The sequence below is a fragment of the Bubalus kerabau genome, chromosome 22, assembly GCF_029407905.1.
Source record: "Bubalus kerabau isolate K-KA32 ecotype Philippines breed swamp buffalo chromosome 22, PCC_UOA_SB_1v2, whole genome shotgun sequence".
Taxonomy (NCBI): domain Eukaryota; kingdom Metazoa; phylum Chordata; class Mammalia; order Artiodactyla; family Bovidae; genus Bubalus; species Bubalus kerabau.
This window is the reverse complement of record NC_073645.1, coordinates 4,800,433-4,872,521: the sequence shown is the minus strand read 5'-3', so window position 1 is coordinate 4,872,521 and position 72,089 is coordinate 4,800,433. Positions and strand designations below refer to the sequence as shown.

Here is a 72,089-nt window from a genome sequence, read left to right as displayed (position 1 = left end):
GACAAGGCTGTGGTCCATCTGATTAGATTGGTTATTTTTATGTGATTGTAGTTTTCAGACTGTTTGCCCTCTGATGGAGAAGGATAAGAGGCTTATGGAAGCTTCCTGATTGGATAGACTGACTGAGGTGGAAACTGGGTGTTGTTCTGATGGGCAGGGACATGCTCAGTAAATCTTTAATACAATTTTCTGTTGATGGGTGGAGCTGTGTTCCCTCCCTGCTATTTGAAAGTGAAGTCGCTCAGTCCAACTCTTTGGAATCCCGTGGGCTGTAGCCCATCAGGCTCCTCTGTCCAGGGGATTCTCCAGGCAAGAGTACTGGAGTGGGTTGCCATTTCCTCCTCCAGGGGATCTTCCCAACCCAGGGATCGAACTTGTGTCTCCCGCATTGCAGGCAGTCAAACTATGGTGGAGTTAATGAAGATAATGGTGACCTCCCTCAAAAAATCCCATGCATGTACTGCTACACTCAGTGCCTCCAACCCTGCAGCAGACCACCACCAACCCGTGCCTCCACCAGAGACTCCCAGACACACACAGGCATGTCTGGGACAGTCTCTTTTGTGGTCACTGCTCCTTTCTCCTGGGTCCTCGTGTGCACAAGGTTCTGTTGTGCCCTCCAAGAGTCTATTTCCCAGTTCAGTATAAGTTCTGGCAGCTCTATGGTGGGTTAATGGCGACCTCCTCCAAGAGTGCTTATGCCATACCCAAGTCTGTTGCACCCAGAGCCCCTGTCCCTGTGGCAGACCACTGCCAACCTGTATCTCCACAGGGGACACTCAAACACAGTTCTGTCTCAGTCTCTGTGGGGTCCCTGGGTCCTGGTATACACAAGGTTTGTTTGAGCCCTCTGCACATCTCTGGCCGGAACACAAATTCGCCCTTCTTACCATTTTGCTGGAACTTCTCCTTTGCCCTTGGATGTGGGATATCTCCTCCCAGCCATTCCTGCGCCTACCGTCTTACTGGGGTTTCTCTGACCTTGGACGTGGGGTATCTCCACATGGCCGGTCCAGCAAAGCACAGCTGCCATTCCTGATCTTGGACGTGGGATATCTCTTCACAGCTGCTCCAGCAAAGTGTAGCCGCTACTCCTGAGTCAGAGCTATGAGCTCAACTAATTGGGCTGAAGCAGCTGGTGGCAAAGGTTTAGCCTCTATGGTCTCAAAATTGGAGACTACCACACATCCAGTTCTTTTTTCATCCAAGACAAAGCTGCTTCCATCAGTATACCAGATTTCCTCAGGATTGGTCAGAGGATCTTCTGACAAGCCCTCTCGTGGTTTTGTCCAGTGGTCCAAGGTTTCTGCCACATCCAGTTGCACCCTTGGCTCCAGCCCCATGATGGTTATCTGTGACAGGCAGGCTGGCTGGAACGGGCTGCTTTAGTCCTGTTGAACCATCTTGAGGGAAGGCTTGGCACTTGACCTTGAGGCTCTAGGGTCCCAAGAGCAGAGTGCCACCCAATATCCCAAATGATGGTATTTGTAGCAAGCCATTTTAGGAGACTTGTCATGGTTTGGACACTCTTTGGCCTAAAGCCTGCCTGTCTACAGATTAGGCATTTGCCTGGTGCCTTGTCCTTCAAGGACTCAGGATTTGCCATAGAGCTTCCCTGGAAGGTGGCCAGCATCTGGGCATGCCTTGTGTCTTTCCTTTTCTCCCTTTCCTGGGCCTTGGCCTCCCTGTCCTGTTCTCTGTTATAAAAGGTATTAGTGGCTTTCTGGACCATCTCATCTAAAGAGGCAGCAGGGTCCTGCTACTGAAGCTGTTATAAATTTATCCTGATGTGTGATGCACATTGGGACAGGAATTTGTCCTTTAATATCACCTGTCCCTTGTAAGAAGGAAATGGCAACCCACTCCAGTATTCATGCCTGGAAAATCCCATGGACTGAGGAGCCTAGTAGGCTAAAATCCATGGGGTTGCAAAGAGTCTGACATGACTGAGCAACTTCTGTGTGTCTGTGTGTGTCCCTTGTAAGAGTCTAAGTCCAGATTGTTAAACTTTTGGAGGGCCTCTTTTAGCCTTTCCAGAAAGGCAATGAGGTTCTCATTGGGCTCCTGAGTTTTTGCTGAGACTGGGCACCGTCCCACAAATAATAGGCTTCCTTCTATTTCTATGGGTGGACTTCTTTAGGGATGATTCTTTTTGAAACTTATCCTTCTCAGTACTGTTGCAATCTGAAAGCTAGGTGACCCCAGGTTTGGGTGCAGATCCCCAGGCAAGCCGAGGTGTGACAGCCTCCTGGAGATCGAATCCCTGGGCAGGTTGAGGCATGTCGACCTCCTGGGACACCCGGACTGGAGTTGGGCATCCCCAAGGTCTCCAGTGTGACCAGTGCTGGGTAGGATTAAGGGGTTGTAATCTTAACTCATTGCCAGTTTGTTCACTGCAGATGGGAGTAGATATCATGACATAAAGCAATCCAAGCCTGTGCCCTGAAACTGGGAACCTGGTGAAACAGTCATAAACCTTATCCTCTTACTGCCCTAAGGGATTATAAATCACTGATTTCCTCCCCTAGTCCTCCATAAAAGCAGCTTAAGGTGTTCCCAATGGTAAACATTTCATTTTCATAGACCTATTTTAGGCAGTAACAGAAGTAATGACAAAGGAGTGGGTTATCTGGCCCTGTTAGGGGCTTTAAGAGTATTTTAATAATAAGCGGGGTGAAGCAATGTTGCCTACAAGGGGGCAGGGTCCTGGTTGTAGGAGTTACTAATTGACTTAAGAACAAATTGACAAGCAGAGCAAATGTTCCATAAAACTGGAGTGGAGATTTGACCCAGGGGTATGTTTGTAACTTTAGGAGAAGGGCAGTAAGGCTTTGGGCCCAAATGGCCTGCAGGGCTAACTCCCAAAGTGGCAAATGTGTCCCCTGGAAGCCCAATTGCCTTTGAAGAGATGCCGATAGATGGACTTCTAGCAGACATTGTGTGCCTGTCTCCCACCTTAGAGGGTTCATTGAGAGATGCTGACGTTGCACATGTTGTAGGAAACATGGAAGGTGAAAACCTGAATATCTAGAAGGATTGGATATTATACAGCATTTCCCTCCCAATGGCCAGCTATTTTCTGGTTGTCTCTCCAGAAGAATGTAGAGGCAACATTGTAGGCCAGACGGGGCTCAGGAAAAGAGCATGAAACAGGAGGGAAGGGGTCAGGGCACAACTTTTGAAAGAATGACATAGCCCAAGGGCATAACATAAATAAATTAAAATCAAAAAGGTCCAAGATGACAAACCAAATTCAACTAAACCTTAATCCCAAATCTGCAAACTAAATTACACACCCAGATGGCAGGACAGTTCCAAGGCACTGTCAAGAGATGGAGGAGTGGGTGGTTCCCCAATGGTTGAGATGATCATCCCACTCATTAGCATATGAATTCACCCAGCTCACAAAACATAGTCACACTACATTCCATGGCCACACCACTTGCCCTCTGCAATGGCTCACACCCTGTGGAGCGTGCTTCTCTCTTAATCGTAACAAACCCACCTCTTAAGCTGTGTCTCTAACTGAATTTTTGCAATGAGACATCAGAGCCTGAGGTTCATTAGGTCCTGAAGCCAGGCATCATGTGTTTTGGCCATGCTCAAATCCCAGGAGAGAGTTGCTGGAGGACAGGAGGAAAAAGCAATGGAAGTTGGAAGGTGGGAAGGGGGTTCAGGATGGGGAACACATGTACACCCATGGTGGATTCATGTCAATGTATGGCAAAACCAATACAATATTGTAACGTAAAAAAAAAGAAAAAAGCAATGGGAAAAGCGTGCCAAGGAATCTCCTTCATAAGCTGCTGGAAAATCTGCTAAATACCTGACCTGTGCTCAGTTTTCATTGACCTGATCCTTGGCACAAAGAAGTTTAAGCACAGAAGAATCCCCACTGGCTCGGGTAACAGCTACTGGGGCCCAGCAGATAGTAGAGCCTTTGGGACACACTGAGGAGCAGGCCCTGCCAGAGTCCCTCATTTGCACCCATTGCCACTCACCTGTTCTTGGAGGGTTCAAGGAAACAAGAGACAAGAGATTGTAATAGAATTAAGATTTTGTTAGGCATATGCCCATCCAGCCATAAGAGTGAGGACATCCTACCTTAACTGGAGGTCTTCTGGAATCTGAGACTGAGCTGCATGATCTTTCTGCTGAGTTTGTGTTTTGCTGTCCCAGTTTCCAGCATACTGGGCTTCTTGTCACTTCCCCTGTGCTGGGTTTTCTTCCTGTTCAACTCCCACCACAGGAGCTTTTGCCAAATTTGGCTCCTCCTGTCCTTGGACTCCTCCTTGAGGGGGCCACCCCCAGGTTATTTCAGCCAGGTTAAATTGGAGACGTGGCCCCATTGATGTCAGAGAAGTGTGTCATTTTCTCGGTTCTGTCTCATCACAACAAAAATTTGAAGTGACGGACATTAAAGCCCTCGGCGCGTCACAGCTCTCAGACAGTGTTACAGCTCTGTGTTCCAGCTCAGTTTATTTAGAAAATAATGGAAAATACATCCTCAAGGCGTGAGAGAATGCTGACCCTAAAGAAGAGGGGAGAGGGGAGTAGGGAGAGACAGAGAGCGAGAGTGACCGTGGATGAAAGACAAAGAGAGCGAGCAGAAAGCGAGACTCCCAGTCCTTTGGCTCCTCTTTTTATATGTTTTTTTTCTCCTTCCCCTGGGCCTTCCCTATGTAAATTGGGCTAGCCAGGAGGGCTGTTTGTTCTACCTGAAGTCCTCACCCCAGTCCTCAGACCTTCCTTTGTTCTATTTTCACGGGCTTTCCCCTTCCTTCTCTTTTAGCCACTGCCATTCTGGATTCCTTTTTCCTATTCTAACTACCTAACACTTTGAAACCTGAAGTCTCAATGTTCTCCCTCTGGTTTAGAGTTTGAAAGCTCAGGTTCATATTCACATGTGTTATGTGGGATTTCTGACCCTTAAACCATTAACCACCTAGTCATCCATAGCTTCTGTGATGGCATGTACAAGCATGGTAGTTTCCCCCCATATTATGCAAAATCCCAGAGATCTTTAGTGAATGATTCAGAGGTCATGCAGGGAAGCCAGGGGAAGTAGGAACAACTACTTTTATGTGTTGCCTTCAGTATAAGACTTTCTACTTTGAAAGAATTTTAAAAGCCACTGATGTAGACAACATAAAAAACTATGTAGAAACACACATCATGTTAAAAAGTTACTATTTTCAAAAGCAGATTCTGGCACTGTCCTCTGAATCAAACTGAACCTGAGGCATCCTAAACAAAGATATATTGAGGGGTAACTGATTTTTTACTAGGTTGTAAGCTTCTTAGGTTGGATGTGTTTCTGCTCCTATATTCTGACATTTATTAGATTGAATTCGTCCCTTTCATAGCCCCTTTCTGTTACCCATAATGGGTTCTAAAGAAGTCATTTTGGTGTAGTTATATATCTGACTCTCCTTCAGAACTATTCCAGGTAGCAATCAACTGTAGGGTTGAAAAGAGAAAGAAAGACGGTACAAATTTACCATCTTTTTATAATTTCATTGAAATTTGAGAAATGATTCAGAAGTATTAAGAATTTGCTTCTATGCAAAACAAAGAACTGAAGGGATTATCTAGCCAAAACAACCTGATCACAAATGAGACTTTTTCTAACTTCCCCTACCCCTATTTTTTTGTATGTTACTTGGTAGTAAATTCCTACTTTTTTTCTCTCCTTCTTTCTTATATTCTTTGATGTTCTTTGTCTTTCTTCTCCAATTACCTTTTGGTCTACATTTCTCCTCAATAATTAGGTGTATATATATATGGAAAAATCATTGGCACTGAACTCAGCAAAACATGGACTCAAACTGTGTCTCATCATTTGACAGCTGTGTGAACATGAAGAGCTTGCTTAACCTCTCTAATTTTTAGTCTCTGCCTTTGAAAATGAAGATAACAATACTTATATAATGGGTTTTTTTTGTGGGAGTTAAATGGTGATGATTCTCTTTATTTACCTCACTATTACTTGGGTTATCAGTTTAGTTCAGTTCGGTCACTCAGTCGTGTCTGACTCTTTGAGGCCCCATTGACCACAGCACGCCAGCCCTCCCTGTCCATCACCAACTCCCGAAGTCTACACAAACTCATGTCCATTGAGTCCATGATGCCATGCAACCATCTCATCCTTGTTGTCCCCTTCTCCTCCTGCCCTCAATCTTTCCCAGCATCAGGGTCTTTTCAAAAGAGTCAGCTCTTTGCATCAGGTGGCCAAAGTATTGAGTTTCAGCTTCAACATCAGTCCTTCCAATGAACACCCAGGACTGATCTCCTTTAGGATGGACTGATTGGATCTCCCTGCCATCCAAGGGACTCTAAAGAGTCTTTTCCAACACCACAGTTCAAAAACATCAATTCTTCAGTGCTCAGGTTTCTTTATAGTCCAACTCTCGCATCCATACATGACCACTGGAAAAACCATAGCCTTGACTAGACAGACCTTTGTTGGCAAAGTGATGTCCCTGCTTTCTAATATTCTGTCTAGGTTGGTCATAACTTTCCTTCCAAGGCCTAAGCGTCTTTTAACTTCACCATCTGCAGTGATTTTGGAGTCCAAAAAAATAAAGTCAGCCACTGTTTCCCCATCTATTTCCCATGAAGTGATGGGACCAGATGCCATGATCTTAGTTTTCTGAATGTTGAGCTTTAAGCCAACTTTTTTATTCTCCTCCTTCACTTTCATCAACAGGCTCTTTAGTTCCTCTTCACTTTCTGCCATAAGGGTGATATCATCTGCATATCTCAGGTTATTGATATTTCTCCCAGCAGTTTTGATTCCAGCTTGTGCTTCCTCCAGCACAGTGTTTCTCATGATGTACACTGCATATAAGTTAAATAAGCAGGGTGACGATATACAGCCTTGATGTACTCCTTTTACTATTTGGAACCAGCCTGTTGTTCCATGTCCCAGTTCTAACAGTTGCTTCCTTAACTGCATTTCTGATGAGACAGGTCAGGTGGTCTGGTATTCCTATCTCTTTCAGAATTTTCCATAGTTTATTGTGATCCACACAGTAGCAAATATTTAATAAGTGGTTTTAATTATTATTTGTTATTTTTTAATATTAAGTGCAAGCTAATGCTTTTCTTTCCAAGAAAAAGAAAAAGAATAAAGAGGAAGAAAAATAGGAGAAGGAGATAAAAGAAGAGAAGGGGGAGGTAAAGGAGGAAGAAGAGAAGAGGGTAATGAGGGCCATAACAGAATTAACAAAATGAGAGGATATTATTTACATTATGAATTTAACTTCTGTGAAGAAATAGGTGTTGCCTTAATAAAGGGATTCATACTGTACCAAATTTATGTTGCATTATATCATATACTAAATCATATATCATAAAATGATTATTGATCATATAATACATGATATGAAATGGTTAAGAATGTGGGCTCCAAAAAAAAACCAGATCCAGGTTGAAGTCATAGATTCAACATTTTTATATCAGTCTTCCAAATTGACAACAAACTTTCTAAGCCTTAATTTACCTACTTTAATACTGAAATAATGTAACCACATATTTCATAGTATGTAATGATCAGCTATATGTGTAAACTTGGCTAGGGTATAGTATCTAGATATTTGATATAACATTATTTTAGATTTTACTGTGACAGTATATTTCAGGTGAAATTAACATTTAAGTCAGTGAACTTTGTACAAAGCAAATTTCACTCCATAATTTAGATGCACCTTGGTGAATCAGTTGACTTCACATTCCAGGATGTCTGGCTCTAGGTCAGTGATCACACCATCGTGATTATCTGGGTCATGAAGATCTTTTTTGTACAGTTCTTCTGTGTGTGCTTGCATCTTTTCTTAATATCTTCTGCTTCTGTTAGGTCCATACTGTTCCTGTCCTTTATCGAGCCCATCTTTGCATGAAATGTTCCCTTGGTATCTCAAATTTTCTTGAAGAGATCTCTAGTCTTTCCCATTCTGTTGTTTTCCTCTATTTCTTTGCACTGATTGCTGAAGAAGGCTTTCTTATCTCTTCTTGCTATTATTTGGAACTCTGCATTCAGATGCTTATATCTTTCCTTTTCTCCTTTGCTTTTTGTTTCTCTTCTTTTTACAGCTATTTGTAAGACCTCCCCAGACAGCCATTTTGCTTTTTTGCATTTCTTTTCCATGGGGATGGTCTTGATCCCTATCTCCTGTACAATGTCACGAACCTCATTCCATAGTTCATCAGGCACTCTATCTATCAGATCTAAGCCCTTGAATCTATTTCTCACTTCCACTGTATATGAACAAAGCTAGTGGAAGTGATGGAATTCCAGTTGAGCTATTTCAAATCCTGAAAGATGATGCTGTGAAAGTGCTGCACTCAATATGCCAGTAAATTTGGAAAACTCAGCAGTGGCCACAGGACTGGAAAAGCTCAGTTTTCATCCCAATCCTAAAGAAAGACAATGCCAAAGAATGCCCAAACTACCACACAATTACACTCATCTCACATGCTAGCAAAATAATGCTCAAATTTCTCCAAGCCAGGCTTCAACAATACATGAACCATGAACTTCCAGATGTTAAAGCTGGTTTTAGAAAAGGCAGAGGAACCAGACATAAAATTGCCAACATCTGCTGAACCATTGAAAAAGCAAGAGAGTTCCAGAAAAACATCTATTTCTTCCTTATTGACTATGCCAAAGCCTTTGTGTGAATCACAATAAACTGCAAAATTCTGAAAGAGATGGGAATACCAGACCACCTGACCTGCCTCTTGAGAAACCTGTATGCAGGTCAGGAAGCAACGGTTAGAAATAGACATGGAACAATGGACTGGTTCCAAATAGTACGTCAAGGCTGTATATTGTCACCCTGCTTATTTAGCTTATACACAGAGTACATCATGAGAAACTCTGGACTGGAAGAAGCACAAGCTGGAATCAAGATTGCAGGGAGAAATATCAATAACCTCAGATATGCAGATGACACCACCCTTATGGCAGAAAGTGAAGAGGAACTCAAAAACCTCTTGATGAAAGTGAAAGTGGAGAGTGAAAAAGTTGGCTTAAAGCTCAACATTCAGAAAACGAAGATCATGGCATCCAGTCTCATCACTTCATGGGAAATACATGGGGAAACTGTGGAAACAGTGTCAGACTTTATTTTTTGGGGCTCCAAAATCACTGCAGATGGTGACTGCAGCCATGAAATTAAAAGACGCTTACGCCTTGAAAGGAAAGTTATGACCAACCTGGATAGCATATTCAAAAGCAGAGACATTACTTTGCCAACAAAGGTTCGTCTAGTCAAGGCTATGGTTTTTCCAGTGGTCATGTATGGATGTGAGAGTTGGACTGTGAAGAAGGCTGAGTGCCGAAGAATTGATGCTTTTGAACTGTGGTGTTGGAGAAGACACTTGAGAGTCCCTTGGACTGCAAGGAGATCCAACCAGTCCATTCTGAAGGAGATCAGCCCTGGGATTTCTTTGGAAGGAATGATGCTAAAGCTGAAATTCCAGTACTTTGGCCACCTCATGCGAAGAGTTGACTCATTGGAAAATACTTTGATGCTGGGAGGGATTGGGGGCAGGAGCAGAAGGGAACGGCAGAGGATGAGATGGCTGGATGGCATCACTAACTTGATGGATGTGAGTCTCGGTGAACTCCGGGAGTTGGTGTTGGACAGGGAGCCCTGGTGTGCTGCGATTCATGGGGTCACAAAGAATTGGACATGACTGAGCGACTGAACTGAACTGAACTTGTGAATCAGTTGAAAAATTTAATAGAGAAAGACTGACCTTCCAGGAAGAAGAGGGAATTTTTTTTTTTCTGTAAGACTGTCTTTGGACCCAGCTGTAACTTTTTCCTGTGTCTCAAGCCTACCAGTTTACTGTGCAGATTTGGGACTTGCCTAGCCTCTATAATCTTGTAAGCCAATTCTTTCATGTAAATATTTCTGTTTGTTTCAATCTCTTTCATTTTCTCTATTTATAGATCCCATTTGTTCTGTTTCTTTGAAGAACCTTGACTAATGCATAGTGTTACTGTGAGGATTTAATAAAATAATGCACAAAATGTTGCTAGCATATAGTAAGTGATCAGTAAATAGACCAATATCTACCATTTTAGTTGTAATTAATATTAAAGCTTTACTATTTTCTAGTTAATATAACATCATATAATTTGGAAAATTGATTTGGTGCTGTGATTTGGAGAGGGAAGAACATTTAGATTTGACTGAAATCTTACTCTGTGGCACATTATGTACTGTGTGTGTTGTATTTCTCATCTAGTTTATGTGTCGTATTCCTCACTATAACCCTTTTTGCGGACAGTGTTATTTTATAAAGAAGGAAGCTAAGATCCAGAAAGATTAAGCACTATTTTCAGTGTCAACTGAACTAACTACTCACAAATCTAGCCTACTAGACCTAGTCAATTTGATCCCAAGACCTATACTCTTAAATTGTACCCTAAATTTTTTCAAAATAAAAAGTTGAACAAAATTCCAGCCAAAAATAAACAATGGATTCACTTTTGCTTTAATTGTAATGAGGCTGTGAGTTTAGCCTCAAAAAACCTCCAGAGACAACATCAGAGGCATTCACAAAAGCCATGAGTGACCTAACTGGCTCAAAAGCAAAACAGATATTTAGCCATTCACCCTGAAGGTGGGGTAAGGACTTGTCTGATGCTCTCCTGACCTCATTCTCTCCGCCCACCCTCAGGAAAGAAGACTTCACTATGAACTGGACTATTGTCCTTGGATTTACATTTGTTCAAATGAGTTAAATATCACATCCACAAATAGGTTTTTGTTGTTGTTGTTTATTTGCTTATTTGTTTCTCTTTGGCTGCAGAAAAAAAAAAAAAAAAGGAAATCTCTTACTCTCAGTTCAAGGGGCAGAGGAAAGGGAAACAAAAGAGATTATTGAACACTTCGGTTTCCCAGGTGGCTCAAGGATAAAGAACCTGTTTGCCATTGCAGGAGATGCAGGTTTGATCCCTGGGTTGGGAAGATCTCCTGGAGTAGGAAATGGAAACCCACTCCAGTGTTCTTGCCTGGAAAATTCTGTGGAAAGAGGAGTCTGGTTGGCTACAGTCTATAAGGTCACAAAGAGCTGAACATGACTGAGTACACACACACATACACACGCATACATTGAAAACTTAAAGATTGAAATCATTCCACGTCTAAATATGGCAGCTGCTACTCAGCTTCAATCATTTTAACACAAACAGGGCTAATTTATCCCAAATTTATCCCTTATTTATCCCAAATATTCAAAAAAAATCAAGAGAAACCTGAAATATGAAAATTTATAAGAAATATCTGAACTTTTTAAGTATTGGGACATTGACGTTGAAGTCGCTCAGTCGTGTCTGACTCTTTGGGACCCCATGGACTGTAGCCCACCAGGCTCCTGCGTCCATGGAATTTTCCAGGCAAGAGTACTGGAGTGGGTTGCCATTTCCTTCTCCAGGAGATCTTCCTGACCCAGGGATCGAACCTGGGTCTCCTGCATTGTAGACAGATGCTTTACCATCTGAGCTACCAGAAAAGTCCCAAGTATTGGTAATGAGTAGTAACTTAAAAATATGTTGAGAGGACTATCAATTTTGAACAAATTGCATCTATAGAATTTTGACACATAGAACCTCAATTTACAAACAATGTAATTAACAATAGTATGAGAAAAAAGCACCCTATTTCACTTAAAAAATGAACCACAAGTTAATTCTCAGAATATATTTGTTATGATTTAATGGAGACTAAACAGAAAAAAATATATTCAGTATTTATCATCAACTTTTTCTAGTTCCCAGTCAAAAGTTAGTAATTTTCTCTTTTCCAAATTGCCTGTTGGCCTGATTACTACAGCTCAAAAAAGATAAACAATTGATTCAATTACCTGGATAAGTCATGATAAGCAAAGCATTTATATGGTATCCAGGGCACTCCAATGGCATTTTTATTTCAAAATAGGTAAATGAATGTGTTGGTAAAGCAGATAAAGACTATTCACATTTATCAGGCAAAACCATAGAGGCGGTATTCAAATACTAACATTAAAAAAAAAAAAATCAAATGTAGCATTTCAGTTAGCTCATCTATGAGCACTTTTGATTAGCAGAGGAGTCTGACTGTGAAGGTTTAAAGCAAAGCAAAACTCATCCAATCGTTATGATGTAACCCCACATTATCTTATTTAATTACAACCAAAGTCACTGAAAACTAGGAGAAATCTGTTCTTTTTTTCCTTGAATCATGTAAAAGTTTGATTTTAAATTAAAATACAAGTATATATAATATATATAATCCTATGCATACTACATCATTACTCAGACTGCTAACCCTGTGATAATTTTAGGCATTTATTTATTATGTTCTACTGACAAACACAGAGCTGAGACTGATTAAATTTAAAAAGCCAGTCATTTTTTTAAACAAATATTTTATTTTAATGAAGTTGATACAGACAATGTCCATTTAAAACCCATATCCCAGGCCAAAAAGTACAAATAAAGTAAAAAAGAACACTGTTCTGCTGTATACATTTCTGTATAAATAACTTTAACTGCTAATAAAAACTATATCTTTTTGGGGATCTTCTGCAAGATTTTTTTCTTTTATCTTAAAATGCTTTCTCTTCAGTGAAGCCATCTCTGGTGTTAGTCATTATTCTCAATACCTCTGTCACTTTGCCTCCAACTTGAAATTCCTCTTCTTGTGGTCCAGACCCTCAGATTTGAAAAGTTAAGGAAAGGTCATTTTCCATAGTTCCGTTTTCTGAAAAACTCCCATCTCCCACTGAAAGTTATAGCTCAGGAGTGAAGCAATCACATACTGTAACCTCAGGGCCAACTGGAGAGTCATTAGGAACACTCATATTACTCAACCTTATTTATCACAAGCGTGCAAATGCATAGTCCTGGAAAAAGTGGCCTCTCTATGCACACATGTAATTTGTTAAAAGGACAGAGTGATATGAAGGGGGCTGAGATGTGATCACCAAAAATCAGCACAATGAAAACAAACAATGATGGATAATGGGCTCTAGAATTCAAGTTCCCAGATATTTTTAAAGAGTTGGGGTGCCAGTTTTCAATTCGGTTTTGAATACCACATTACAAAAAAAGCTATTTTAAAAAATAAAAGAGGATTAAGAGAAAAGAAAAAATAAAAGAATACCTAAACCATTGAATGATCCCCTGTTTGTTTCTGATAAATTTTGATCATATCTTTTTCTTCCATTCACAGTTCTTTGGGAGTGTGATTATCAACAATTTTCTGAACTTCAAGGAGAAACCTGAGTGAATTCATGGGAACTTCCTGTTTTTGACAGTCTGATTCTTTGAGTTTCTTGAAATGTATCATCATTTTCACTTTGAAGTGACTCTCACTGCTATCCTGTCTGATGACTTTGAGTTTACTATATTCTCCTTCTTTCTTATCCCCCAAGTCCTCAGTTGAACGTTTTGCTTCCTGGTCAGACATGGTGACAGTGACTTCCCCTGGGGTCTCCACACAGCAGCAGCGTCAAGTAGGCAGAAACTCACTCCAGAGTTTATAAATCTCTTTTCCCCATAGCACAACACCAAGGCTGGAAGGACTTCCTGTATGCCTTGAAGCCAGTTTCTTGAATCAGCACTTTGTTATTCCTGTGTCAGTCAGTGAGCATGTGAATGATATTCTTTTTCCAATGCAAACAGCAGAAATCTTGAATCTTGTTCTTTTTGAGTATAAGAAATAAGACAATTCAATGTGATTTAAAAAAAAAAAAAAATACATGTTGCCAAAACTCTATCCCTGAGCTAATCTTCAAGAGGATATTTTGCTCCACTGCAATATTTATGACATTTGCCTTGAGAAATAATTGCACTCTCCATAGAGGCCTGTATTGAAAAATTTTTTATTTGGGAAATGTAAGTTGGTTTACCAGCTTATTTTAGATAACTTGTGAATGCTAGTTTTAGTGCAAGTTTGTGTGTCTGACACACAGGCCAAACAAACCAAAATGTCAGAGTTTGGAGCAGAGAAATATTTATTGTAGGGCCATGCAAGGAGATAATGGCTCCTGCCCCTCCCCTCCCCCCAAAAAATGTTTTTTATGGGATCACTTGCTGCACAATTCTCTGATTGGTTGATGATGAGGTAACAGAGTGATGTTACAGGGGTTAACTTTATCAATCCTTGACTTGCTGTGTAGGTCTGGGGGCTGTTTGTTCATGATCATCAAGTAGTTAATTTCTCCCACTTGGTGGTGGTTTTCACCTCTGCAGAACAACTCGGGAATGTGCATTAGATTACTGTTACCTAAGTACTTCAGAGAGGAGTTAAGCAGAGGATAGGGGGGGAAAAGACCTCCCCAACCCTGAAGGCCCCATGGGGTCCTGCGTGGTTACAATAGAATATCAATCAGAGATGAAATAGCCCTAAGAATTTTCTCTCTCCAGTTATGTACCCTACAGAAGTGTGTTATACAAAACTTGGATTCCCTAAACATACACTGATCTGCCTTGGATGAAGACCTTGTCCATTCATGTTGTTTTAATTTTTACTGTGCTGAAATGTATTAATAATAATTCATGAGGAACTAGATGATCATGGTAAAAACTGGGTAATCACACAAGGCTGTTTTAAAAATGATGTGTTTTGAAGATTGATTAACCAGATGGACAACCAAAGGAATACCAAATGTCATGAGCAAGAAATGATTTTGGTCAGCGCTTTCCTGGGGTGTAATAAAAATGCATTACTAGATAGCTTTACAGAAAAAGATTTTGGTGAAATTTAATGAAAAAACAGGCGATAGGTAACTAATTCAGAGCTAACAGGAAAGAGGTTTTCCCCAAAATGGAAAAATTTGCTCCATCTGGGTATTTTTCGGTAATTGAGGCCCACAAGCTTTGGCTAGCTATGAAACGACAACATACAATCTTAAAGTTGCATTAGTTAGAGAGCTTTTGTACTCCTCATCACCTAATGAAAGTTCAATTGATTTTTTTTTTCATTGAAATGACTAGTTATTGGATACAACTGTCTTAAATTGACTGGTAATTCAACCTATGCCTATATAACACTAAAATAACAGATCAAACCAGTAGAAAAAATAACAGTCAAGCAGAGCAGTTTCACACAAATTAGCTAAATTAGCTAAATTGATAGAACTTTGCACCTTTTAACCCATCATTTCTGTTGTAGAGATAAGCAGGCTCAGCTCAGCATCAACTCTGTCAAACCCCAAAACCCACACACAGAGAACACCTGACCTGAGAACACCTCGTCGAATTTCAGCTTCTCTATTTTTGCCTTTGGAGAATAAAATAGCATTACATTTGCCTCCTTCATACTAAGCAATGAGCCTGGCCAGCCCAAGGAAAAATAATGGAATAAAGTCTGCTTTGGGAATTATGTCAAATTGCCTAATCAGAGATTTTTTGCTTTTTGATAAAATTTCTACCTTTCTACTGTCTCTAAACATTATTTGGATAACCTGTGCATTTCTGTGCCCACAATTCTCAAATTTGTCTCTCTCAAAAGCACTTAACTTCCCAAATTCTCCTCCATGTGTCAAACTTGGTGCTTTACTGATTGCTTTTGATAATGTAAGAAACTACTTGATTAAGAAGCTAAGGGCTGTTAATGGGTTACATCCCCTGTAACTGTTGCAAACCTTAGGATTCTGTCTCACAAAATAGTGACCAGTGAGGAGACTCTCAAAATTCCCTTTAAGGTGAAGGAGATAAAGGATTTGGAAAACCTTGGATTCTTTCAGTGCTTCTGAAATGGAAGGGCGTAGGGTATTAACACATGTGAGGCTGATTCTGAAAGCTTTTCTTCCTTTAGGCTTAAGAAATTACAAATGTCACTCCAAGAATAGATTTCTTCAGTTTTTCAAAACTAACAGGCCCATGCCCATTACCCACCTGCAGGGATTTTAACTCTCTGTATTTAGGTTAGACCCAGGTACCATTATTTCTTGAAAGCCACATAGGTAAGTTTGAGATACAACCAAACTTGAGTGCTAAGTGACTACATAATAGTTGTTAGATGATTACCCAGAAACCTCAGAAAGATTATGCTAAATGAAAGAAGCCTCTCACAAAAGATGGCATATTATACGATTACATTTATATGAAACATCTAGAATGGGCAAATCTATAGAGACAGACAATAGTGTTTCCAGGGCTAGAAAGGAGTAGAGAATGAGGAATAGGGTGATGATACCAGGGAAGCCCTAGCTAAATGGTACAGGGTTTCTTTTTAGGGTGATTAAGGTTAACTGTGGTAATGTTCACCCATATCTGTGAATATACTAAAAACCATTAACTGGGACACATTAAATCAGTGAATTTTTAAGGTATGTCAATTATATTTCAATAAAATTGTTATAAAAATTTACATGATATGTACTGAAACCTATATCTCTCCACAATTGCGAGAAAAAAAAATATATCTTTCTGTGTCAATTTTTTGGGGGCCTGGAAACTTAGAGAGTTTCAGCACCAAAATGCTGTCAGGTTTTTAAATCTGGATTTTATTTTTATTATAACACCATTGATGAATTAGTGATTGAAACCCTATGGAGGCTCTACTCCATTACTGAAATGAAGTGACAGTGTTTAAAAAAGCATCAGTGCCAAGCCATCTATGATGTAAAAGGAAGTTCCCTATAGATGTCAGAGTCAGTCAATATTTTTTTTGATGATAATATACTGTTCGATTTTTTTTGTGTATGGATGATTATTTAATTAAGACAGCACATTATTTCTGTCAGGGAAAAATTGCTTTCCTGGCCACCCACAAAATGTTAACAAGAGCACTCTGTCATCCACTGATCAAAACCAACACAAAAATCTGTCAGCCTCGAGAGAGAAAAGTTGCTATTCTCACTCAGGCAGAATTCAATTTTTATTCTCTGTAGCCATCGTCCATTCAACAGTGCTTGAAGCAACGAAGAGACCAATGAGAAATGTGTTAGCCTCTAAATATGGTTTAAACAAAAGTTTTAGTACCAATTTTTACATGTATAAATAAGATAAATAAGTAAGGGAATATGGGCTTCCCACGTGGTGCTAGTGATAAAAACCTCCTTGCCAACGCAGCAGACATAAGAGATGCTGATTCAATCCCTGGGTCAGGAGGATCCCCTGGAAGAAGGCAGGACAATCCACTCCAGTATTCTTGCCTGGAGAAACTAATGGCAGAGGAGCCTGGTAGGCTACAGTCCATAGGGTTGCAAAGAGTTGGACATGACTGAAGTGACTTAACACACACACAAGTAAGGGAACATATAAAATTTATTTTGAATACTATTATTCATTAAAATTATGTGAGGCAGCATTAAGATCATGTTTTGAGATGCTCCTAATGAGTTCTGATTTAAATAATTTTGAAATGGGTGGAATAAACTAATAGCTGTTAAATACATAAATGCTAATTACTTTTTATGTTCATTTATCAAGATATAAATATTTATTAAGATCTAAGTTTATATCAATACACAGTAAATCTTTAGACATCAAATTAGAAAATGTTTTAATCATTTTGTCAACCCTTGGTAAAAGGGTAAGCTTCCCTTTACCAAGATGACATACACTTATTTTTCTTAGAAGAAAACTTAATCAGACTCTCATTTTCAAATAGGAAAATAAAGGCTAGAGACATGAAGTTACTTGCTCAATGTCACAAACCCAGGTAATGTCAACGCTGGGGTCAGACCCATAATTCTAGAAATCTCACCTCAAGAGAGAGAGATCTGATTCAGACCCTAAAGCAACACTCACAGCCTGATCTGGCTTACAAATATATTGTATTAATACTAGTCAACTTGTGCTGATGTAACAAAACACCTTAGGCTGAGTGGCTTAAACAATAGAAATTTATTTCTCACAGTTCTGGAGAAAGGAAAGTCCAAGATTAAAGTGTCGGTTAATTGGTTACTGGTGGAGCTGTGAAAAGAAGAGAAGCCAAAAGCAAAGGAGAAAAGGAAAGATATAAACATCTGAATACAGAGTTCAAAGAATAGCAAGAACAGATAAGAAAGCCTTCTTCAGCGATCAATGCAAAGAAATAGAGGAAAACAACAGAATGGGAAAGACTAAGGATCTCTTCAAGAAAATCAGAGATACCAAAGGAACATTTCATGCAAAGATGAGCTCGATAAAGGACAGAAATGGTATGGACCTAACAGAAGCAGAAGATATTAAGAAGAGATGGCAAGAATACACAGAAGAACCGTACAAAAAAGATCTTCACAACCAAGATAATCACGATGCTGTGATCACTGACCTAGAGCCAGACATGCTGGAATGTGAAGTCAAGTGGGCCTTAGAAAGCATCACATGTATACCTGTGGCGGATTCATTTTGATATTTGGCAAATCTAATACAGTTATGTAAAGTTTAAAAATAAAATAAAATTAAAAAAAAAAAAAAAAAAAAAAAGAAAGCATCACTACGAACAAAACTAGTGGAGGTGATGGAATTCCAGTTGAGCTATACCAAATCCTGAAAGATGATGCGTGAAAGTGCTGCACTCAATATGCCAGCACATTTGGAAAACTCAGCAGTGGCCACAGGACTGGAAAAGGTCAGTTTTCATTCCAATCCCAAAGACAGGCAATGCCAAAGAATGCTCAAACTACCACACAATTGCACTCATCTCACACGCTAGTAAAGTAATGCTCAAAATTCTCCAAGCCAGGCTTCAGCAATATGTGAACCATGAACTTCCTGATGTTCAAGCTGGTTTTAGAAAAGGCAGAGGAACCAGAGATCAAATAGCCAACATCTGCTGGATCATGGAAAAAGCAAAAGAGTTCCAGAAATTCATCTATTTCTGCTTTATTGACTATGCCAAAGCCTTTGACTGTGTGGATCATGATAAACTGTGGAAAATTCTGAAGGAGATGGGAATACCAGACCACCTGATCTGCCTCTTTAGAAATTTGTATGCAGGTCAGGAAGCAACAGTTAGAACTGGACATGGAACAACAGACTGGTTCCAAATAGGAAAAGGAGTATGTCAAGGCTGTATATTGTCACCCTGTTTATTTAACTTATATGCAGAGTACATCATGAGAAACCCTGGACTGGAAGAAACACAAGCTGGAATCAAGATTGCCGGGAGAAATATCAATAACCTCAGATATGCAGATGACACCACCCTTATGGCAGAAAGTGAAGAGGAACTCAAAAGCCTCTTGATGAAAGTGAAAGTGGAGAGTGAAAAAGTTGGCTTAAAGCTCAACATTCAGAAAACGAAGATCATGGCATCCAGTCCCACCACTTCATGGGAAATAGATGGGAAAACAGTGGAAACAATGTCAGACTTTATTTTTCAGGGCTCCAAAATCACTACAGATGGTTACTGCAGCCATGAAATTAAAAGACGCTTACTCCTTGAAAGGAAAGTTATGACCAACCTGGATAGCATATTCAAAAGCAGAGACATTACCTTGCCAACAAAGGTTTGTCTAGTCAAGGCTGTGGTTTTTCATGTGGTCATGTATGGATGTGAGAGTTGGACTGTGAAGAAGGCTGAGCGCCGAAGAATTGATGCTTTTGAACTGTGGTGTTGGAGAAGACTCTTGAGAGTTCCTTGGACTGCAAGGAGATCCAACCAGTCCATTCTGAAGGAGATCAGCCCTGGGATTTCTTTGGAAGGAATGATGCTAAAGCTGAAACTCCAGTACTTTGGCCACCTCATGTGATGAGTTGACTCATTGGAAAAGACTCTGATGCTGGGAGGGATTGGGGGCAAGAGGAGAAGGGGAAGACAGAGGACGAGATGGCTGAATGGCATCACTGACACGATGGACGTGAGTCTGAGTGAACTCCAGGAGTTGGTGATGGACAGGGAGGCCTGGCATGCTGCGATTCATGGGGTCCCAAAGAGTCGGACATGACTGAGTGACTGATCTGATCTGATCTGATCTGAGGAACCTTTCTTCCTGGCTTGTTCAACCCAGTGCAACAACAACAAAATTCTTAAACTCATAATGTTTGTTTATAACAAAAACGAACAATTTCTTCTGTATCAGAAAATGAGCAGCCTGTGATCCTCCAATTGGGTGGGTGGGGAAGCATATGCTCTATAGATCTAACTGCACAGCCCAGTCTGGCTTTATTTGCAACAAAGTGAATTCTGTGTTTTAATCTCTACCTGACTGCAAGGCCCTTGGGACTAGGTCTCCTAACTCATACACTTTGCCTTCTTTCTCCACCCTTCCTACTGACTTCTCTTTAAAACACACACACACACACATGCCCACGCACACACACGCATGCATATGCACTCACTCAAAGCATGCTCTATCCTATATCCCAATTAAAAAAAAAAATACTTTTGAGACTACTTAAATTAACCTTGAAGAGACATATACTCTACAGATGCTGTTTTTCCGAATACACTTTATGTGGATTTTCTGTAAGAACACTGTACCAAAAAAAAAAAAAAAAAAAAAAAATCAATGCCAGCTATTCCAAAATGATTGTTAAAGAACATTTAAACTTCACTTTCATACCAGTCTCCTTTATGGAAACTCCATTTACATTGCAGATAGAAAAGGAAAGATAGTTCTGTTGTTACTTTTAAAAACTTCTCAGGTCTTTTGTTGTTCTTGGTTAAACGGAATAAATTGTTTAATAGAACAATGTAAAGTAGTTAATGGAGAAGTAAGGACAATTGCACTTATTTCACATGTTAGCAAGGTAATGTTCAAAATCCTTCAAGCTAGGCTTCAACAGCATGTGAACCAAGAACTTCCAAATGTACAAGCTGAATTTAGAAAAGACAGAGGAACCAGAGATCAAATTGCCAAAATCCACTGGATCATGGAAAAAGCAAGAGAATTTCAGAAAACCATCCACTTCTGTTTCATTGGCTACATTAAGCTTTTTGACTGTGTGGATCATAACAAACTAGAAAATTCTTAGAAATGGTAATACCAGACTACCTTCCTGCCTCTTGAGAAACCTGTATGCAGAACATGGAACAACAGACTGGTACAAAATTGGGAAAGGAAGATGGCAAGGGTGTATATTGTCACCCTGCTTATTCAACATTTATGTAGAGTACATCATGTGACATGCCAGGCTAGATGAAGCTCAATCTGGAATCAAGATTGCTGAGGGAAATATCATGGTATGGAGATGACACTACTTTAATGATAGAAAGTGAAAAGGGACTAAAGAGCCTCTCGATGAAGGTGAAACAGAAGAGTGAGAAAGCTGGCTTAAAACTCAACATTCTAAAATCTAAGATCATGGCATCTGGTACCATCACTTCATGGCAAATAGATGGGGAAACAATGGAAACAGTGACAGACATTATTTTCTTGTGCTCCAAAATGACTGTGAAGGGTGACTACAGCCATGAAATTAAAAGATGCTTGATCCTTGGAAGAAAAGCTAGGACAAACCTAGACAGCATGTTTAAAAGCAGAGACATCACTTTGCTGACAAAGGTTGTATAGTTAAAGCTATTTTTTTTTTCCAGTAGTCATTTACAAATGTCAGAGTTGGACACTAAAGAAGGCTGAACACCGAAGAATTGATGCTTTTGAACTGTGGTGCTGGAAAAGATTCTCGCGAGTCCCTTGGGCAGCAAGGAGTTCAAACCAGTCAATCCTAAAGGAAATCAACCCTGAATATTTATTGGAAGGACTGATGCTGAAGCTGAAGCTCCAATACTTCAGCCACCTGATGTGAAGACTGACTCATTGGAAAAGACCCTGATGCTGGGAAATATTGAGGGCAGGAGAAAAAGAGGGTAACAGAGGATAAGGTGGTTGGATGGCTCTGCTAATTTCAATGGACATGAGTTTGAGCAAACTCTGGGAGATACTGAAAGACAGAAAAGCCTGGCATGCTGCAATCAATGCCACGAAGAGTCACACACAACTGAGTGACTGAACAATAAAAACACAAGCACAACTTCCCAAACTGATCAGTCCAAGTCTTTCAATATTCCCCTCCACATGGAGAATTTCAGAGTATATTCCTGTGGCAACAATGACAGAGAAAGGAAAGGATTTTCACACAGAGAAACCAAAATATGTTAAAGCATATAACTAATAAGAATCTTCCTCTGTTTAAAGATGCTATCTTTTACTTGCAATTAGCTACATGAAGTCAAATGTCATCAGTTTGATTTTGCCAGAATGGAACTGATGATATTGTATATAGTAGGTGGTTTATTTTTTTTCTTGGCAATGGAAAACAAAAAATTATTGAGAAAAGAGTATTATCAAGCATATTCAGGGCAAGGTTGTTGGTTTTTTTTTTTTTAGGACAAATAATGTTCAAGCATTTAAAAAAATCTTTGGAAAAAATTAAGAAGCAAACATTACTGTCTCATTACATATTCTATTCTCTTTAGCAAATAAAAACAATACAGACACATACTCAAAGCTGTTTCAGCAGCCCTGTTGACTGTTCACTTCAACAAATGTTGAATGTTCACTTCTCACCAAAAGACAAAGCTGATCTAAAATGATATATGACCTGACACACAGTCAAATAACTGGCATTCACAGACATAATATGGGACTGGTAAATATTAGCAGAGTTCAATAGATGTGAAAAGAAGAGAAGTGAAAAGCAAAGGAGAAAAGGAAAGATATAAGCATCTGAAATGCAAAGTTCCAAAGAATAACAAAGAGAGACGAGAAAGCCTCCCTCAGCAATTAATGCAAAGAAATAGAGGAAAACAATAGAATGGGAAAGAGTAGAGATCTCTTCAAGAAAATTAGAGATACCAAGGGAATATTTCATGCAGAGATGGAATCGATAAAGGACAGAAATGGTATGGACCTAACAGAAGCAGAAGATATTAAGAAGAGTTGGCAAGAATATACAGAAGAACTAAAGAACTATACAAAAAACAGCTTCACAACCCAGATATTCACGATGGTGTGATCACTTTCCTAGAGCCAGAAATCCTGGAATGTGAAGTCAAGTGGGCCTTAGAAAGTATCACTAAGAACAAAGCTAGTGGAGGTGATGGAATTCCAGTTGAGTTATTTGAAATCCTGGAAGATGATGCTGTGAAAGTGCTGCTCTCAATATGCCAGCACATTTGGAAAACTCAGCAGTGGCCACAGGACTGGAAAAGGTCAGTTTTCATTCCAGTCCCAAAGAAAGGCAATGCCAAAGAATGCTCAAAGTACTGCACAATTGCACTCATCTCACACGCTAGTTAAGTAATGCTCAAAATTCTCCAAGCCAGGCTTCAGCAGTACATGTACCGTGAACTTCCAGATGTTCAAGCTGGTTTTAGAAAAGTCAGAGGAACCAGAGGTCACATTGCCAACATTCGCTGGATCATTGAAAAAGCAAGAGAGTTCCAGAAAAATATCTTTTTCTTCTTTATTGACTATGCCAAAGCCTTTGACTGTGTGGATCACAATAAACTGTGGAAAATTCTGAAAGAGATGTGAATACCAGACCATATGACCTGACTCTTGGGAAATCTGTATGCAGATCAGGAGGCAATAGTTAGAACTGAACATGGAACAACAGACTGGCACCAAATAGGAAAAGGAGTATGTCAAGGCTGTATATTGTCACCCTGCTTATTTAACTTCTATGCATAGTACATCATGAGAAACGCTGGGCTGGAAAAAGCACAAGCTGGAATCAAGATTGCCGGGAGAAATATCAATAACCTCAGATATGCAGATGACACCACCCTTATGGCAGAAAGTGAAGAGAAATTAAAAAGCCTCTTGATGAAAGTGAAAGAGGAGAGTGAAAAAGTTGGCTTAAAGCTCAACAGTCAGAAAACTAAGATCATGGCATCTGGTCCCATCACCTCATGCCAAATAGATGGGGAAACAGTGGAAACAGTGTCAGACTTTATTTTTTGGGGCTCCCAAATCACTACAGATGGTGATTGCAGCCATAGAATTAAAAGACACTTACTCCTTGGAAGGAAAGTTATGACCAACCTAGATAGCATATTGCAAAGCAGAGATACTACTTTGCCAACAAAGGTCCGTCTAGTCAAGGCTATGGTTTTTCCAGTGGCCATGTATGTATGTGAGAGTTGGACTGTGAAGAAAGCTGAGTGCCGAAGAATTAATACTTTTGAACTGTGGTGTTGGGGAAGACTCTTGCAAGTCCCTTGGACTGCAAGGAGATCCAATCAGTCCATCCTAAAGGAGATCAGTCCTGGGTGTTCATTGTAAAGACTGATCCTGAAGCTGAAATTCCAAAACTTTGGCCACCTGATCTGAAGAGCTGACTCATTGGAAAAGACTCTGATGCTGGGAGGGATTGGGTTCAGGAGGAGAAGGGGACGACAGAGGATGAAATGGCTGGATGTCATCACCAACTCAATGGACATGAGTTTGAGTGAACTCTGGGAGCTGGTGATGGACAGGGAGGCCTGGCGTGCTGTGATTCATGGGGTTGCAAAGTGTCTGACATGACTGAGCAACTGAACTGAACTGACACTTCTAAAATCTGTCTATTTTCATTTCTTAAAATGTACAGTATACTGGAAATGTGACAGCAATATTCTTAGACTTGTGTTTTCATGTACAGATTATCAACCATTCCTAACATTTTTTTTATTAAAATAGGCCTAAATAGGAAGCTTTGAATATAAGTAGAGATATGAAAGAAATTTATAGAACTCAATTTTTTTCCATATATTCCTTTACTAATAATGTCCTTTTAATTTGCAACAGTTCAGCTACTCTTAATTAGTGACATGGGACAATGGCTTTGAATTTTGTATCATATATGACCCTCTATAAAATGCTTTACATTAATGAGATACAAAAATCACTGCAGATGATGACTGCAGCCATGAAATTAAAAGATGCTTGCTCTTTGGAAGAAAGACTATGACAAACATAAACAGCATATTAAAAAGCAGTGACATTACTTTGCTGACAAAGCCCATCTATTCAAAGCTATGGTTTTTCCAGTAGTCATGAATGGATGTGAAAGTTGGACCATAAAGAAGACTGAGCGCTGAAGAACTGATGCTTTTGAACTGTGGTGATGAAGAAGACTCTTGAGAGTCTCTTGGACTGCAAGGAGATGCAACAAGTCAATCCTAAAGGAAGTCAACCTTGAATATTCATTGGAAGCACTGACGCTAAAGTTGAAGCTCCAATACTTTGGTCACCTGATGTGAAGAGCCAACTGATTGGAAACTGGGAAACTCACCCTGATACTGGAAAAGATTGAGGGTAGGAAGAGAAGGGGGCAACGGAGGATGAAATGGTTGGATGGCATCATTGACTCAATGGACATGTGTTTGAGCAAACTCCAGGAGATAGTTAAGGACAGGAAGCCTGGAATGATGCAGTCCATGGGGTCTCAAAGAGATGGAGATGACTGAGCAACTGAACAACAACAAATTGATCTTACTGATTCTGTTTCTTTGGAGAATGCATATACACTCTTAAATCTCATATTTAGATTTCTTGTGAGGATTACATAGAAAGCAGATAGCACAGTGCTTTATACATAGTATTAATATACAAAGAAACACTCAGAATCTGGAGGCTATTATTACTTAAGTGCCAGGCTACAAAGGCCATACTCACTTTCTTGAAAATTATTAACCAGTCCATGGAATTTCTGGACTACATGTCCCAGAATCCCAAAGTAGTACTAGGGCTGTAGCTTACCTGCCTGGAGCAGAAATTCTTCCAACTAAAAAGTTCACTTGAAGGGGTTTTTATTTAGCCTCCTTACCTAAATCTTAATATGGAATTTTCATCTTTAAAAATAATTTTTATAAGAAACAGTAATGTCATTACTGTACCTAAGATTCATGTACAGCAAAATGGTATGTGGAGAGTGCTCAGTAAAGACTATGAACTGTGTTTTTCTTTTTCTTACCAAGGAACAAAAGCTGATAGATCATTTTACAGATAAAGTTTTCCTGCAATATATTGGATTGACAAGTGTTAAAACTCAGCTTTTTTTCTTCCTTGATGTAGTTTAAAAGAATTTGTTAGAGTCACCTGAAGAATCTGAATCTTCAAATTTACACACAAAAAAGATATGCTTCAACTGCTTCAGTATCATTAAGATTCCACTCATGGGGAAACAGAGCTCAAAGATGGAGAGAAAACATTCATGTGCTTCAGCAAAGGTGATGCTTCCTAGAGAGGTGAGACTTATTTGCTGATTTGATGAGTCAGATAAAATTTATCAGCCTGATGGAGATGAACAGGCTTTCCAAAATAATTGCTTAAATAAACTGTGTCTCTTGCATGGCTCCTAGTGGCTTTCTCTTTAGATGATACACTTAGGGGCAAAGTTCAGCATCCACATTCAGTCTAATTGTCAGACCTTGGTAGAGAGGTTATATAATTGTCCTTTGTGTGTGAGAAAATTTGGTTTACTCCACACTGGCCTGCCAGTCCTTCAAGAGCTAAGTCTATACAGAAAATGGGAAATATCATGTGATACTTCTTCTATGTGGAATCTAAAAAGAAACGATACAAATGAACTTATTTATAAAAGAGACTCACACAGAAATGAACTTAGGTTTACCAGCTGGGAAGGGATAGTTAGGGAGTTTGGGATAGATATGTGTACACTATTATATTTTAAATGGATAACTAACAAGGACCAACTGTATAACACATGGAACTCTGCTCAATGTTAGGTGGTAGCCTGGATGGGGGAAAGTTTGGAGAATGGGTGTGTGTGTATGTGTGTTTGTGTGTCTGAGTTGCTCTGCTGTGCACCTGAAACTATCACAACTTTGTTGGTTGACTATACTACAATATAACATTTTTAAAAGTTAAAAAAAGAGTTAAGTCAATATGAATTTATAGAATACGGAATTTGTGCCTTAAACAGATGATATATGTTGGAAACTGAATTTAATTATAGCATATTAATTGAAAAGATTTTCATAAATATGTAGCAACTAAGAAGTATGGCAGAGAGTGGGCATTGCTATCCTAATCTGCACACAGTGGCTTTGAGCACAAGGATTCAACATTGCCCAAGGTTGAATAAGTTAAGAGAATGTATGGAAAAAAATGTTGTTCTATTAATCAATATTCTTCTAATATTCACTCTGTAGCATATAACCTGAAAGGGTCAAAATCTCATTTCCAGGCACAACCTACATTCTAACAGAAAGCAAATTAGAAATCGATCAATTTAACCAGTTTATTTTTTCTGATGTATCAAACACTACTGATACATATTACAAAGATTAGGTCATAATTATTTTTTACAACCACAATTTTGCAATATGCATGGGGATTTCAGTTTATTTATAACATCTGTGTGTGTGCATGCTTTGTCATGTCTGACTCTTTGCAACCCCATGGCTATAGTCCATCAGGCTCCTATATCCATGGAATTTTCCAGGCAAAAATACTGGAGTGGGTGGCTATTTCTTCCTCTAGGGGATCTTCCTGAACCAGTGATGGAACTTGTATCTCTGGGATCTCATGCATTGAAGGCAGATTCTTTGCCACTAGCGCCACCTTGGAAGCCCTATAATGTCTGTTTTTTCCCAAAGAAATTCCAAAAATGCTAAGGATAGAATATGGAAATTAATTTGTACTCAAGTACTTGATCAGATGGTTTTAACTCAGGACATGTGTCATAACTTCCTTTATGTTACACATGAGCATAGGCAAACATTTTGTAGCACAAACACTCAATTGCTCTTCCAGTTAGTCTTGAACCTAGTCCTGACATATAGCCCTGTGTTTCTCATTCAAAATCTGCCACTCTAGACATACCAAAAAAAAAAAAAAAAAAGGAAAACAACCAATACAAAGCCCAATATTAAAGTTAATTTTTATTCCCTTTAACTTGTGTATTATTACTAACTTCTCAATCACTTGCAAGAATTAAATGCCTTCAAATTGCCCTTTGGGTATCAAAACTGTGCTCAGTGCAAGTGCCTTGGGCTTCCCTAACTTCTAATGTCATGCTGATATCTAGCAGGACCCTGTGGGGCTCCTGGGCACAAAGGCTTCATTCAGTCTCCATTATCTTTCCTGATTTCCTATGATCAGATTCAAATAGCTGCTAATTAGGGAAGGGAGGGGGTGTGGAGACAAGGGAGGAACAGTCAAAATAAACAATAGTGCAGCCTTGGGATAAGGTACTGGTTCCTCCTCAAGGGATATATATATATATATATAAAGGGATATATATATATATATATATGTATATATATAATATTTTTTAGCCATTTTGCAGATATTCAAATCCCCAATAGGTGGGAGAAAGTAACAGCAGGCTGCACACAGACATGCCCTCAGAAGGTTGATGATGCTGACTCCTACTTACCTCACTACCAATCTATCAGAAGAATGTCCACAAGCTAATTATGCCCTCTGTGAAGCACTGCTGTAAAACTTCTCACTAAGCACTCCAAATTGGGACACACAGTATAAAGGCATTAACCTGCTGTGGCTCCCTTTGCCTGGCAAAGCAATAAAGCTATTCTTTTCTACTTCCCCTGAAACTATGTTTCTGAAGATTAATTTAGTGTCAAGGTATAGAGGCCAGATTCAGCTCCAATGCACTCCACAGTGATAGGGATCTCTTTTCTCCAAAAAGCTCGCCCCCACTCATGCGGACCTAAAATTGATATTAGAAAAGCAATCTGATTGAACTAAAGCATCCGAGAAGAGAATTTCTGCTCTATACCCTCCTCACCCAATCCTCATATCTTCCCAAACAAATGTATGTTGTTTTAATTCTAGCAATTTTAAAATTATAGAAGTCAAGTCAAAAGAAATTTAGGAAGAAATTTCTTTGAAAAGAAGTCTAGGCTTAATGATTTCAAACATATCTTTAGCTCAAGAATATTTTCTTCAAGAAAACATGTAAAGAATCCAATGTATAAAACATTAAAAAAACAAAACAAAACAAAAATTCTTGTTGAAGTAATGGCAAGGAGGACATAAAGGCCAGCCCTATTATTTACTCTCTCATGCAAAATCACCCTGGATATGCATCCTCAGAATTTTTAAAGCTTGCTTTCAGAGTCAACTTTGAAAATGACTGAAGGTTCATCCTAATGTATCTCAGCTTTCTCTGAGCCTTAGTTAGTAAGGAGAAAGATTGGTAGACTTTTAGCTACTTGCTTCCATCATATGAGACAAACTTAGGACTCCAAATACAGTTATGTCATTTTCACCAATGTCAATGTCCTGTCTCTGGTCTAGTCCTTCTCTTAGGAGAAGGAATCACATAAAACCCACTACTAACACCCTTTCCCTTCCACTAAAAGACCTTTTTTCTAAACTCTGATGCCTCAAGGACCCCAATTTAATCACTGATCTACTACATTAAAAAAGGACAAACATCAACAAGAGTTGAGGAACACCATACTCTTTTAAATGAGTAAACCTATGCCTATGTTGAGCAAATCTAGCCATGACATTTTTTCAACAGCATTTGTTCTGGCTTCTTTCAGAATCTTTTCTTTATCTTTGATTTTTGTAGTTTGAAAATGATACAGCAAAGTGTAGCTTTTTTTGGTGGTGGCGGGGGGGTGGGGGGCGGGATTCCTCCTACTTGATGTTCTCTGAGGCTCCTGGATCTGTATACTGGTCTAGTTCAGTTCAGTCTCTAAGTTGTGTCCGACTCTTTGTGACCCCACGAATCACAGCACCCCAGGCCTCCCTGTCCATCACCAACTCCTGGAGTTCACTCAGACTCACATCCATCGAGTCAGTGATGCCATCCAGCCATCTCATCCTCTGTCATCCCCTTCTCCTCCTGCCCCCAATCCCTCCCAGCCTCAGGGTCTTTTCCAGTGAGTCAACTCTTCGCATCAGGTGGCCAAACTATTGGAGTTTCAGCCACAGCATCAGTCCTTCCAATGAACACCCAGGACTGGTCTCATTTAGGATGGACCGGTTGGATCTCCTTGCAGTCCAAGGGACTTGCAAGAGTCTTTTCAAGCACCACAGTTCAAAAGCATCAATTCTTCAGCACTCAACTTTCTTCACACTCCAACTCTCACATACATACATGACCACTGGAAAAACCATAGCCTTGACTAGATGGACCTTTGTTGGCAAAGTAATATCTCTGCTTTTTAATATGCTATCTAGGTTGTTATTCTAAATTCCTAGTCTGATAATTCCAGTATTTCTGCCACATCTAAGTCTGGTTCTAATGCTTTCTCTGTCTCTTCAAACTGCATTTTTGGCATTTTAGTATATCTTATTTTTTTCTTATTAATAGCAAGACTTGATGTACTAGGTAAAAGGAAGTGCTATAAATAAGCCTGTAGTTTTGCAGTGTTGAGGTGTGTGGGAAGTTGACTATTCTATAGTCCTGTGATTAGGACTCGGTTTTTCATAAAGCCTGTCTTTGGACTATGAACTTCAAATACGCTTCTCAGCCTACCTCCACCACCCTTAAGTGAGACAGAATAGCGAGAGCTAGAGTTAGGTATTTCTGTTCCCCCAGGGGCCGCACTGATAAAGAATCCACCTGCCAATACAGGAGACCTGGGTTCGATTCCTGGATCAGGAGGATCCCCTGGAGTAGGAAATGGCAACCTACTCCAGTATTCTTGCCTGGAAAACTCCACGGGCAGAGGAGCCTAGTGGGTTACAGTCCATGGGGTCGCAGAGAGTCAGACATGACTGAATGCACACCATGCACACAGCTTATTTACACTCTGATTAAACCCCAGCAAGTTAGGCTTTGGTTTAATAGTTTTTCTGAAGGGCAGACCTTGTTTCAAGTTATTTCTTATTGAGAGTTATGAAGGTGTTCTTTGCATTGAGACTGTGAGGGTCTCTGCTGTATGCTTGGAGTCACAATCCAGAGATGTTCTGGATTGTTTCAAAACAATTCTTTTTACCCTCCCCCTGCTGTAAGTATAAGGGGAGAGTTCTCTGATACTCACCATCATCAGAGCCTAGTAGAGTTTTAATAAATAAAACACTTAAAAATTGAGATTCTCCCACAACTGGGTTCTCCTGGAGATTTTATTTCAGACTTTCCCTCACTGAGCTTCAAGCAATTTGTTAATTACCAGTCAGGTTTTACTATCCTGGCACTGATTCCTGTAGAGCTTCCTGCTCTGGTGGGTTGTGATTTACCTGTCAGTCTCCCAAATTTGGGGGTCACTGGCTTGCTTTGGGACTTCACTTTTTTTCAGGATCTAGGCAGACTTTCTGACTTTTCAATTTGTTCAGCTTTTTACCTGTTAGGACAGAATAGTGACTTTAAGTTTGTTCAGCTTTTTACTTGTTTGAACAGAGTAGTGACTTTCAAGCTCCTCACATGCAGAACCAGAGACCTGAAAGCTACTCCTTCCATCTTCGCTGAACCTTGAAAAACAGGCCTTCACTAACCACACAATGTCTAGTCCTAACACTACTCTTGTTAGGACAGAGTAGTGACTTTCAGTTGTTTCAGCTTTTTACTTGTTGGGACAGAATAGTGACTTTGAAGCTCCCCATATGCAGAACCAGTGACCTGAAAGGTCCTCCTTCTATCTTTGCTGAACCTTGAAAACCAGGCCTTCACTAACCACACAAGGTCCAGTCCTTGCTCAGGCTGCCCGTATCCCACTTTGAAAGGGATTCTCTAGCTACAGCCTTCTCTGATGACCCAATCAGACTCACTTGGAGTAGGCTAATCTCTCTCTTTTCTGTCCATAGATAATTATTTGCCACGTGACCAAAAAATGATTGTCTATACAGTGACTTAGCCATGAGTCATCACCACTCTCCCTTATTTCTATCAATTGGAAGCTTTGACTCAAAAGAACATAATGTAATAGCACCTTTAGATTCCAGTAAAAGTGGACATTAATGACTAATATACCCCTTTTATGATTCACTGTGGCCTTGAAAACAGACTAAAGAAACCAGAGCCCCTCAGATCAACAGTGGGAATCCAATGACTCCAAGCATACAGTAAGAGACCCTCACAGTCTCAATGCAAAGAACACCAGGCTCCCCCATTCCTGGGATTCTCCAGGCAAGAACACTGGAGTGGGTTGCCATTTCCTTCTTCTCAATATGAAATAACTTGAAAAAATAATGTTTATCCTTGGAAGAGATGGTTACAGGAACCCACCGTTCTCACCTCACCTCACCTTCACTTTCTTCTAACCCCCAGTGCCAGTAAAATATGTGGCCAGACAGCATGAATGCTGAAAATATTTTAAGTCTGTGTAGCCCAGAATTGTAGAATTGTCAGGGAAAGGATGGAAGTTTCCTTCCAGAGCAGGTTTCTCACTGTGGAGAGGGACTGGAGTTACATGTTTAGCAGAGTGGAGTTACATGTTGAGGCCTACTCAGGAGACCTGTGTAACCTGGGGGCAACAGAGCTGGGTCAGGAGGGAGGGCAGTGCCCTAGAGACTGTGTTTCCAGCTCCAAAGGAAAGACCCAGTTTTCTGGGACTTTTACTAGAAATTCTTATAAAGTAATGCCTGTCTGGGATTGCCTTAATCTTCATTTTTTTAAAAAAAGTATACAAGTACAACAAAAGTACATTTTAGTCAAATACTGAGTGATAGAGTATTTAATCAAACTTCAATCAAGCAAAGACTGAAGCTGAATATCTTTACCACAAAATAACTTCTGATATAAGAGTACAGTTGACTCTTGAACACTATGGAGATTAGGGATGCTGACTCTCTGTGCTGTAAAAATTCTGCATATGACTTCCCCCAAATTTAACTACAAATAACCTACTGTTGACTGAAAGTCTCACTGATAACATAAATAGCTGATTAATACATGTTCCATATGTTACAAATACTGTACATTGGATTCTTACAAGATAAACTAGAAAAAAAAATGTTTTTAAGAAAATCATAAGGAAGAGAAAATACATTTATAATACTGTACTATATTTATCTAACTATTGCTGCTGCTGCTGCTAAGTCATTTCAATTGTGTCCGACTCTGTGCGACCCCATAGACGGCAGCCCACCAGGCTCCCCCATCCCTGGGATTCTCCAGGCAAGAACACTGGAGTGGGTTGCCATTTCCTTCTCCAATGTGTGAAAGTGAAAAGTGAAAGTGAAGTCGCTGAGTATTTTCTCAGTTCTGTCTCATCACAACAAAATTTTGAAGCGATGGATGTTAAAGCCCTCGGTGTGTCACAGCTCTCAGTGTTACAGGTCTGTGTTACAGTTCAGTTTATTTAGAAAATAAAGGAAAATACATCTTCGACGTGTGAGGGCATGCTGACCCAAAAGACTCGAAGAAAAGAGAACGAGCGAGCGAGAGCGAGCCTGCACACAGGAGAGAGACCCCCAGCCCTTTGGCTCCTCTTTTTATATGTTCTTTCCTCACCCTGGGCCTGCCCTATGTAAATTGGGCTAGCCAGGAGAGCTGTTTGCTCTACCCGAGGTCCTCACTCCGGTCCTCGGACTTTCCTTTGTTCTATTTTTGCAGGCTTTTCCTTTCTGACTCTGTGCAACCCCATAGACTGCAGCCCACCAGGCTCCCCCATTCCTGGGATTCTCCAGGAAAGAACACTGGAGTGGGTTGCCATTTCCATCTCCGATGCATGAAAGTGAAAAGTGAAAGTGAAGTCCCTCAGTCGTGTCCAACTCTTCTCCACCCCGTGGACTGCAGCCCACCAGACTCCTCCGTCCATGGGGTTTTCCAGGCAAGAGTACTGGAGTGGGGTGCCATTGCCTTCTCCATCCTTGTCTTTTAGCCACCACCATTCTGGACTCCTTTTTCCTATTCTAACTATCTAATACAACTATAAGTTTACATCATCTGTTTACAAGAGGAATCATCTGTCAGTACATACATCAATATTGTCATATGATACAAAACAATGTAGATATTATACACATTGCTAACACTGGACATCAGAAATAAAAAGATATATATGGATTTCTTTCTCACATTACTTACAGGCATAACAATTCATGCAGTGATAACAAAAAAGCAGCAATATGACTGCTTTATGGTAGCCTACTGTAACCAGTATGATTGGCTCATGGCAGTCTAGCCTACACACTAATTAATGAATCATAAAATTCAATGGCATTTAGTATAATACAGCATTTAAAACATAATTCTCCAGGCAAGAATACTGGAGTGGGTACCCATTACCTTCTCCAGGGGATCTTCCTGACCCAGGGGTCAAAACCCAGTCTCCTGCATTGCGGGCAGATTCTTTACCATTTGAGTCCTCAGGGAAGCCCTTAAAAAAAAGATAATATATCGGTAATGATAGGCTGATATACAGCTCTCCAATTGCAAGAGAGAGGGGCAGAGAGAAGTGGGCATACTATACAGTAATGTAACTCTTTGAAAGCAAAGTAGTGAAACGGTAAAGAAAACACACCATTGATTTTATATTAAATATCACTCACCTTATGTGTAAGTAAGGCATAGACTATCGACAACAATACAAGTCTTGCACATCATGTTGTACATAATGTATTTAGGTGATAATGATAACAAGACACAAAACATCTTACACAATTCTCACCATACAGTTATTGGCTTTTCATATGAAGACAAGCTTATTAACTGTATGCATTATAATTATTTATGATTCATTAAGTGGAAGCATATAGCCTTGAAAGGTTTTATCCCCATCATCTTCATTTTGAATAGTCTGAGGAGGAGGTAGAAAAGGGGTGGTCAAGGCAGAAGAGATGAAGAAGGCAGAAAGAGAGCTAGAAGAGGCCAGCATACTCAATATCATTTTAAAGAAACACATCCATACTGTATTTTTTTTTAATTTTTAAATTTTATTTTATTTTTAAACTTTACATAATTGTATTAGTTTTGCCAAATATAAAAATGAATCCGCCACAGGTATACATGTGTTCCCCATCCTGAACCCTCCTCCCTCCTCCCTCCCCATTCCATCCCTCTGGGTCGTCCCAGTGCACCAGCCCCAAGCAACCAGTATCGTGCATCGAACCTGGACTGGCAACTCGTTTCATACATGATATTTTACATGTTTCAATGCCATTCTCCCAAATCTTCCCATACTGTATTTTACTGATTTTGCTGTTTTTTATTTCTCTGAAAATGTCTCCACATGGTACTTACCAATCCTTATTCCACCATTTCCTTCAGTTTCATAGTTGAGTCCATGTCATTAAAGAAGTCAAAGCATTCTTGAATAATCAGAACACTTCTGCCAGATTCTCTAATGTCAATTTGTTTTCTGGAACTTTTTTTTGTCTACATCTTCCTCATCATCTGCTTCTGGTTTGGAAGCTCTCATCTCCACCAAGTGCTGCTGTTAATTCCTCTGGTATAGTGCCTATTACTTCTTGAATTTATCCAAGATGCATATCTTGAAAACTTTCACACACAGGCTCCCCTTTTTTGCCAGAGCAACAAACTCTTTCATGATTTCCTTGATTGACTCTGTTGTAAATGCTGTGAAGTCATGCACAACTTCTGGACAGTTTTTTTCCAACAGGCTTGAAAACTTGTCTGGGGTTCCATGACTTTTACAGTTTTTTCTGTAACAACAAGGGCATCTTCAGTGAGGAAGTAATCCCTCCAGACTTTCAAGATGTCCTCCCTATCAAGGTGTTCATCCATAACACTGGCGATCCTTTCCAAACAGTACTGTGTGTGGTAAACCCTAAAGATGCTTAGGCTAGAATTAGATACATCGTGTTTGGGGGCTTGCAGATCACTTCAGTATTTTCAGTGTTGAACTCTTGGGGTTCTAGGTGGTCTAATATATGAAAAAAAATCTTAAAAGGCAGTCCTTTATAGATATGGTACTTCCTGACTTCAGGAACAAAGCAGGAACCAATTCAGAAGAAAAATAACAATAATAAAATAAAAGTTCTTATTATCCAGGCTTTCTTGAACAATCAAAAGACCAGCAGCTGATGTTTCTTTTCCCCTCAAGCCTCAGGAGTTAGCAGCTTTACATATAAGGGCAGTCCGGACCATAAATCTAACAGAATTAGCATGAAATAGCTGCAGTCCAAGGGGTCACTAAGAGTCGGACATGACTGAGCGACTTCACTTTCACTTTTCACTTTCACACATTGGAGAAGGAAATGGCAACCCACTCCAGTGTTCTTGCCTGGTGGGCTGCCGTCTATGGGGTAACATAGAGTCGGACACGACTGAATGACTTAGCAGCAGCAGCAGTACAGTTAGCCTATTCCTTCCTGCCTTAAATTGTGGTGCTCACTTCTCTTCCTTACTAATATATGCCCTTTGTCTCATTTTTTTTTCCCCAGTCCAGAATGGGTTACTTTTGTTGCATTAAAAACCTGTTCAGGCAGATATTCTTTCTCAACGATTTTATTAATGGCATCTGGGAACTCATCTGCTGCCTCAGTCAGCAGAAGCTGCTTCTCCTACTACTCTGACATTTAAGCCAAACCGCTTTGTAAAATTAGCAAACCACCCTTTGCTTGCATTAGGTTTCCCAGCTTTAGACCCTTCACCTTTTGCTTTAAGTTGCTATATAATGACTCCACTTTTTCGTGAATCATTTTAGAGTCTACAGGTATTCTTTTATTACAGCATTCCTATACCACCCACATAAAAGCTAAGCTGCAGTTTCAATACAAGAGAAAATAATGTTTTGCAACAAGTGTAAAATTTTTGCACCTGCTGGCAAAGCTGCAGCAACAGCTTCATGAATTTATTTATTTATTTATTTACAGTGATCATTTCTCTGGATTCATTTATCTTGAAATAGTAGGCAACTTCAGGCACACATCTCAGTCTGTGCTACATATCAAGCAGTTCAACTTCTTGTAATGTCATGACTTTTCTCTGCTTCTTGGGAGCACTTCTAGCATCACTAGTGGCACTTTACATGGGCCCCAAGATATTATTCAAGGTTTACGCTATTGCACTAAACATGATGAAAGGTACAAGAGATCTTCAAGAGATCACTTTTTACAGTAATACACAATTTACTCAAGAGACATAAGAGGAACTGTTCATGGAGTGATTATCAGCATCAAGTGAATACTAGCAACACCACAGTAGTTCACCACAGTAGTAAGAGAAGGTGGCTGCAAAATTACAGTAGTACAGTGTATACCACAGAACATTTTATGCAGTTAAATTTAATACTTCATTTTAACATTTATTTATGCTTCTCAACTGCAAATGACACCATGTATGGTCTGTAAGTGTATGTAAAAATTTTAACTTTCTATTATAAATTTATGTGTATTTAATGGCAGTAAATAAAAGACTAGTGTCTACATGTATTTTATGTACTTATAACTTTTTCGTGACTTATTTTGATATTTCTAGGCTACATAGTTTATCAGTGAGTTTTTTAAATTGTGAAAAATTCCAAAGTATTTTCTAATAAATTTGTTTTAAGAAATCAGCATATAAGTGGACCCACACAACAAAACCCCTGTTGTTCAAGTATCAACTGTAAATCTTAATTTATATCCCCAAACTGTGAAATGATATGCCTATTTGCTATTCTATACTATTACCATTAAAACACAATTGATTGTTTTAAAATATAACACTTAGATTTTAAAAGTTTAGCGCTAAAGAGAAATGAGAAAAAGCTTCAGTACAACCACCAGCTAATTGCTTCTGCAGCCCCTGAACAACACTAAGTCAATGAGTACTTCCAACCAGTTGGTAGAAAAAGAAAGATACATCAGTTCTTCCTCTGTTGTTTCCTGTTGCTGCTGCTGCTGTTAGCACTAAGTGCTTAAATTCCTTTCCTCTAATATCTCCTCTTCACATCCTGAACTAAATGCTGATGCTGATCATGCTGATTAATTTTATGCATCAACTTGACTGAGGCATGGGGTTCTCAGATGTTTGGCAAAGATTATTCTGGATGTTTCTGTGAGGGTGTTTTTGGATAAGGTTAATATTTCAATTGGAAGTTTAGGTAATGCAGATTGCCCTCCCTAATGTGGGTGGGCCTCAATCAGTTGAAGGCCTGAATAGAATAAAAAGGCTGAACCTCCCCAAGTAACACTGAATTCCTTTTACCTGACTGCCTGCAAACTGGGATGTCAACTTTTTTCCTGCCCATGGATTTGAACAGTTGGCAGTTCCTGGATCTTAAGCCTGCCAGTCTCTGAGCAGAAATACCACCACTGTCTCTCCTGGTTCTTTGGTCTTCAGGCTTGGACTGGAACCGACCCATCAGCTTTACTGGGTCTCCAAATTGTTTTTTCACACTGCAGCCCTTGGAATTTGCCCTACTCTATTTTCATAAGTCAATTCTTTACAATAAATCCACATATAGATATTTACAGAGAGGGAATATAGACATAAATAGACACACAGATACATACAGAGTTATATACAGATCTATTGGTTCTGTTTCTGGAGAACCCTAATACAGGGATGTTGAAGTTTTATTGATGCAGTTCCCAGAGTTTTATGCTCTGCTCGAAGAAGCAAACACTATTTTTAGAAGCAAATTTAAGAATTTATTTTTATTTCTAATATATTTGCAGCCCCTTGATTTTTTAAAAATTTAAGAAAAACTTCTTAAAACTCAAGCAGAAAAATGCAGCAATGGAGATATAAGCCTAAGTATTAATTAAATTATCTCCAAATTTCCACTTGCAATTCAGCTTTCATGGGGTACATAGACCCAATGACCATTTTTTCCCAGAGTAGAACAGTAGGAGGATTAAGCAAGCATTTTGTAACAAATACCGTCCTTCAAGAAATTTCATCGAGTTCTGGTAAAAATGATGATAATTCTATCCTGATATTAGTAAATCAATTAGTTCATAGCTATACAAGTAATGTTAACTGCAAAGCACAATATTAAAACTATCTATCCTTCTTTTCCAATTTGGATTCCTTCAACCACCTGTAAAAGAATGAAACTAGACCACTTTCTAACACCATACACAAAAATAAACTCAAAATGGATTAAAGATCTAAATGTAACACCAGAAACTATAAAACTCCTAGAGGAGAACATAGGCAAAACACTCTCTGACATACATCACAGCAGGATCCTCTATGACCTACCTCCCAGAATATTGGAAATAAAAGCAAAAATAAACAAATGGGACCTAATTAAACTTAAAAGCTTCTGCACAACAAAGGAAACTATAAGCAAGGTGAAAAGACAGCCTTCAGAATGGGAGAAAATAATAGCAAATGAAGCAACTGACAAACAACTAATCTCAAAAATATACAAGCAACTCCTACAGCTCAATTCCAGAAAAATAAATGACCCAATCAAAAAATGGGCCAAAGAACTAAATAGACATTTATCCAAAGAAACATACAGATGGCTAACAAACACATGAAAAGATGCTCAACATCACTCATTATCAGAGAAATGCAAATCAAAACCACTATGAGGTACCATTTCACGCCAGTCAGAATGGCTGAGATCCAAAAGTCTACAAGTAATAAATGCTGGAGAGGATGTGGAGAAAAGGGAACCCTCTTACACTCTTGGTGGGAATGCAAACTAGTACAGCCACTATGGAGAACAGTGTGGAGATTCCTTAAAAAACTGGAAATAGAACTTCCCTATGATCCAGCAATCCCACTGCTGGGCATACACACTGAGGAAACCAGAATTGAAAGAGACACGTGTACCCCAATGTTCATTGCAGCACTGTTTATAATAGCCAGGACATGGAAGCAACCTAGATGCCCATCAGCAGATGAATGGATAAGAAAGCTGTGGTACATATACACAATGGAGTATTACTCAGCCATTAAAAAGAACACATTTGAATCAGTTCTAATGAGGTGGATGAAACTGGAGCCTATTATACAGAGTGAAGTAAGCCAGAAAGAAAAACACCAATACAGTATACTAACGCATATATGTGGAATTTAGAAAGATGGTAACAATAACCCTGTATACGAGACAGCAAAAGAGACACTGATGTATAGAACAGTCTTTTGGACTCTGTGAGAGAGGGAGAGGGTAAGATGATTTGGGACAATGGCATTGAAATATGTATAATATTATATATGAAACGAGTTGCCAGTCCAGGTTCGATGCACGATGCTGGATGCTTGGGGCTGGTGCACTGGGACGACCCGGAGGGATGGTATGGGGAGGGAGGAGGGAGGAGGGTTTGGGATGGGGAACACATGTATGCCTGTGGCAGATTCATTTCAATATATGGCAGAACCAATAAAATATTGTAAAGTTTAAAAATAAAATAAAATTAAAAAAATAAAAATAAAAATATATATTAAAAAAATAAAACAAAACTATCTCTCTCAAGCAGTTTTTTTTACATGTAATTACAGTTAATTCAAATAATTTGAATATCAAGGCAGTTATGAAATTTCCTGCATATCATGCAGTTTGTCTATGGCTGAAGAATAATAATAAAAGAGGTCCAGTAACTCTCTAGCTGTAACCAGTAATTCTGGAGTATCTTCTATGCTGGATTTTCTTTCTGAACACCCAACTGAAAGTATGCATAAACATCAGGGGCTTCCCGTATCCTTCACAGCCCTCATCATGTGTATGTGCCATCAGTAACATTTCTATGATGTTAAAATACATATGCAGAAGCTAAGTCATACAGCAAGTTTGTGCAAACACTGAGACAAAACTAAAGCCAGGATTAAGTGCATCCCAAAAGTTGTACAAGCTTCCTAATGGAAAGGACTGGCTGTGGGGAAAACTGGGTCTTGCTCTATAAAAGTTTAATCCAATTTTCTGCTAATGGGTGGACTGTGTTCCCTCCCTATAGTTTGGCCTGAAGCAGCCCAGTCCTGGAGTCTGCAGACTCTATGGTAAGGCTAAAGTCCTCCAAGATGACTCATGCCAATGCATCAACCTCCCAGGACTGCTGCTGCCAGTGCACCTTACCTCACGGCAGGCCACTGTTGACATGCCTTCACAACCAGAGACTCCCAAATACTCACAGGCAAGTCTCAGTCTCTTGTGGGATCACTGTTCCTTTCCCCTGGGTCCTGGTGCATACAAGATTTTGTTTGTGCCCTGCAAGAGTCTCTGTTTCCCCAGTCTTGTGAAAATTCTGTAATCAAATTCTGCTGACCTTCAAAGTCAGATTTTCTGGGGATTCCCAGTCCCTTTACTGGATCCTCAAGTTGGGAAGTCTGATGTGGGGCTTAGAACCTTTGCAACAGTGTGAGAACTTCCTTGGTATAATCATTCTCCAGTTTGTGGGTTGCTCACCTGGCAGTTCTATGGTAGGTCTAATGGTGACCTCCTCCAAGAGGACCTATGCCACATGCCATGCCTCCCAGAACTGCTACTGCTAGTGCCCCTGTCCCCATGGCAGGCCACTGCTGACCCATGTCACCATGGGAGACCATCAAACACTCACAGACAGGTCTGGCTCAGTCTCTTGAGGGGTCACTGCTCTTTCCCCTGGGCCCTAATGTACACAAGGTTTTATTTCTGCCCTCCAAGAGTCTATGGCTTGAATGGAGTTTGATTTTAACTCTTACCACCTTATTAAGGCTTCTCCTTTGTCCCTGGATGTGGGGTATCTTTTTTGGTGGGTTCCAACAAAGGTATGATCTAAATCAAATCCCTTATGATTATACAGTGGATGTTACAAATGGATTCAAGGGATTAGATATGTTAGAGTACCTGAAGAACTATGGATGGAGGTTCATAACACTGTACAGGAGGCAGTGACCAAAACCATCTCCGAGAAAAAGAAAGGCAACAGGGCAAAATGGTTGTCTGAGGAGGCCTTACAAATATCTGAGAAAAGAAGAGAAGCAAAGGCAAAAGAGAGAGAGAGAGAAAAAAAAAAAAAGATATACCCATCTGAATTCAGAGTTCCAAAGAACAGATCTCTTCCAAAGAAGAGATTAAAAAAAAAACCAAAACTTTCTTAAATGAACAATGCAAAGAAATAGAAGAAAACAATAGAATGGGAAAGACTAGATATATCTTTAAGAAAATTAGAAATACCAAGGGAACATTTCATGTAAAGATGGGCACAATAAAACACAGAAATAGTATGGATCTAATAGAAGCAGAAGAGATTAAGAAGAGTTGGCAAGAATATATGGAAGAACTATACAAAAAAGGTTGTAATGACCCAGATAACCATAGCAGTGTGATCACTCACATAGGGCCAGACATTCTGGAGTGCAAAGTCAAGTGAGCCTTAGGAAGCATTCAGCTTCAGTTTAGTTGCTTAGTCATGTCTGACTCTTTGCAACCCCATGAACTGCAGCACACCAGGCCTCCCTGTCCATCACCAACTCCCAGAATTTACCCAAACTCATGTCCATTGAGTCAGTGATGCCATCAAACCACCTCATCCTTGGTCGTCCCCTTCTCCTCCATTACTACAAACAAAGCTAGTGGAAGGGATGGAATTCCAGCTGAGTTATTTCAAATCTTAAGAGATGATGCTGTAAAAGTGCTGCACTCAATATGCCAGCAAATTTGGAAAACTGCAATAGCCACAGACTGGAAAATATCAGTTTTCATTTTGATCCCAAGGAGGGCAATGCCAAAGAATGTTCAAATTACCGTACAATTTCACTCACTTCACATGCTAGCAACTTAATATTCAAAATCCTGCAAGCTAGGCTTCAACAGTACTTTAACTGAGAAATTCCAGATGTTCAAGCTGGATTTATAAAAGTTAGAGGGACCAGATATTAAATTGCCAACATCTGTGAATCACAGAAAAAACAAGAGAATTCCAGAAAAAAAACATCTAATTTTGTTTCATTGACTGTGCTAAAGCCTTTGACTGTGTGGATAACAGCAAACTGGAAAATGCTTAAAGAGGTGGGAATACCAGACCACCTTACCTGCCTCCTGAGAAACCTGTAAGGAGGACAAGAAGAAACAACAATGAGGACAGAACATGGCACAATGGACTGGTTCAAAATTGTAAAAGGAGTCTATCAAGGCTGTATATTGTTAGTCTGCTTATTAACTTACATGTTGTGTACATTATAAGAAATGCCAGTCTTGATGAAGCTCAAGCTGGAATTCAGATTGCTGAGAAAAATATCAATAACCTCAGATATGCAAATGGCACCACCTTTATTGCAGAAAGTGAAGAGGAACTTAAGAGCCTCTTGATGAAGGTGAAAGAGGAGTGAAAAAGCTGGCTTAAAACTCAACGTTCAAAAAACAAAGATCATGGCATCTGGTCCCATCACTTCATGGCAAATTAACGGGGAAAAAGATGGGAACAGTGATAGATGTTATTTTCTTGGGCTCCAAAATCACTGTGGATAGTGACTGCAGCCACGAAATTAAAAAGACATTTGCTCCCTGGAAGCAAATGACAAACCAAGACAGCATATTGAAAAGCTGAGCATCACTTTACCGGCAAAGGTTCATCCAGTCAAAGTCATAGTTTTTTATAGTAGTCAATTACGGATGTGATAGTTGGACCACAATAAAGACTGAGCTTTATTTTATGGTCCATCAACTTCAAAGAATTGATGCCTTCGAACTGTGGTGCTGGGGAGGACTCTTGAGCATCCCTTGGACAGCAAAGAGATCAAACTAGTCAATCCTAATGGAAATCAACCCCAAATATTCATTCATTGGAAGGACTGATACTGAAGCTGAAACTCCAATATTTTGACTACCTGATGTGAAGAGCCGACTCACTGGAAAAGACCCTGATGTTAGAAAAGATTGTGGGCAGGAGGAGAAGGGGGCAAAAGAAGATGAGATGGTTGGATGGCATCATCAACTCAATGGACATGAGTCTAAGCAAATTCCAAAAGATAGTGAAGGACAGAGAAGCCTAGTGTCCCACAGTCCATGGGGTTCCAAAGAGTCAAACAAAACTGAGCGAATAAACACCACCACCAAAATTGGTTCTGGGAGACTAAAGCAATCAGGAACCAACACTATAGGAAAGGCTTGTCCACACTATCTCCTGGATCTGGCAAAGAACAGGCAGTTACCTTCAGTATTTAGTTAAGTAATGACTCAGATCCCTAGTGGGTGATCAGCACTATTGGAGGTAAACCACAGCTAATGCCCAGTGGCAGTGCACCATGAGGATAGTCCAGGGATTACATGGGCAAGAAAGAATCCACAACAAATCTTCCAGTTATACCCACAGGTAAAAGGACAGTTTCCTTTAACAAGAGAAGGGTCAATAAGTAACTGAGTTACAGATCAGATTATCTTAATTATAAGGTGACTGCCATATGTGTTTCTACATATACCCTGTGTTTCTAAGTACACTCCCAATGGACATATATCACAACCTGGCAATAAAAGAAGAGAATACTGATGATGATATCAAAGCTTCCCTTTAAAAATTTTTTAATTTTGGTTTATAAATGAAAATGAACTTGATTAAAAAATGTAAATGTGTTAAAATGGCTACTTATCATAATTATGCAGAAAAATGTCCTCTAAAAGTAAAATATCCCGTTATTGGGAAAAGGTGAGCAGTTCCCATGATAAAAATGTGTTCTCTTTTTTTTTAATTTAGTTGTGACCAGTAGTAATCTGGAATCAAACTCAGGGCAGATAAATAATGAATCACTGAGCTTTTTTTTTTTTTAACCTATTGAACTGTTTAGATAAGAAAAGTGGGCTTATCTTTTAAATGCTGCACTCATTTCAGACATTTTGCTTCAGTGATTTGGGGAAATAAGAAATTTATGTGTTTTTATGAGCTTTGTGATAAGATTTTATACAACAATGTTACAATATGCATTTGCTTTACTGTTAGAACAGCTCTTACATCTTGAAAGAGGACCATAAGTCACAATTACCATTCCTTTCTACATGCCAAGTTTTCTGGGTTATTTTCTTTGAGAGACCATTTGTCTAACTGGTTATTGATCAACTAGATCACTATTTCTATCAGAATGAACAGCTGAAATAAAGTATGGATAAATTTAACTTTTTCTGAGTCATTATAAAATTCTTACATGTTAATGTTCATTGAATTTTGCTTATTACTCAAATAAATATATATTCAGTGGAGGAAATTTAGAAAATATGGAAATATAAATAGAAAAAAAAAGGCAAATAACTATGGAACATTCTACCAAAGATAACAGTGAATAAACAAGTTTATAAAACTATATTGATGAATCACCAAAACATTGTTAAGCATAAGAAGCTAGACACAAAAAGTACATATTGTATGATTTAATTTTTATCAAGTAAAATCATCTATTATAATGAGAAAAATCACAGTGACTACATATGCATATATTGACTAGAAGGTGGCACAGGAACTTTCTGAAATAATGAAAATGAAAATATTCTTTACTTTATAAGATGTGGGTCACATGGCTCTATGCATTTGTAAATCTTATCAGATTTCATACTTTCTGTGCAATTCATTACATGTGAATTATATTTTAATTAAAAACATGATGCTGTTACGAATTTTCCAAGAGGGCAAAATGACTTATGCCACTTTAGTTTGCTTTCATGTTATTTACAATTTTTTTTTTAAATTTACCTTAAAACCATATATAGAAAAGCTTTTCAGAATAATGTTAATCTTTATATGAAAAGTGATCTTTAGGACCATTAGTCATTTCTTTGAAGTTGGACACAAAAATGTTACTAGAAGAAGTTGAAAAGCTCCCACCATCAGCCTAAGCAAGTTATCTTGTAGTTATTTGAATCTAGCAGAATAATTAAAAAAAAAAGAATAATTTTATTTATTGCCTTATTATAGTTAATCAAGGCATGTAAGCCAATATGAATCAGTCAAATTCAGAGTCCATTGTCATTTAAATACTTGCTTCAGTTTAATTTCTAAGACTATTAGTGTCAATATCTAACATAATGATTAACCATTTATAAAATTATTTCGTACCTATTATCTTACTTAGTGCTCTTAAGAACTCCATAGGGTACAAACTTTTAGCCCCACTGAATTGATCTGATGTGAAAATTGGCCATTAGTGAGGTTAAGGAATTTTTTTCAAGAAAATGTATAGCTATCAAGTAACAGTCAAGGTTCATAATGAGATCTGTTTCCACACTTAGTGCTCCATCCAACATACTGACAAGTAGATGAAAACAAGGTTATTTCTTGACAAATTCATAAAAAGTTTCTTACTCATAAAAATAAACTCTCTGCTGCTATAGTGTTATAATCATTGCCATGTCTTAAAGACTAATAAAATATTTGAAAAAATATTCAGGTAAGTTTAATAAGTGTATGCAAAATAAAATTGCTTAAGCCTCAAAAAAAGATGACACTAACATTTTGATTTTTTTCTAATTTCTTTGCTTTACTTATCCAAACAATATTTTTATAAACATTAGTTATTTTATTGTATAACTTTTTTCCGTATCTTGCTAGTTTAAAATAGCTACATATGCTATACTGGTTTCCATTACATTAACTATTCATTTACAAAAGAATTTTAAAAACTACTTAGCATTCTACCATATGAGTGTGTTATTAAAATATGTAACCATGAATTATATATTTTTTAATTTAATGATAGCTATGTTAAAAAAAAAGTACAATGATGATTCAAATTGCATCTTTAAGCCATATGACCATTTCACTTCGAATTATTGAAAGTCAAAACTGGTATCAGTTCAGTTCAGTCATGTCCGACTCTTTGCAACCCCATGGACTGCAGCGCACCAAGCTTCCCTGTCCATACCAATTCCCAGAGCTTGCTCAAACTCATGTCCATCAAGTCAGTGATGCCATCCAACCATCTCATCCTCTGTCATTCCCTTCTCCTCCTGCCTTTGATCTTTCCCAGCATTAGGGTCTTTTCTAAAAGCTGGTATAGTTTTTAAGTTATCAAAAGTCCATTCTCCCCTTCTTCCTGAAAACCAAGAAGTTGGGGACTAGCTACATTTTTCAATTCCCCTTGATTCTAAGTGTTAAATGTAATCAGGCCTTGGCTTTAAAGCATTGCACATGTGCTTCCCTGCATTCATCTCTCCCCAACCACATCCCATCCCACACATGTCTCAGTTGAACCAAAAAAACAGGTCATACTCTAGAATAGTGCACTGACTTGAAAGAAACCTGATCCCCTGAATGACTTAGTGGAAGAAAACTTTCCTGTACCATTCTAGGAAGACTGTGAGGGAAAGAAAACAATGTACAGTGGCCCTGGCTATCCACAGGTTGTGCCTCCTTACAATTTGCTGTTGATTGAATATCTGGATGAAGATCCATGATACTGAGGGCCAACTGTGAGACTTGAGCATCCACAGATTTTGGTATATTGAGGTAGGACTGTATTTGCTTTTTACTAGTAACTTCTATTGGTTCTCTTTGTTATAGTAGCAGTTATACCTAATTCAGCTTCTAAGAATTAGATCTAAGAATTAGAACTCAAATACTGATCAAAGAATCTACAAATAAATGCTGGAGAGGGTGTGGAGAAAAGGGAACCCTCTTGCACTGCTGGTGGGAATATAAATTGATATAGTCACTGTGGAGAACAGGATGGAAGCTCCTTAAAAACTTAAACTAGAACCACCATGTATTTACCAGTGATAGCATTCCTGGGCATATACCCTGAGAAAACCATACAGCACTATTTCCAATAGCCAGTACATGGAAGCCACTTAAATATCCATTAACAGATGAATGGATAAAGATGTGGTGCATATAGGCAATGAAATATTACACAGCTGTAGAAAGGAATGAAATTGCATCATTTGTAGTGATGTGGATGAACCTAAAGTCACTCAGAGAGAGTGAATTCCAAAAGAGCAAAATATTGTATATTAATGCATATATAATGAATCTAAAACAATGGTACTTATGAACCTATCTGCAAGGCAGTAATAGAGGTGCAGAAATAGACGTAGAGAATGGTCTTGTGGACTGGAGTGGAGGTTGAAGAGAGTGGGCTGAATTAAGAGAGTAGCATTCACATATACACACTACCATATGTAAAAGAGCTAGTGGGAAACTGCTGTATGGCACAAGGAGCTTAGCTTGTACTCAGTGGTGACCTGGAGCGGTGGGATGGGGTGGGGTAGGAGGGAGGCTCAAGAGAGAGGGGATATATGTATACACGTAGCTGATTTATGTCATTGTATCAACACAACATTGTAAAGCGATTACACGCCAATTAAAAAATAAATTTAAAAAATTGTAAACACACACACTAAAGCCAAATATACTGCAGTTGAATATACATATAGTTGAATCAGTTTTTCCAGGTTGAATGATAATCATTCTTTCACTGATCAATTGTTTATACAACTACCATGAAGTTAGCACTAGTGAGTCAGACACAATTCCTGTCTAAGAAAGCACACATCTGTAAAGTAAGAAATCATAACATACCATAGAGTGTGAAGAGCTGTGCAGTACAGGGAAATACAAAATACTTATGGTTTTATATAATCACAACCCTAACCCAGTCTTGAAGTTCATTAAAGTCTTCCTAGAAGAGGTGTCATGAAGTTATTCTTCAAAATATATAGGTGATAGCCAGATAAAATGGTCCTTCTCCCAACCCCTAGTCCTCTGCCTGACTTCTATCTGTGGACAAACTTTAGCTGAGCAAGTTTAATTGGAAACATGAGAAAATGCAGGATCAAAGAAAAACAGTCAAACGATTCTAAATAATAGTATTTAGTCATTAAGCATAGTCAAGGCCCTTTTAGTTCCTCTTCAGAGGCATAGATAACATTCTGAGCCATGTCCTGTGAGCTTTGTAGATACTGAAACCCTTACCACATGGAAGAAGTTAACTACAAGATGACCAGACTGTAGCCATGACATAAGCTGCCACAGTTCTGAGAACTGGCCTCAAGGAAATGGGAACAAACTGATTCTGGAACTAAAGATTAACTGAATTTAAAACAAACAAGATGATGCCGATCAGACCACCATATGACCAATTTCAAGATGACTGTCAGAGTTGACTGTGCTTTTCCTGAATGTAGCTCCCCCTCTCCATCCATAAAATATTTTGCCCACTGATTATCTGGGGAGAAGGAGTTGGCCTTTGAACAGGAGTCCACCCTGCTTGCCAACCCCTATCCCTTGCCGTGTTGCTGGCATCTAAAGTAAGGCAAACATTTCTTTCCACCAACTTTGCCTCTATAACAGCTTTTGAATAGAGAGCAGCAGAACCTAACTTTCAGTTACAACTGAAAGCGTCACATATAATGAAACTCTAGACAAATCCCAATTCAACAGCTGTGCCCATCTCCTTCACACCCATTACCTTCTTATTCTCCCTATACTCTTTTTCTCATATTTCAATTTCTGTTCTAAGTGGTGAGATAATACTAGTCATAACAATGAAAAAAGTATAAAGTCCCTACAACACAGACTTAAAATTATTGGAAATAACTTTATTTTACTGCCAGTTTTACAATTCTTCTTTACCATCACATTCATATTCTCTGAAAAACTGAAATACATGATGCTGAAAATACTCAGGTTTTTCATGCATGAAGGACCATAATTTTGGAACCGTTCTCTGCAGCTTCTTAAAAGATTGATTGAATCATTTGTCTGGATGGAGGCGGTAAATGAGCCTGCAGTGAGGGCTCTGGGTCATGGAATCATGTTTCTCCAATCTTCATAGAGTTAAACAAGAAATGGTCCCAGTTGACAGCACAGGTGCAAGTTATTTCATATAACACTGGCCTTCCCCAAAAACATATTAGTCATAGATGTGGAGGTTTTTGGTATTTATTAAATGTTTAAATAACATGAAAATGATTTGTGCTCCATGTTTGAAAATAAAATAGATTTAACTATTTGTTAAAACATTACTGGTAGAACTTTTCAAACAGTTTAATATAACTAAGGAAATACCCAGTTTTGTGAGAAACAGGACACTTCAATAGTAGGATATTTAAAATATTTCTTAAGAATTAAAGCCTCCATTTTACAAGTTGCAAAAGAGCAATACTGGTGTTGTTTCCATCAATACTATAAAGTGAAAGTTGTGTTCTATGCTCTCAAGAGAAAGTGAATGTTCTCCAATGGTTCGGCTATCCTCTCTTCTGTTTCCAATTGATTATCACATGGTTTGAAAAAATTAGTACTTACTCAAGTTTAGGCATAGACAGTTGGAAAAAACAACAGTAAGCCACCATTTTCACACTTAGTGTTCTTATATAATGCTATATAATATTTATATAATACAAAGTTCTTTATTCACTTTCATATGTAATAAGACAAACCAAAGAGGAAAAAAAAGAAACAAACAAAAACTTACAATTTGAAAAGATAGCCTGTTTAATGTCTCACCTTAACTGAAGTAATTGCTTTGACCCAGTCTGTCAGAGATGTCTCTCACTTGTTTTTAAGTATCAATTCAGATATTAACAAAATGCCTCTTCTATAAGATAAATTTGTGCCTTCAACTCTACTTCACCTTACTAAGTCTCTCAATTTTATCTAGTGTTTTAGATCCAAACAAATGCCATTCCCATGAGCACATCCCCAGTAATTTGAAAAACTCAACTCCTATTCACCTCCCAAGGAAGTTCCTTATTCACCTTAAGGCTATGTTTCTGCTTGAGTCAAATTTACTGAGCTCCAGTAAGAAACTCATGCAAAACCAAAACAAACAGAAAAACATCCTTTGCCTTAATGACTATATCCTGAAAAGCTAAAACATCCCACACAGAGTATTATGTACTAGTTGATTACTAAGTACCCCTTTCAAATACACCATTTGAACAACAAATCTTCAATTGCATAAGCTGCACTTTGGGAATTGCACAATGTGTATTTGTCAGACTTAGTGTGGCTTGTTCTTCTACTTTCCTTCTGCCAACACCACCCAGATGACTACACCTTACTTGTTCCAGTGTCCCAGATGCTCAGGGTTCCTGTGGGTATTCTCATTCCTCATCAGCCAGGTAGTCCAATAAGTCCTATCTTATTCTGAATGCCCAATATCAATCCTCCTCCTCTGAGTTAATTCAACTTTTAGTCCAAATTCAACTGCACTAATCATTTCACACAAATGATTTGACCCTTTCATTAGTCTCAGAGCACCCAGATTGCACTCAGCAGTGAACCCCTGTGTGGAACAATCATGGGTATCTGCTCTTGCTTTGGTGACATTGACCTTTTTCTTCCTATTAAACTGGAGATGAGCAGAGCCCCCTGCTGACTCATGTTGCAAATGTAGTGTTGCTGCTGCTGCTGCTAGGTCTCTTCAGTCATGTCCAACTCTTCGTGACCCCATGGACTTCAGCCTACCAGGTTCCTCCATCCATGGGGTTTTCCAGGCAAGAGTACTGGAGTGGGTTGTCATTGCCTTCTCCAAAATGTAGTAAGAAAACAAACAAACAAATTTGTATGCAGTCACTGAGATTTTTGCAGGGGTTTCTTACTTTAGTATACCATTGTCATTTCTGTCTAATAAAAGAAATAAAAGAAACAAAGGATAGAGTTAGAACATGCTTGTATATCTAACAGCATAACAGTAATTAGCTAACAGTAATTAGCTTTTATCATTAAAGCAGTTAGCCAAAATTCAATTACCATCTACTTAAATTTAAATATAAATCGATTGATATTTTCTCATTTCAACTGGGGAAAAAAAAAAAAAAAAAAAAAGGTAGCCTTTAGACTCCAAAACTTCATTTGTCCTAAGTTAATAGTGACCTGCCTTTTGAGAAACCTATATGCAGGTCAGGAAGCAACAGTTAGAACTGGACATGGGACAATAGACTGGTTCCAAATAGAAAAAGAAGGATGTCAAGGCTGTATATTGTCACCTTTCTTATTTAACTTCTATGCAGAGTACATCATGAGAAACACAGGGCTGGAAGAAGCACAAGCTGGAATCAAGATTGTGTGGAGAAATATCAATAACCTCAGATATGCAGATGATACCACAATTATGGCAGAAAGTGAAGAACTAAAGAGCCTCTTGATGAAAGTGAAAGAGGAGAGTGAAAAAGTTGGCTTCAAGTTCAACATTCAGAAAACTAAGATCATGGCATCTGGCCCCATCACTTCATGGGAAATAGATGGGGAAACAGTGGAAACAGTGTCAGACTTTATTTTTTTGGGCTCCAAAATCACTGCAGATAGTGATTGCAGCCATGAAATTAAAAGATGCTTACTCCTTGGAAGGAAAGTTATGACCAACCTAGATAGCATATTCAAAAACAGAGACATTACTTTGCCAACAAAGGTCCGTCTAGTCAAGGCTATTGTTTTTCCAGTAGTCATGTATGGATGTGAGAGACGGACTGTGAAGAAAGCTGAGCACGCAAGAATCGATGCTTTTGAACTGTGATGTTGGAGAAGACTCTTGCAAGTCCCTTGGACTGCAAGGAGATCCAATCAGTCCATCCTAAAGGGATAAGTCCCGAGTGTTCATTGGAAGGACTGATGCTAAAGCTGAAACTCCAATACTTTGGCCACCTGATGTGAAGAGCTGACTCATTGGAAAAGACCCTGATGCTGGGAAGGATTGGGGGTAGGAGGAGAAGGGGACGACAGAGGATGATAGCGGCATGGCATAATTGACTCAATGGATATGAGTTTGAGTAGACTCCAGGAGTTAGTGATGGACAGGGAGGCCTGGCGTGCTGTGTGGTTCATGGGGTTGCAAAGAGTCCGACACAACTGAGCAACTGAATTGAACTGAATAGTGTAAGAAATCAAGGCTAGTGTTTTTATTTCATAACATCTCTAAAGATTGCAACTCTACAAGGATACAACCTCATGAACATTCCATTTAGAACTCTGGTCACATATTTGATATTAAACTAGCTATAAATTAATCTGTAAATTCCTTAGGTATAGAATTAATTTATAGATTATAATTTGACATATTTATGGAATTATTGGAAATTTGTTTCTGTTTACTAAAAAACAATATTCTAAGTGTTCTTAGTTATTAATAAAACACTAAAAATATTTATTTTTAGTAAACAAAAACCTTAACATCAAACCACCCATTGATCAAAATCTTCAGAGCAACATGTTATCTGACTAAATACTGCAGCCTGAATCTGCCAAAGGATACTTAATCAAAACATGTACCCATAGCTTGTTACAGGTGTTAAAATTTAGTTTTGGGACTATTGCCTTTCAACTGTGAGAGATATAATTAAACAAATTAAAAGAAAGCTACTTGCAGCTGGAAAAGCACATCCAAGTTTATTTCAGTGCACGTAATTGTAACATTTTTCCTATTTTTATATTTTTGCCCTGTGATTTAAAAGTGTTTGCATCCAGTAAATCTGTTTATACAGTCCTTTAATGTCTTCAAACATAGAGAACAGGGTGGGGAGGGATGAATTGGCAGTTTGAGATTAGCAGATGCAAACTATCATATATAGATTGAATAAACAACTGCATCCTATTGCATAGCACAGGAACTATATTAAATATTCTGTGATAAACCACAATGGAAAGAATATGTAAACTAATATATATGTGTGTGTATAACTGAATCACTTTGCTCTATACCAGAAATGAACACAACATTGTATATCAATGATATATCAACAACAAAAAAATCAATAGTCCTTTAGTGTCTTGCTCATTTCTTTTCTACTTCATTTTTCTCGGTTCAAGTTAGTCACCACAGAGTTTCATTGGATTTTTATAGCCTGATATTTCTTCTAATGATGCAATAATTTTTGTATAGTTTCTCAGGATTTCTATGCAAATTTCTACCATTTTACAGCTGCAAAAATGGAATAAAATAAAAGGCAGTGGAAGAGTTTGTGTTTCTGTGTGGGTAGAGGGCATATTAGAACTCTTTATTTTCCACTCTACCTCATTGTGAATCTAAAACAGGTCTTAAAAATAGTTTTGGTTTTTTAGATCACCCCAAATCTCTTAAGGACAGAACCACCATACCAAGTCATCTGATGTTTACCATCATTCCAACCTCATCAATGGCACATGGGGTTTGAGGAGTGGAACATTAGCCTCAGGAAGACTGACTGGTGGGCAAGGAAGTGTGGTTATCCGACAGACAGATATGACAACCCGGGAAGGTGCATGGAAGAGAATGCGAATGCACTTACCTTGACGATTTGGCATCCAATATTCCTGTCTGGACCATGTAGTGATAGAGTGGGCACAAGTGGAGCCTTGTGGAGGACAAATCGGGCTGCCAGGGTCCTTCTTGATCCTAAACAGGATTGCTAATTCCCCTGAATACACTGACTCCTTAGCCTTGTCCTCTGGCTGGTGGGCTGGTGTGGGAGAGTCCGCTGATGAGACACACTGGGAGATGCCTGTGTAATTTCCCAGGACAGGGCCAAAGTGGTCTGGCTTAACAACTTTTGCTGTCTGTACCAGGCATGCAGTCCAGTATGGGGACCCGTTGCCCAGGAAGATGGCCAGAGGGGCATGGGCAGCCCATGTCTATACAGAGCTAGAGGTCCTGGTGGCCGAGGTTAGGTGACTGGAGTGACCTCCACAGGCCCGTGCTGTGTCTCCCACTCTGCTTCCAGGCTCCTCGGGAAGGATCATAGGTCCAGGCTTATAGGGACAGACCTCGCCACAGATTGGAACTTCTAGGGGACACATTAGCTGTCTGCATCCAACATACTCCTGGATAGAGTTGCTGTTCCCCTGAAGACAGAATTCACAGGATTTCCGAAGCCATTAAAGAGCTGTTGGAGATAGGAGGCAGCTGGGAATCAACACTGTCAGGCAGGTCCCAAGTCCCATAAGAACAGCAGGACCACAAGTGGTCTGATGGCAGCCACCACGCACTGAAGGAACTGCTGGTCCACACAGCCAGCTTGGTGGGTGCTGCTGGACCCTACCTAACCAGCAGATGGGCCCTGAAGACTGAGGCTGCTGCTTCGACTAGGAAGATTCTGTGCATGGGTGAGGAGGCTGTCTCAGCCTCAAGGCTTCCTGGGATAGATCCTCATGTTCTGGACATGTATGGATAAACTGGCCAAAGTAAGGGCTTCTCTGAGACACACTGGGCTCTCAGGGTGCATCCCACTCCTAAACAGAATTGTGGGGAATTATTTGGCTTAAAGCTCAACATTCAGAAAACGAAGATCATGGCATCTGACCCCATCACTTCATGGGAAATAGATGGGGAAACAGTGGAAACAGTGTCAGACTTTATTTTTTGGGGGCTCCAAAATCGCTGCAGATGGTCACGGCAGCCATGAAATTAAAAGACACTTACTCCTTGGAAGGAAAGTTATGGCCAACCTAGATAGCATGTTCAAAAGCAGAGACATTACTTTGCCAACAAAGGTCTGTCTAGTTAAGGCTATGGTTTTTCCAGTGGCCATGTATGGATGTGAGAGTTAGACTGTGAAGAAGGCTGAGTGGTGAAGAATTGATGCTTTTGAACTGTGGTGTTGGAGAAGACTCTTGAGAGTCCCTTGGACTGCAAGGAGATCCAACCAATCCATTCTAAAGGAGATCAACCCTGGGTGTTCTTTGGAAGGAATGATACTTTGACCACTGCCAGGAGCCAGCACGGGTGTTCCCACCCATGACAAAGATCATGCAGAGAGGCCTGATATGCAAAGGCGAGTCAGGGCTCAAGGGGCCCCCCCTGGACATGCCCGAGCATCTACCCCAAAACCAAAATCTGTCTGTTTTACTATTTAACGACTTTCACCAACTCTTCTGACATTAATGGGGGGCTATCTCCCACCACCTTTCTCTGTAAGAAAATCAATTTAAAACTCTAGTTAATAAGTCTCCTGGACAAAATAGGAGTGTTTCAATTCAAACCCCTCTGATGACTTTCTAGCTTGCCTGACAGGTTTGTTCAGATTCACAGCCTCCCGACCACGAGAGGCACGGGAAGCTTAAGATATTCTAACAATGCACAGCTTCTCAGTTAAAATTGTTAAAATAGAACTAGTAGAGGATTTCTTTGTTGAGCTAATGCTTGCTGCCAAGTTTCCATATCCCTTACCTACTGTGTCCCTGGGAGTGTATTGATTAATATAGTTGGTATATAGAAATGTAAGTAGTAGCTTTAATGTTTGTAACCTTGGACCCTTGAGTTAATTCTTTTCTTGTTATAGCCCACCACACTTTTGCCCTATAGGAATGCAACTTTAATGCTTTCGGAGGGTGGCACCTGACCTTAGAATAATCACCTTTAGAGAAAAATAAGTTTTCTGAAGAAAGGGTCATAAAATGTTAACAGGCCTCCTGGCCAGAAGATGATGTAAATCACCTAAAACTTTTGCATATGATAAGTTTGCAGAAAGAAAGCCTGGCTTCTATAAGGATCAAGGACTGCTGACCTTGCATGACTCTACCCCTTCCCCCATTATCCTCTATGCACAACTTAAGGTATAAAAACTACTTTGGAAAATAAAGTGCGGGCCTTGCTCACCGAAGCTTGGTCTCCCCATGTTGTTCTTTCTCTTTCCTTTTCCTATTCAGGCTGATTCCATGGAGCGCAGGGGCTCTCTGTGTTCACTTTCCTGCCTGGGCTTCTGAGACCCACTTGAGAAGGTGCCTAAGGTGGGGCACCTTTCACGATTCAAGAGAGCGCCTGCGGCCTACGTGAACAGAGCAAGTCCTGTGCTGGGGCTTTATTGGCTTTCTGTGTAAACCAAGGAATATCAGTCTCTTTTCTCTCCTCTATTTTCTTAACTGCAAAATTCTTTCTTTATCTCTTTATCTATTCTTTTAATTGCCAACGCCATCCTCCTGAGGGAATCCCTGGATCCTACCGGGGCTGGACCCGGTAGGCCACCTCATGCAAAGAGTTGACTCATCAGAAAAGACTCCGATGCTGGGAGGGATTGGGGGCAGGAGGAAAAGGGGACGACAGAGGATGAGATGGCTGGATGGCATCACCAACTTGATGAACTTGAGTTTGAGTGAACTCTGGGAGATGGTGATGGACAGGGAGGCCTGGTGTGCTGCGATTCATGGGGTCGCAAAGAGTTGGACATGACTGAGCGACTGAACTGAACTGAACTGACCGTGAAGGCAGATCACCTGAGCTCATGCCCACTGGGGCAGTCCTGGGAGTCCAATGATGAGAGGCACCTGGGAGATCTACCCACAGGCAGGGCTTATATATCTTCCCAGAAAAGGGCCTTAAGTGTTCTGGGTCAAACCACCTTTCCTGTTCTAAGAGTAGAAGAAGAGAGAAGGAGAGAGAGAGAAAGAAAAACAAATCACCAGTTTTCTACAGGCCATTCATTGCTTTACTGTTTTATGATAACCCAGAGACCCCTGTGTAATTGAACAGGATCCTATGGGGTCTTCCCAGAACATGACTCCCCAGCACCATGTCTTCTACTACCTTTGGTCTGTAGAAACACTATTCAAAAATCAACTTAATCAAAGAAGTGAGAAAATGCAAAATGAAAAACAGTCAAGCAAGACAAACTAATAACAGTTTAGCTGTCAAACAAAGTCAAGGACACTTAGTTCCTCCTCGAGGGCTATAGAAAATATTCTGAGCCATGTCCTCTGAAGTTTTAGCAGATACTGAAGCCCTCACCAAGTGGAATAATTTAACTGTGTGCTGCAGCAAGCACACAGACTCCACACCAGTTAGAATCAGAAGGTTGATGATATGATTTCCAATTAACTCATGACCACCAATCAGAAAAATGTCCATGAGCTGATCACATACCACATGAGCTCCCTCCCTCAACCTGTCTTTAAAAGTCTTTCTCTGAAAGCCTTCAGGGAGTTTAAGTTTTTTCAACACTAGCTGCCCTGGATTCCTCACTTGTCTCCCTGCAATAAATACTGCACTTTCTTTCACCAAAACCTGATGTCAGCAGGAGGGCTAACTGCTCATGGGCAAGCCAACCCAAGTTTGGTTTGATAACACCTAAAGGACCAGGAATTGATATGAAATGGGTAATAATAGTCAAATATTCATGACCCAGATAATCACGATGGTGTGATCACTGACCTAGAGCCAGATATCCTGGAATGTGAAGTCAAGTGGGCCTTAGAAAGCATCACTATGAACAAAGCTAGTGGAGGGGATGGAATTCCAGTTGAGCTATTCCAAATCCTGAAAGATGATGCGTGAAAGTGCTGCACTCAATATGCCAGCACATTTGGAAAACTCAGCAGTGGCCACAGGACTGGAAAAGGTCCGTTTTCATTCCAATCCCAAAGAAAGGCAATGCCAAAGAATGCTCAAACTACCGCACAATTGCACTCATCTCACACGTTAATAAAGTGATGCTCAAAATTCTCTAAGCCAGGCTTCAACAATATGTGAACTGTGAACTTCCAGATGTTCAAGCTGGTTTTAGAAAAGGCTGAGGAACCAGAGATCAAATTGCCAACATCCGCTGGATCATGGAAAAAGCAAGAGAGTTCCAGAAAAGCAGCTATTTCTGCTTTATTGACTATGCCAAAGCCTTTGACTGTGTGCATCACAATAAACTATGGAAAATTCTGAAAGAGATGGGAATATCAGACCACCTGATCTGCCTCTTGAGAAATTTGTATACAGGTCAGGAAGCAACAGTTAGAACTGGACGTGGAACAACAGACTGGTTCCAAATAGGAAAAGGAGTTCGTCAAGGCTGTATATTGTCACCCTGTTTATTTACCTTATATGCAGAGTACATCATGGGAAACGCTGGACTAGAAGAAACACAAACTGAAATCAAGATTGCCTGGAGAAATATCAATAACCTCAGGTATGCAGATGATACCACCCTTATGGCAGAAAGTGAAGAGGAACTCAAAAGCCTCTTGATGAAAGTGAAAATGGAGAGTGAAAAAGTTGGCTTAAAGCTCAACATTCAGAAAATGAAGATCATGACATCCGGTCCCACCACTTCATGGGAAATAGATGGGGAAACAGTGGAAACAGTGTCAGACTATTTTTCTGGGCTCCAAAATCACTGCAGATGGTGACTGCAGCCATGAAATTAAAAGATGCTTACTCCTTGGAAGAAAAGTTTTGACCAACATATATAGCATATTCAAAAGCAGAGACATTACTTTGCCAACAAAGATTCGTCTAGTCAAGGCTATGGTTTTTCCTGTGGTCATGTATGGATGTGAGAGTTGGACTGTGAAGAAGGCTGAGCGCCGAAGAATTGATGGTTTTGAACTGTGGTGTTGGAGAAGACTCTTGAGAGTCCCTTGGACTGCAAGGAGATCCAACCAGTCCATTCTGAAGGAGATCAGCCCTGGGATTTCTTTGGAAGGAATGATGCTAAAGCTGAAACTCCAGTACTTTGGCCACCTCATGAGAAGAGTTGACTCATTGGAAAAGACTCTGATGCTGGGAGGGATTGGTGGCAAGAGGAGAAGGGGACGACAGAGGATGAGATGGCTGGATGACATCACTGACTCGATGGACGTGATTCTGAGTGAACTCTGGGAGTTGGTGATGGACAGGGAGGCCTGGCGTGCTGCGATTCATAGGGTCGCAAAGAGTCGGACACCACTGAGCAACTGATCTGATTTGATCTGATCTGATGGTTTTTAAAAATGTTTTCATGAGGGTGGGGAGTAATGACCCTAAAGATAGACATGATTATTTTATTCACTTAATATCATAGCTGTAACACTGAAGCCATTTTGTGGCAACATGGATGGATTTAGAGGTTATCATACTAAATGAAGTAAGCCAAAGACAAATATCATAAGATATTGCTTTTTTGTGGAATCTAAAAACTGATACAAATGAATTTATTTTCAAAACAGGAAGAGATTCACAGACATAGAAAACAAACTTATGATCCCCAAAGGAGAAAGGGAGGTGTGGGTGAGGGATAAACTAGGAGGTTGGAATTAAATATACACATTCTATATATAAAATAAATAACCAACTAAGACCTATTTTATAGCTGCCATCAATATTTTGTAATAACCTGTAAAAGAAAAGAATCTGAAATGGAATATATATATATACACACACACATAAATATATTTGAAACTTATATATGCATGCATGCTAAGTCATGTCAGTCATATCTGACCCTTTGTGATGCTATGGACTGTAGCCCACCAGGCTCCTATGTCCATGGGATTCACCAGGCAAGAATACTGGAGTGGCTTGCCATGACCTCGTCCAGAGGACCTTCTTGAAGCAGGAATAGAATTTGCTTCTCTTATGTCTTTTGCGTTGGCAGGTGGGTTCTTTACCACTAACACCATCTGGGAGGTCCAAAAGTTATATATATGACTATGTATAAATTTATGTATATAAAACCAAATCACTGTGCTATACACCTAAAACTAGCATAATACTGTAAGCCAACTGGACTTCAATAAAAACTTAAAAAATAAAAACGATTCCTGAAAATTAGACTATCTAGATAAAATTTTAGAAATGAAAATCAGATTAAGGATAAGGGTGGAATGAAGTGGTAGTGGAGTGGAGGGGCAGGGGTGGTGTTTTGCAGGTCAACCTGAGGGATACATGTGGTGAAGGAATTGTCCTGTTAACGTTGATTCTGTATTTAGTGGTGGTAATATGAACCTATGGTTTTTCCAGTGGTCATGTATGGATGTGAGAGTTGGACTATAAAGAAAGCTGAGGGCCAAAGAATTGATGCTTTTGAACTGTGGTGTTGGAGAAGAAACTTGAGAGTCCTGTGGACTGCAAGGAGATCCAACCAGTTCATCCTAAAGGATATCAGTCCTGGGTGTTCATTGGAGTGACTGATTTTGAAGCTGAAACTCCAATACTTTGGCCAACTGATGCGAAGAGCATTGGAAAAGACCCTGATGTTGGGAAAGATTGAGGGCGGGAGGAGAAGGGGATGGCAGAGGATGAAATGTTTGGATGGCCTCTCCAACTCTATGGACATTGGTTTAGGTAGACTCCAGGAGTTGGTGATGGACAGGGAGGCCTGGCGTGCTGTGGTTCATGGGGTTGAAAAGAGTTGGACATGACTGAGGCACTGAACTGAACTGAATATGAACCTAAAATATATAATACAAATTTATCAAAGTAAAGCCACACATATAAATAAGTACAAGTAAAATGGGAAATTCAAATTATTTTAGTGGATTGAATGAATCTCATCCATTGTGCTATCATTTTACAAACTACTGCTTTTGAGAAAACGAGGAAGGCTTTCTCTATATTTCTTATACCTGCATGTAGATCTACAATTATTTCTATAATATGTCCAGTAAAATTATATCATTTAAAAATGTCATATTAAGAGTTAATTTATGATTCCATTTAAGATTCAGTTCAGTTCAGTTTAGTCACTTAGTCATGTCTGACTCTTTGAGACACGATGGACCACAGCACGTCAGGCCTCCCTGTCCATCACCAACCCTCAGAGTCCACCCAAACTCATGTCCATTGAGTCAGTGATGCCATCCAAACAACTCATCCTCTGAAGTCACCATCTGCAGTGATTTTGGAGCCCCCAAAATAAAGTCTGACACTGTTTCCACTGTTTCCCCATCTATTTGCCATGAAGTGATGAGACTGGATGCCATGATCTTAGTTTTCTCAATGTTTGACTTTAAGCCAACTTTTTCACTCTCCTCTTTCACTTTCAAGAGGCTTTTTAGTTCCTCTTCACTTTCTGCCATAAGGGTGGTGTCATCTGCATATCTGAGGTTATTGATATTTCTCCAGGCAATCTTGATTCCAGCTTGTGTTTCTTCTAGTCCAGCGTTTCTCATGATGTACTCTGCATATATGTTAAATAAACAGGGTGATAATATACAGCCTTGATGTACTCCTTGTCCTATTTGGAACCAGTCTGTTGTTCCATGTCCAGTTCTAACTTGCTTCCTGACCTGCATACAAATTTCTCAAGAGGCAGATCAGGTGGTGTGGTATTCCCATCTCTTTCAGAATTTTCCATAGTTTATTGTGATGCACACAGTCAAAGGCTTTGGCATAGTCAATAAAGCAGAAATAGATGTTTTTCTGGAACTCTCTTGCTTTTTCCATGATCCAGTGGATGTTGGCAATTTGATCTCTGGTTCCTCTGCCTTTTCTAAAACCAGCTTGAACATCTGGAAGTTCACAGTTCACATATTGCTGAAGCCTGGCTTGGAGAATTTTGAGCATTACTTTACTAGCATGTGAGATGAGTGGAATTGTGCAGTAGTTTAAACATTCTTTCGCAATGCCTTTCTTTGGGATTAGAATGAAAACTGAACTTTCCAGTCTTGTGGCCACTGCTGAGTTTTCCAGATTTGCTGGCATATTGAGTGCAACACTTTCACAGCATCATATTTTAGGATTTGAAATAGCTCAACTGAAATTCCATCCCCTCCACTAGCTTTGTTCATAGTGATGCTTTCTAAGGCCCACTTGACTTCACATTCCAGGATGTCGTGCTCTAGGTCAGTGATCACACTATCATGATTATCTGGGTCATGAAGATCTTTTTTGTACCGTTCTGTGTATTCTTGCCACCTCTTTTTAATATCTTCTGCTTCTGTTATGTCCATACCATTTCTGTCCTTTATTAAGCCCATCTTTGCATGAAATGTCAGAGAAGGCAATGGCACCCCACTCCAGTACTCTTGCCTGGAAAATCCCATGGGCGGAGGAGCCTGGTAGGCTGCAGTCCATGGGGTCACTAAGAGTCGGACACGCCTAACGACTTCATTTTCACTTTTCACTTTCATGCATTGGAGAAGAAAATGGCAACCCACTCCAGTGTTTTTGCCTGGAGAATCCCAGGGACGGGGGAGCCTGGTGGGCTGCCGTCTATGGGGTCGCACAGAGTCAGACATGACTGAAGTGACTTAGCAGTAGCAGCAGTTGCATTAAATGTTCCCTTGGTATCTCTAATTTTCTTGAAGATATCTCTAATCTTTCCCATTCTATTGGTTTCCTCTATTTCTTTGCACTGATCACTGAGGAAGGCTTTCTTATCTCTCCTTGCTATTCTTTGAAACTCTGTATTCAAATGGGTATATCTTTGCTTTTCTCCTTTGCTTTTTGCTTATTTCTTTTCACAGCTATTTTGGTGTTTTTTTTTTTTTTTTTTTTTTTTTTGCATTTCTTTTTCTTGGGGATGGTCTTGATCCCTGTCTCCTGTACAATGTTATCAACCTCTGTCCATAGTTCATCAGGCACTGTGTCTATCAGATCTGATTCCTTGAATCTATATGTCACTTCCACTGTATAATCATAAGGGATTTGATTTAGTTCATAAATCTAGTGGTTTTCCCTAGTTTCTTCAATTTCAGTCTGAATTTGGCAATAAGGAGTTCATGATTTGAACCACAGTCAGCTCCCAGTCTTATTTTTGCTGACTGTATAGAGCTTCTCCATCTTTGGCTGCAAAGAATATAATCAATCTGATTTCAGTGTTAACCATCTGGTGATGTCCATGTATAGTCTTCTTTTTTGTTGTTGGAAGAGGGTGTTTGCTATGATGAGTGTGTTCTCTTGGCAAAACTCTATTAGCCTTTGCCCTGCTTCATTCTGTACTCCAAGACCAAATTTGCCATTTAAGAATCATTTCAGTTCAGTTCAGTCTCTCAGTCATGTCTGAATCTTTGCAACCCCATAAATTGCAGCATGCCAGGCCTCCCTGCCCATCACCTGCACCCAGAGTTCACTGAAACTCATATCCATCTAGTCAGTGATGCCTTCCAGCCATCTCATCCTCTGTCATCCCCTTCTCCTCCTGACCCCAATCCATCCCAGCATCAGAGTCTTTTCCAATGAGTCAACTCTTCGCATGAGGTGGCCAAAGTACTGGAGTTTCAGCTTTAGCATCATTCCCTCCAAAAAACCCCTGTAAAAATATCCAAGTTAAATTATTTTTTATAATTATACCTAGTCCGTATCATCTTTAGATCATAGGCCAGACAACTTACAGCAGCTTAGACAAATAATGTATGGTCATGCCTGTTTTGAACAGTGAATATTCAAATTTATGGAAAATAATCTCAAAAGTTAGAATCAATTGTATTTGTTTAAAAAATAGCATTTCAACTAGGTAGAATTGTTTATCTTTAAAGACAAGATAATTTAATATTCTATTTTATATTCTATTCTATTTATCAATTTTTATGATGAGCAAAATGCAAAACTGTGCCTAAATACACCCACTTGCCATAGTTTCTTTTATGGTTTATTTAGAGACTAATAACTAAAGCAATTTTAACTCCTAAGAGTTTCTTAAGCATCTTCACACATAATATTTCTGAAAACAAAAAACTACAGATTCAAAAATGATTTTAACATTTTTCATTCTCTTTTAAGTGGTTATTATATTTAGCAACCTGGAGAGCCTCTGGTCCTTAAGCAATGCTAATGTAGTTATCTGAAAATTATTTTTTTTTGTAGTTATTTATAAAACTCTCTCTTTGGTTGAAAAAAGAGAGCAGTAGCTTTTATCTTTATGGTCTTTAAGAAGGGAGTGATGAGAGGGTAATTAAAAGGTTAATTATGAGGAAGTTTAATCTGTGGCCAACAAGTGCAATTATTATTTTTCATAAAATTAAAATCTTGTATCTTTGAACTGTGCTCATAAAAGTTCACAAAGCCCTAGAGATTGGGACTGTTGACATTGTGAGCTCTTCATTTAATTCTAGCCAATATAACTATATAGGAATGGTTCCTGGAATAAGACTAGAAATATTTTATCCTACCTTCTATTTTTATTAAAGCTTAAGACCAGGGATGTTTAGCTAGTTATCTCATAAGGTCATAAGTTATAGGCCTAAAATGCAAAATCAAGCTCAAATCCCATTACAAGTTATTTTATGAAGAATATTATGTCTTAAGTCAGTATTTTGGCAACCATTGTTAGAATTACTGATTATCTTTACACTGTTGTTGTTGTTTAGTTGTGTCTGACTCTTTTGTGACCCATGGACTGTAGACATCTAGGCTCCTCTGTCCGTGAGATTCTCCAGGCAAGAATACTAGAGTGGGTTGTCATTTCCTTTTCCAGGGGATCTTCCTGACACAGGGATTGAAACTGTATCTCCTGCATTTCAGGCATACATGACATAAATACATGTTTGCATAAGTATTAAATGTGACTCAATGGCCTCATCTCACTTCAAGTTGTACTTTAAAAAAAAATTTAATTTATTCTGTTCTTTTTGTTTGAGGTAAATCAAGTAAATTAGCATTCATTTTTTGACTTATTACTTATTTATGAAATGCTATTCACCTGTCTACCTACCTATCTATGTATGTACTCTATGTATCTGGGCATGTAGATGAGAATTTGTTGCTTAAGATATCTGGTATGTGGTACTTTGTTATACAGTCCTAGCAAATTAATACACTGGAAAGACATGCTAATGATTTACCATATATCTATTGGTAACATTTCATTGGCTAAAACTCAGTCATTGGCCTCATTTCACTTCAAGTTGTACTTTAAACCATTATCTTTTATGTGTAAAGAATAAAATGGTAGAAAAATATGTGTTGGTGGGAATATAATGTATTTGGTTTTCCAACAGATAAAGTATTGTTTATGCCTTCAACAAGGCCAGGTATAGTTTGGAAGTATAGTTCGGAAGTTTCGAATCCAAAATTTCTTTTACTCTCTTCCCTGTTAACAGGGAACACACAAAATGAATAAGAGTAGTCTCCAGGGGGCACAAGGAGCTGAGTACTAATCCTTCCTTAATCGTCTGTTGTCAGGAAGCATTTAACAGGAGGCTTCCTGTGTGCTGTTTTGGATCTGTCAAGAATCCTCTGTTCCTTATTAATTCCTGAATATTCAGGAATTAAGAGGAGAGGAAAGCCTCTCCCAAGACTGATGGATCCAGGCATTTCCTTTCTTAGTTTTTCAATAAGGTGATAAGTACCCTCTTCCTTCTTGTGAATCATACGGTAAGAGTGATTCTTTACAACTCTCTGTCTTTAATATGGATCACCTATGAGTCTGAGTGAACTTCGGGAGTTGGTGATGGACAGGGAGGCCTGGCGTGCTGCGATTCATGGGGTCGCAAAGAGTCGGACACGACTGAGCAACTGACCTGATCTGATCTGATGTTTTGTAAGTCTGGAATTTTAATCTTTATCTTTGCTGAGAATAACTACAATATATATGCCCACACCATGTTGATTAAAATGCCTTTTTTCCATCAGAGCTTTGATCCCCATGTCTTGCTTTCTTTCTCTCTCTCTCTCTCTCTCTCAGGCTATTTCTCTGGAGCGCAGAGGTCCTCTGAGTTCAATTTCCTGCCTGGGCTTCTAAGACCCTCTCAAGAAGGCACTCTGGACCTTTGCCCCATCAACAGGGTGCCTGAGGCCTCCGTGAACAGAGCAAGCTCTGTGCCAGGGGCTTTATTGGCTTTCTGCATAAACCAAGGAATATCAGCCTCTTTCTCTCTCCTTTACTTTCTTATTGGTCGACTCCGGACCACCAGGTTAAGGTCCATTAAAGGACCTCAACGATCTATTTATTGTACAAATTTAGAAAGCTTGCTTAGCTTCTCTAAATACCCGTTTCTTTTCTGTAAAATAAGGATTCTTGCGTCTACCTCACACAAAGAATTAGATCATGTATATCAAGCATCTTATCACAAACTGATTTTTCACAAGCTTTGTCGTGTTGAAACCTTCATCATTATCTCTGCTTCACTTTGCCTGCATAGAATAAGTAAATCAACCTATCACAGTCCACAGGGTCACAAAGGGTTGGACACAACTAAGCACACACACCCAACTTTGTTACTTCTATCTTCTAAATAATTCTGGTCTTATATTCTATTTCTTCTGTCAATATTTTGGTTAGAAACTTATCATTTCTTATTTGAATTTATACTGACTTTCACATAATCTTTAATTTTACTCTTTACATTAGTTCCAGTTTAATTTTAAAAACACACCTGGGTGGCTTCCCAGGTGGCTCAGCAGTAAAGAATCCACCTGCCAATGCAAGAACACATATAACAAACACAACATTGTAAAGCAAATATCTTCCAATTAAAAATAAATTTTAAAAAAGTACCAAATCATATCAATTGCCTCTTTTAATATCTTGAATGACTTCCTCATCATCTCTTGAATTTAATGCATGTTCTTTATCTAAAAACCTGACATTATCTCACTCTTCTTAGATACAAGATGGTCTTTCAAAAGTTTAAACAATTGGCTAAAACTTCAACATTCTTGGTATTGTTGTTGTTCACTTGCCAAATTATGTCTCTTTGCGACCCCATGGACTGCAGCACTCCAGGTTTCCCTGTCCCTCACCATCTCCTGGAGTATGCCCAAGTTCATGTCTGTTGAATCAGTGATGCCATCCAATCATCTCATCCTCTGTTGCCCTCTTCACCATCTACCCTCAATCTTTCCCAGCATCAGGGTCTTTTCCAATAACTACCTCTAAATAGCAAGAGCTTTGTAAAACTCTTATTGCATAATTTACAAATTTCCTTGAAGTACCTATATAATATCCTTTCCAGTCCACTCACCAAACAGCAAACTTCCTAAAACTTTAAGGCAGTTTGAATTATTGTAAATTTATTTGGAATTATATTATTGTAATTTGGATTTTAAATCTAATTTTGCATTAATATTGTTGAAGTAATTTGAAAATTTAGTTTATAAATATATAGCTAATTAGTATATAATTTAGGGAGCTGATGATGCACAAAACCCACAAAGGATTAGCTATTATTAGCCTATTAATGACATATTCTTTCCAAAAATTTTTGTTTATCATGCTAACCATTTGTTTACTCATATTTCAATCAATATTTTCATAAGTAAATGTTCTTACAGAAAATGTAGCTGGTATATTTTTTAACTTTTATTTTATATTGGAGTGTAGCTGATTAACAGCAAAGGGACTCAGCCATACATACACATGTACTTATTCCCTCCAAAAGTCTCCTAAAATGTGGCTATTTTTAAAATTTGTTTTTTAAATTTACTTATACAATTTTTTTAAAAAATTTAAAAATTTATTGTTCTTCCAGTTTTGTTGAAGACCTAAATGACATATAGCACTGTGTAAGTTTAAGGTGTACACTGTAATAATCTGACTTACATACATCATGAAAAGATCTAAACTACAATAAGTTTGGAGCACATCCATCAGCTCATATAAAAATAAAATTAAAGAAATATACAAAATTTTTCCTCATGATGAGAACAATTAGGATTTACCCTCTTAACCACTTTCATGTATAATGTAGAGCAATGTTAATTATACTTATCATGTATTTAAACTTATTTGTCTTATAACTGAAAGTTTGTGCTTTTTGACTCTCTTCTTCCAATTTCCCCTTCCCCCACTCCCTGCTTCTGATACCCACAAATTTGAACTTTCTGTGAGTTTGTTTGTGTCTGTTTTTGATATATAATTGACTTACAACATTATGTTGCTTCCTGGTACATAACATAGTGATTTGATATTTCTATACATTTCAAAATGATCCTCATGATAAGTCTAGTTGTCATATGTCACCATAAAAAATATTACATAATTATTGACTTATACTCCCAAGTTATATTCTTATATTTTATACTGACTCATTTCTTTTATAAATGAAAGCTCATACCTCTTTATCTCCCTCACCTATTTTTCTCCTGCTTCCTCTGTCAATAACCTATATATTCTCTGTATCTATAACTCTGTTTCTGTTATGTTTGCTCATTTGTTTTGTTTCTTGGACTTGCCTGGTGGCTCAGACAGTAAAGTATCTACCTACAGTGTGGGAGACCCATGTTTGATCCCTGGGTCGGGAAGATCCCCTGGAGAAGGAAATAGCAACCCACTCCAGTACTCTTACCTGGAAAATCCCATGGATGGTGGCGCCTGGTAGGCTGCAGTCCATGGGGTCGCAAAGAGTCAAACATGACTGGCCGACTTCACTTTCCTTTCCTTTCCTTTTGTTTCTTAGATTCCATATATGATTGAAATCATACAGTATTTCTTTGACTTATTTCAATTAGCATAATACTTTCCATGTCCAACCATGTTGTTGCAAATGGCAAAATTTCCTTCTTTTTAAGGCTGAAATGAACATAAAGATGCATATATCTTTTTGAATTAGTGTTCTGTTTTCCTCAGACTAATATGTACCTAGAAATGGACTTGCTGGATCATTTTGTATTTCTTCATTTACTTCTTTGAGGAATTTTCATAGTGACTGGATCAGTTTACGTTCCCACCAACGGTGCACAAGGGTTCCCTTTTTTCTATATTCTTGCCACTTGCTATTTGTTGTATTTTGATAATGGCCATTCTGACAGGTGTGAGTTGATATCTCACTGTGGTTTTCATTTGCATTTTATTGATGATAAGTGATGTTGAGCATCTTTTCATGTGCCTGTTGGCCATCTGTATGTCTTCTTTTGAAATATGTCTACTCCTTGGTGGCTCAGACGGTAAAGCATCTGTCTATAACGCGGGAGAGCCAGGTTTGAGCCCTGGGTTGGGAAGATCCCCTGGAGAAGGAAATGGCTATCCACTCCAGTACTATTGCCTGGAAAATCCCATGGACAGAGGAGCCTGGTAGGTATAGTCTATGGAGTCGCAAAGAGTTGGACACGACTGAGCAACTTCACATAATTCACAAGTCCTTTACCCATTTTTAAAATCAGATTTCTTGGGTTTTGTTTAATTGTATTAGTTCTTTGTATTTTTTCTTTTTTTTTAAGATATTAACCCTTAATCAGATATATCCTTCCAAGAAAAGTTTCCCTTGACTGGTACAGTTCACTTGATTGCTTTAACTGTGTTGTTGCTCTCTCATGATGTTGCATATCTAAAGAACTTCACCAAATGCTTCGCAGGATTTTTCAGTCTTGCAATTCCTAGGCTGTTCCTGAATTCCTCTATCTGAGTGCTTAAAACTTACCTCTTCAGTCTTCTACCAACTATTCCTTACTGACTTCTGTCATCTCTCAACTTCAGGAGGTTCTCTTGGATAAATTTTTATTTTGTTTTGGTTTGTCTGTACTTTTACCAAGATCAATTGTCCAAATCCCTCTCTTGGAGTCTCTACCTTTTGAAAGGCAAATATGCAACTGCCCCACCACCTCTGGAAGTACACATTCTTCTAGAGCCTTTCCTGGTGGCTCAGGGGGGTAAAGAATCTGCTGAGTCAGGAATATCCCTTGGAGAGGGGAATGGCTACCCATTCCAGTATTCTTGCCTGGAGGATTCCATGGTTAGAGGAGTATTTTGCATGTTTTGCAATTTTTTATTCAGATTTTACCACAGTAGGCAGTGAGTTATTGACAGTTATGAAAAAGAAGGATGCAGCAAATATTGCAAATTTTTCTATGAATTATAAATGATTGGAAAATGGTATAAACAAAATTATATCATAGCTGGCTGACAAACAATACTGGTTTAATATACTACTCAAAAAGTAATAGGCAAATTATTTGTAAAGAGATTTATTTTTCAAAACTTAGATGATTAAAAATATTATTGTCTCATGGAATGTGTTTGTGTACACTTACTGTTAGAGAGGAAATAATGATGCCATATGTTTACATAATGCTTAAAGCATTTTCACATATTCTTTGAGTTCGGAGTTTATAACAATACTGTTAAAAAGGTAAGACCACTGTTTTTAAACCCTGTTTCTTGCTGAAGAAAACAAACCACACAATAATTACTTCATTATGGTTTCAATGAAAGTAGCTATATAGAATTTAAATTCAGTTTTTGCCCATTATCCATTCCTATCACCTATCTTCTTTAGAGGGCATTATGATCATAAATAAAGTGTTTCACTTTCTTTTTTCCATCTCTACCACATAACACATAAGTTTAATACTAAATGATTTCTTTCCTAAGCTTTCTTTATCACCAGCAATCCTACAGTTGTATTTTGCCAAATATATTTTTACAAGACTTACCTATCCTCTTCTTTTCAGGTGAAGGACTGCAAATGATATGTTAGTCCAAATATTTGAGATAAACCATAATTATTCCAAAATGTACACCTATTATCTGATTTTTTAAACTAATTATTCTGTCACAGAAATTTCTATAACCCACATCTTTGGGTTCCTATTGTGAGTTCAAAATTTTGTATAAGTGCTTTGCTTTAGACTAGCTCAGTTGTCATTAAAAAAGAAGGTTGCTATTTTGAATTTATAGAGGTCATTGCCATGTGGGAGAAGTAATGCATATTTTGACGAATTTCAGGCACATAATAGAAGAAAAAATGTTTAAGCTGTCAGAGTTGATTGCTCATTTTTGGAAGAGCAATAAATATGTGTTGGTCAGATAACAACTTGTGAAATAACAGAGTAATGAGCAGGCATCAAAAAAGCAAACTTTTCAATAAAGTAATTACTTCTAGGGTAATGTGCATCAAGTGTGCCTATATTTCTTTGGCATCAAATTTTCTGGACCACTTTTCTCCTTTTATATCTACAGGAAACATCCAATCATGTGTGATATTTCCTCACAGACAAAAGTAGGTGTTTTTCACTGTGGATTTCCTGTCAGAAGCAGTCAGCAGCCTGTCAAGTAAATCTATATTTGTCCATTGAAACAAGGACTGGAAATTACTAATTGCAGGAGCATGAAATGACCAGGGAGAAGGACAAACATCCAGAATCATAAGACTGAAATGATAGAAAAATCAGCCGATTTCAAATTTTCACTTTGCTTTGTAAGCTAAGACTGTTGAGGCAACGATTTTTACTATAATGAAGTAATAACTTAAAGGAAAATATTTAAAATATGAATAGCTTTCTAGTTAGTTACTTAATTTATTAAAAAATTACTTGCTGAACAATTATAAACCTGGTTTCAGTATACAGAAGGACATAAAAAAATGACACAGGTCAAAGTGATAATGACATTAATTATTCAAGTATTAAATATAATTCAAGATAGATTGTGCTTTGAGTATCACACAAACTTTAGTTCAACTCATTAGTTTTGTGACCTTGGTTAATTAATTCTACATGACATATAATTAGCATACTAAAATTGCAAATATTTAAAGTGTGCAATTTAATAAAGTTTTCACAAATGTTAATTCTCACGAAACCATCATTACAATAAAGACAATGAAAATACCATCACCCCCAGGAGTTTCCTCATGCTCTTTGGTAACCACTCCTACCTGACACACTTGTCCCCTCACCACCCATCTCATGCCCAAGCAGCAATATCTGATTCTCTCACTATAGATAAGTTTTGCATTTTCTAGAACTTTATATAGTGGGGTCATACAACATGAACTTTTTTTCCTGACTTCTTTCACTCAGCATAATTTTTGAGATTCATCTACACTGTTCTCTGTATCACTAATTCATCCCTTTCAAGTGTGTATATATATGTGTGTGTATATATATATATATATATATATATATATATTTCAATTGTATATATATATTATTCCATTGTATATATATTTTTATGTATTTCTTTATGGATAGACAAATTGTCTAGCTTGTGGTTGACAATAAATATTTT

The 72,089-nt window shown here is 38.8% G+C and overlaps 1 pseudogene; it reads right to left on the bottom strand.

Moving 5' to 3' along the window:
• Window positions 1-12,442: 12,442 nt before the first annotated feature.
• On the bottom strand, window positions 12,443-56,111 carry LOC129636748 (small ubiquitin-related modifier 1-like; annotated as a pseudogene).
• Window positions 56,112-72,089: the final 15,978 nt, after the last annotated feature.